Below are 72,089 nucleotides of genomic sequence, written 5' to 3'. Positions count from 1 at the left end.
GAACAATATTTTCCCAATAGAAAAATGTATGGAATAAAAGAAACAATATTTAAAAAAATAAAATTAAATTTGGGCACAAACCCAACATAATCTAACAATCTCCTATGCAATTTTGCCAATATCAATCCACCAAAAGGGATATCCTAGAGAAAGAAAACAAAGAAAAACCCAAAAAATCCCATTTTTTTAAAACCATGTATTTTTACAACCAGCCACAAAAAAAAAAATTCAGAAAAAAAAAATTAACGAAAAAGCAGAACCTCAATTCTACAAAAAAAAAAAAAAAAAAAAAAAAAAAAAAAAAAAACTCATATGCATGAACTCATAATTAGTTGTTCATGAGTAAGATATCTTTAACTTCTAGATTGAAAACAACGACATGTGAGTTGCTATTGAAGAGCGAGGGGTCATGGTGGCATGACGAGAGCTAGACGAAATTGTTTTATTGTATAAGAAGGTCAATCTTGAAGCAACTTAAATTCGAATATAAACCAACATTCCTTAGCACCTGATAAGAGTGTAAAATACCATATTTTCCCCTCTTAACTATTGCATTCATGTGATTATATTATGTCAAAATGCACTCATTACTCTTATATTTTGGTTTAGGTTGCATTTTGGTGAAAAAGATGAAATTCGGAAGAAACAAGTGAAAAATGACCAAAGTAGAAGAGAACGAAAGTTCGGGGATTAAAGTGCAAATGATCCAAACTTGTGTCTAAGATTATGATGAAGATTCGAAATTGTTAGAGGTCAAGTGGATGAGGAAAGAAGTCAAAGGGATGAAATAACGTCAAAGTTTGATCAATACATCAATTTCCAATCGAAAACTAACACACCAGTTTTTAGTCTCATGTTGGGACCCATTTTTGACATGGAATATGATCGAAATGGGAGATGACTTCTGAATAAAAATTGTGGCCCTTTGAGTTAGCTATCCAATGCAAGTTGAATCACCTCAATTGAATATCGAAAAAGAAAGTTATGATTAAAACACTGAAAGCTGTCTGACGGAACCATGCGGTCGCATGCCTTTCTACTATGCGGTCGCACACACCTATATCGAGAATTGAAGAGGCTGAAAGTGCATAACCATGCGACCGCAATGACAATAACCATGCGGTCGCATAGTGTTTTTTGGGCGGCCGAATCACAGTTTCCTTATACGATTGAATCTCTTATGGTAACCTAATTTTCACGGGATATAAATGCCAAAAACCACCCAGAACGAAGGCAGACACCCCCAGACCTATTTCTTTCATCTTGGTGCTCAAGAAACTCCATGGAAAACTAAGGAACTTGGTGAAGCAACGAAGGATCTCAATCGGTTTTGGTGATTTCGACATCTTTAATTCATGTAATTGAGTTTTTCATTATTAAATAATTTTATAATCGAATTTCCATATCTTGAATATGTTTTTGACATTAGTTTAACAATTATTAGAATTTCCATAGATTCAGTCATGCTTTCTCTATCGAATATTCGAAATACTTGTTGAATTACAATTTGAATTATTTATTGTTGAGATTATTTTAACTTTTATCAAATCCTTCATAGATCTAGCCATGTTCCTTTTATCGAATGATTGAAATAATTGTTGAATTTTAATCTTAATATTACTTTATTGGCAAATTGATTACTGCCTTATGCTTGATGTATATGGTCGATCTTTGATCTTGTTCCAATAAAAAAATGTGCGAATGTGTTCTAGGAAATCTAGATTCTAGCAATATAATTGGAATTAAATTGGACTTTATTGTTAAATCTTCCGATTAGAGAGTTGGGAAGAAAATCTCTAATTGAGGAAAAATACATGAATTATTGATGTCGATTGATCCAATCCATTGGGGGAATTCCGACGCTTCACTTATATCGCATATTGATAATTAATTTTTATTCCAAGTGACAAATCATTCCCACATAAAATTACAAAAACCCTAATTTGTTTGATTTTTTTGAGAAAATTTCCATCTCCATGTGGATACGACACCCCAAAGCTGTACTACAATCACCGCGTTATACTTTGAGCGTAATTAGCACCTCCCTATAGTTGCACAAAGAAAACACATTGTTCGTGTCTTTTCTTGATTCGTAGGAGAAAAGTATTGTTGAGAATATGATGAGGAAGGGGATTGTCAAAATTGAAGATTTTGAAATCATCGTTGTTAATGATTGAAAAATATTAAGTGTTGGATTTTGGTTTGATTTTGCTTTATTGTGAAAGAGTTTTGAAATTAGAGTATAGTTGGAAGGCAAATGATAGCCTATTTTGAATTTTATATTATAAATTTAGCCCATGTTCGGAATAGTTTAAAATTTAGATTTTAATACAAGTCTAACTCAACAATTAATTTTTACCACATATTTCATGGGACCCACAACTTGCCAATGACACATGTCATTAACTTTTATCAAAATCTACAAAAAAATTGATTTTAGTCTCCGTCAAATAGGGACTTTATCTTCTTTCAAAATATTTTCTCACAATTCACAACTACTTTGAACAATAACAAACTCGACAATTTCATTTGATACCATAACTCACTGAGTTATATGGTAAACAAACATTAAATTATCATGAGTAATGTAACATTTAGCCTCCTTTTTTGCTGCAGTTTTTCAAATATGAAATTTTTTAAAACTCATTTTTAATAACACATCCTCCCATAAAAGAATATTACACGTAATTTTTTAACTTTTTAACCACACATTTAAAAAAAATCACTATTTCAAAAACACATTTTCTTTGAAAATCTGATTTTAATGGAACCATTCCCAAATCAATCTATGCATAAGAATTTTTTGGTAATTAGCATGTAATTTCACTACTTTTTTTTATCTATTCAAAATGAAGTATATAAATAGAACAAACACAAACCAAAAAATATTACCAACATATTAAGTTGTATAAATGGGGAAAATTGAAAAAGACTTCCCCAAGAAATTAGCATTAAAGATGCAATTGTCCAACAAGAAAAATACGAAAAGGTTAAGAAAGATAAAACTCTTCTGATCTTGTGAGAGCAAGGTGTGTAGGAAATTGAGAGGAACCAAATTTATCAATCCTTTCACATATTTTAATAAATCTCCATGTTGAAATCAATGAGAAAATAAAAATGTTGAATTGTACCTTGATCCATAGATCTGAGTGTCTTGAACGGATTTTGATCTTCCAAATGTTACATAATTTTCTCCTTGAAATCTTCTCTATTGATGGAGATGCAGAGAGTTAAGGAGCCAAATTTATCAATCATTTCATATATTTTCATAAATCTCCATGTTGAAATCAATGAGAAAATAAAAATGTGAAAGCCTACCTTGATCCATAGATCTGAGTGTTCTGAATGAGTTTTGATCTTCCAACTGTTATGTGATTTTCTTCTTGAAATCTTCTCTGTTGATGGGGATGCGGAGAATTTTGAAAACTCGCGTACAATTGGGGATTTTGACCCCATATTAAATAACTTATTATTATCTTTCAGTTATTTTAAATTGGTCTCTCATCAATTTAAAATAATTATTCTGGTCTCTACACTTTAATCACATGACAATTAATACTTATTAGTCCAAAGTTAAACTAAGTGGATCACTTTATCGATTTAGCTTTAAAAATAGCACCACACATTTTAATAAATATACATGTGTGGCCCCACACGATGAAATTTTTCCAATAATCTCCCATTGGCCATACATGTAATATTATAAATGTGTGCAACTTTATGACCTCAAACTTGTGCTATCGTTTTTAAGGGTATTTCCAAACAATCTTGTCAATTAGTTATATTGATGTAGGATCAAATCGATTTTCATCATATTTAGCGTGACTAAATCCATCAATGATCACGTATACATATACTACCAAATGACATAGATCAATCATGAGATCGTAGCATGCAAAATTATATGTTTTGTGATCCAAACATGTCTATTTCCAACTGATCCAACCTTATTTCTTAAGTGAGATCAACACTGAACACAATAATAGAGTGGAATGAATTGAATACTTTGTTTCTGTACAGAAAGATGTCCAAATACAAAAATATGTCCAAAATAAATATAAAGCAACGAGAATACAAACTCCCATTAAAACATGATATTCTCAAGAAATACAACACCCATATGAGCAGTGTACTCATGAAAGACTTTGGGTGGCAATCCCTTAATAAGCAAATCCACAATCATGAAGTTTGTCCCAATGTGCTATATAGAAATCTGTTCACTCTGTACTCTTTCCTTCACAACCAGGAACTTAATGTCAATGTATTTTGAATTAGACGAGCTCCTATTGTTGTTAGAGTACGGAATTATTGAGTTATTGTCATAATATAACTTTAATGGTCTTTCTATTCCATTCAGAATGCACAGCCCAGTGACAAAATTTCGCAGCCATATTCTATAGTTGGATGCCTTATAGCATGCTACAAATTTTGCTACCATGGTAGAAGAAGCTATGAGTGTCTGTTTAGCACTCTTCTAGAAATAGCTCATCCAACTAGCAGATAGATATAGCCTAATGTAAATCTTCTACTGTCTTGACACCAAGCAAAATTAGAATCGGAGTACCCTATGATCTCTAACTGGTCCGATCTGCTATATGTGAGCATGTAATCATTTGTTCTCTTTAAATACCTCATAAACCTTTTGGCTTCCTTCTAATGATCCATCCCAGGGTTGCTTAAATATCTGCTTAGCACTCCAACAACAAATGTTATATCTAGACATATACAAACTTGAGCATACATTAGACTCCCAATAGCAGATGCATAGGGAATCTTTTGCATTTCCTTAGCTTCAAGGTCATTTTACAGGGCATTGTTTGAGACTAAATTTGTCTTCTTTAGCAACAGGGGTGTCACCTAGTTTACAGTATGCATGCTAAACCTTTTAAGTACTTTATCAATATAGTTCTTTTGTGACAATCCAAGAATACATCAAGACCGATCCCGATGTATCTGAATCCCTAATACAAAAGAGGCGTCACCAAGATCTTTCATCTCAAAATTCCTTAATGAAAATATCTTAGTTTCATGCAGTATGCCTATATCGTTAGTGGCAGGCGGTATGTCATCAACATACAAAACCAGGAAAATATGCTTATTCCCATCCAACTTGTGATACACATAATCATCAACGGCATTCATTTCAAAACCAAATGAGATAATGACTTGATGAAATTTATGATACCATTGACGGGAAGCTTGCTTAAGCCCATAGATGGATTTTTTTTATTTGCAAACCATATTCTTCGTGTCTCCTGACACGAAATTTTCTGGTTGCACCATATAAATCATTTCATCAATGTCACCATTGAGAAACGTCATCTTAACATCCATCTGATGTAACTCAAGGTCAAAGTACGCAACAAGTGTCATAATTGTCCTGATAGAGTCTTTCGTTGAAACTGGAGAAATTGTCTCTTTAAAATCAATGTCTTCCTTTTGAGTAAAACCTTGAGCCACAAAACGAGCCTTATATCTTTCCACATTACCATTTGAATCCCTCTTGATTTTAAAAATCCATTTACAACCAATGGGCTTCACACCTTCAGGTAACCGGATAAGATCCCAAATCTTATTATCTTGCATAAACTTATACTCCTCATTCATAGCATCAATCCACTTTTGAGAGTTAGGACCTTACATGACCTGATGGAAATTGATTAGATCATCTTCCATCATTCCATTATTTTCGTCATGTTCTTTGAGAAATACTATTAAATAATCTGGAATAGCATTTTATCTCTCTCTCGTGGATCTCCTTAATAGTATTGGCTCTTGAGGTTGTTGAGTTTGTACTTCTAGAACAATTTCCTAATTTTGAATGGTAGGTTCTTCAATATTGTCTTGTTGAGGTTCTAGATATGCTTCTTGATCAACAACAGGTATAGGAACCTGTAAATTGTCAAAAGCAATAGTAGGAATCGAAACCGATCATTCCTCAACTTTTTCCTCAAAGACAATATCTCTAACCTTATTTTTCCTCCCAAACTCAACATCCTCAAAATATGTTACGATTCCCGTTTCAAAAATTGACTTTAAGTGTAGGATCATAAAATTTATACCCCTTGATCGCTCGGAATAATCAATAAAATAGATGTTCACTGTTTTGGAGTTCAATTTATTTTCATGTGGCCTATAAGGCCTTGCCTCAGCTGGACATCCTCAAATGTGAAAATGCTTTAGACTAGGCTTTCTGCTTGTCCAAAGTTCATAAGGTGTTTTAGCAACAGTCTTAGTTTGTACTCTGTTTAGAATATAAGTTGCAGTCTTTAATGCCTCTCCCCAGAGTGATTTTGGTAAGGTGGAATGACTAATCATACTCCTCACCATATCCTTAAGAGCCATGTTTCGTCTTTTAGCTACATCATTCATGCTAGGCGATCCTGGCATGGTGTACTGTGGGACGATACCACATTCTTCTAGGTATTTAGCAAATGGTCCTGAACATTGTTCACCTGAATTGTCATATCTGTCATAGTACTCACCACCACGGTCAGACCTAACACTCTTTATCCTTTTGTTGAGTTGATTCTCAACCTTAGCTTTAAAAGCTTTAAACACGTCCAGCGACTCGGACTTTTCATGGATGAGATATAGGTATCCATAATGTGAGTAATCGTCTATAAATGATATAAAATATTGTTGACCATTCCAAGAAGCCGTAGGGAATGGCCCGCAAATATCTGTGTTTATCAATTTTAAAAAGTCCAAAGTTTTGTTAGAACCTAATCTCTTTGTTTTGGTCTGTTTTCCCTTGATACAGTCAACACATACATCAAAATTCGTGAAGTCGAGGAAATCCAAAATACCATCTGACACAAGTCGTTCAACTCTAGCTTTTGAGATATGACTAAGCGTTTGTGCCATAATTATGCTGATTTTCTTTATTTAATTTGCGTTTAGTACCACGTGATCCCACATGCAATGTCTCATTATATGATGCAATAATATCAAGCAAATATAGGTTATCATATGCAGATAATGAACCAGTATCAATAACATTGGAATTTAATAAAAGACTAAATGGATCATTTCCAAATGAACAACAATATCCAAATTTGTCCAATGAAGAAACAGAAATTAAATTTCATCTAAAAGACGGCACAACAAAAGTATCTTTCAAATCCAAGTAGTAACCAGTTTCTAATAATAACCTAAAAGTGCCTATTGCATCAACTTCCACTGATTTGCCATCACCCACATAGATGTATCTTTCACCATCATTTGGCTTTCGGTAGCTCAGACAGCCCTACATAGAAACACTTGTGTGAGTAGTAGCACCATAATCTATCCACCAAGTGTTTCTAGGTACTGAAGTTAAATTATCCTAAGAACAAACCAAAGTAAGATTTGTACCTTTCTTTGCACGCCATGCGTGATATTTGGTACAGTCCTTCACATGTCCAATCTTATTGCAAAATAAACAAGTTCATTTATCTTCCTTCTGTTTCTTTTGTGCTGGACCCTTATGAGTAGCTTCATATTCCTTCTTCTTTTTCTTGCACTTATTCTTAGAAGTGCTTGCCAAGTGAGTAGTTTCAATTCTATCTTGTTTCAACCTTTCTTCCTCTTGCACATAATATGAAATGATCTCATTTAGAGACTATTTCTCCTTCTGGCAGATATAACTGACCTTAAATTAACTGAATTGTGCAGAAAGCAAGATTAATACCAAATGTACGAGCAAGTCGTCAGACAGCTCAAGTTTTAGCCCCTTAAATTTTGAAGCAATGTGAGACATCTCCATGATGTACTCTCTTATGTTCCCCTTACCTTTATACTTAATTGAAACCAAGCTTTGCAAAAGCATGCTTGTTTCAGTCTTATCATTTTTCGCAAAATATTTCTCAATTTCGACAAGGAACTCCTTGGCATTAGTTACCCCTTCGGATACTGCACCTCTAAAGACTTCCGAAATGCCGTGCTTAATGATCACTTGACTCATGCGATTTGAGCGATCCTACTTCTCAAAGTTCCTCTTTTCATCAAAAGAACTTTATTCCATAAGAGGAGTGGGTTCCTCAATTCGAAGTGCAAGGTCAAAATCTATGCAGCCAAGAACAATCAATATGTTTTCCTTCCAGTCCTTGAAGTTTGTCCCATTAAGCATATAAATGGAATTGACATTAGCAGATATTTGTAGTAGCAGATGAATTAGCTATATAGAGAATAAAAATAAACAAATAATCATGCTCATATCCATATTTAATGAACAATAAATTTAAATAATGGTAATTCCCATATCAAGATACTTAGTGCAATATTAATATCAAGTCTTTGGACAATAATATTAATTGCAAGTTATACTCTTAATACAGTGATCAAACATTGACAATAACTCCTGTCAAATAATAAAATCATCTTTGGATTGATTTATTATTCACATGAAAACCTTATAATTGTCACACATTTACCACCGTAGGTGTGTATGTAATTCGGCCAAGTGTTAACATTCCTTTGGGCCAGCTAATACCCACATGAAGAAACACATACACAATATCTAAACATCCCAAACAAATCAATCTACACAAGAGAGGTCACTTTGGTGATATATTGTTTCAATCAATTTATTCAAAATGTTAAATAACCTTAATTCATTATGAATGATTTACCAAATTATTTGAATTTAATTGTCTCACATAATTAAACCTTAATTATTTCTCTTAAAAGAGTCCTTAATACCATAATTTGAGAAAGAGAATCATTATTTTGCATTATTAGATGCCTTTAAAAACTTTAGGGACCTAAAGGTTAATAATTCAAAACTTCAGGATCAAAATTTGAAAAATTTTAAAACTTAGTGGACCAATTTTAATTAATTATAAAGATTGAGGACTTTAATTGCAAATTTCATAAGTTTAATGGCCCAAATTAAATAATTTTCAAACTTTAGGGGCTTCATTATTAAACTCATAACCTTAAAGGTCCAACTTGGATGGATTTCAATCTTTAGGGATTGAAATATAAATTTTTATTTTGAAATAATAATTAACCCTAATTTTAAATTGTAAGCAAGGGCCTGAGAATATCAAAATTGCACGTCAGGCCCTGTCCCCAAAATTCATCCCTGTATCTCTCTCTCTCTCTCCTAACGGCGCCAGCCAGGAATAGCAGCGTCGGGCACTGCTACAACTGACAGCAGCGTCCAAGTTGCTGCATTTTGCAGCACAAAACACAGCAGCCCGCTACAATCGTCGATGGGCACACCCGCCTTAGGCCAGGTCTTGAGTAATATTTTTTTATTATATATAGATTCAAAAATCTGATAACCAGAATCTGAAATTTCCAAAACATTAGATCTAGAATAATAACTAAGAATAATATATCAAACAATTTTCAAATTCGACAAAAATATATCTATCCATAATTTTCGAAGCTGGAAATTTTAAAATATTGCAAGATCTATATTTCACATAATAACATGATGAAGATGAAAAAAATAATCCACAATATAAAACTGTTATAACATTAATTCTTGCAATATCTCAAGGATTCAATCATGGAGTGGCTCTGATACCAATTGTAGAAAATTGAAAGGAACCAAATTTATCAATCATTTCACATATTTTCATAAATCTTCATGTTGAAATCAGTGAGAAAATAAAATTGTGAAAATGTATCTTGATCCTTAGATCTAAGTGTCTTGAACGGGTTTTGATCTTCTAACAGTTACGTGATTTTTTTTTCTTGAAATCTTCTCTGCTGATGGGGATGCAAATAGTTTTGAAAACTCATTTATATATAACTGATTATTATCTTTCAATTGTTTTAAATTGCCCCATCATCAATTTAAAATAATTATTTCGATATCTACGCTTTAATCACGTGACAATTAATACCCATTAGCCCAAAATTAAATTAAGTGGATTACTTTATCGACTAAATCTTAAAAATAACATCATACATTTTAATATATATACATGTGTGGTCCCACACGATGGAATTTTTCCAACAAGGTGCAAACATTAAAAATGACAATAGAAAGACATAAAACCTCATTGGATAAAGTTGGTGGAGGTGGAGGTGGAGGTGGAGGTGGAGGAGGAGGGGAGGAGAAGTAAAGAGAATTTGTTTCTTATTTCTAATATTTTAATAATTTGTTTGGGAATCGTTCGAACTTTTTCAAAAATTAGGACCGTGATTACAGTTAGTTCTTTATTTTATTTAAATATGAGGATATATTCATCATTTTACTGAGAAATTGAATGAAAATAATGTTTTGCGCAATCCAACATGTAATTAAAGGTGAAATGTCAAAAAATGAAAGGTAAAAATGTTTGCTACAATAATAGTGAAAGACAGTGACGTTATGTGCTAATTATTCAAAAAGGTTTTTTAAGTGTGTGTACCAATTTTCAAACTTATAATTTGAGGAATATGAGAGTTTAAGACATGAAAAAATCTAAAATGCAAATGTAACAGAAAAAAATTCATTATTCATGTATAATACTTGAATCGATTTGCTAAGTGAACATGAGAGACAGGGAGGGAGAGACGGAACATGAATGAAAGAGTAGGCGTAATGGCTAAGTATATATAGAAACACACAATTTAAGCCCTCATTTAGTAACAATTTTTCACTCCCAAAAAATAAAATTTTTTGACTATTATTTCAATATTTCAGTCGTCATTTTTGATTTTTTCATTTATAGGTGGGATCCACTTTTCTCTCTAACGACGGTCAAAAAATCAATTCTCATTAATCATTACTGAATAGGCCATAAATTATTTGCACCATCAATTGCATCACAATATTTGCTCATATTTGCCCTTATAGTTTCCATTTTTTTGTCATATTTTTATTCTTAATCTTCGAATAATCAGCACGTCTTGTCTTTAATAACGATTTCTATCCAAGTATTTTGCTAATGTGCATTCAAATGATAGAAAAATATTTTGTCAAACTTTTATATTTATTGTTTATTTCGGCTATTTAAAAATACTTGTGGCCAAAAAAGGAAGCCACAGTATAATTTCAGACATGCAATCCAAGACATCTTCTTATTTAGCGAACCTCTTGCAGTTTTGCATAGACAAGAAAGTCCACAGGGCTGGAAAACTCTTGCATGCCTACGTTCTTCGTACCAACCAGTTTTCTAACACTTTCCTCGTTAATCGTCTGATCGAGCTCTATTCAAAATGTGGGCACACAGCTTCCGCTCACTGCCTGTTCAATCAAATGCCTTCAAGAAACATATACACTTACCACGCAGTTTTAGATGCCTATTGCAAATCAAATGACATAGAAAATGCGTATGAAGTGTTTGCTCAAATGCCCGAGAGGAATAGTGTAACTTGGAATTTAATAATCACCACGTTATCGCATAATGGTTTTGAAAAGAAGGCTTTGGAGAGTTTTTATTTGATGAGGATGGGTGGTTTTGAGCCAACACGTTTCACGTTGGCAAGTGTTCTAAGCGCTTGTGGGGGTGTGAGTGATGTGGAGTGTGGGAAGGAGTGCCATGGTGTTGCTATCAAACTTGGGCTTGAGGGGAATTTTTTTGTGGGCAATGCTTTATTGGGAATGTATGCCAAATGCGGATTTGTTTGGGAAGCGGTTGAGATTTTTAAGGGCTTGCCAGAGCATAATGAGGTGACATTTACCGCTATGATGAAGGGGCTAATGGAAACTGACCGCATCCACGAAGCATTTGACATGTTCAAGTTGATGCATAGAGTAGGGATCAGTATAGATTCCGTGTCACTGTCAAGTGTTTTAGGTGTTTGCGCTAAAAGTAGTTTTGAAGATTTTGTTGTATTTAATGACAATGATGGGAATTGGCATAATGTGCATGGAAAGCAAATACATGGACTTGTTATTAAACTCGGATTTGAAAGAGATCTGCAATTAAATAATTCACTGCTAGATATGTATGCAAAACATGTAGACATGGAGTGTGCTGAAATGTTATTCGATAATATGTCTGAAGTTAGTGTTGTTTCATGGAATGTTATGATAGGTGGTTTTGGCCAGAAATACAATAAGGAAAGAGCAATGGAGTACATGGAAAAGATGAAGAACCATGGATTTGAGCCCAATGAGGTTACACTCATCAATATACTTGCTGCTTGTGTGAGAAGTGGGGATGTTGTAACTGGGCGTCAGATGTTTGAAGATATGTCATGCCCAAGTTTGAGCTCATGGAATGCTTTACTATCAGGCTATTCACAGAATGAGCACCATGGGGAGGCATTGATGCTTTTTAGAGAAATGCAGTTCAAAAATGTCCAACCTGATCGAACAACTTTTGCAATTGCTCTCAGTTCATGCGCACAAATGGGGCTTTTGAATGGTGGAAAGCAAGTTCATGCTGCCTTATTGAAGGATGTGGTTTATGCTGATTTATATGTTGCCAGTGGACTCATTGGTTTGTATTCCAAGTGTAGTAAGATAGAAATGGCAAAACATGTTTTTGATGAGCTGCCCCAGAATGACATTGTATGTTGGAATTCCATGACGGCTGGTTTATCTCTCAATTCATTGGACGCAGAAGCTTTTATTTTTTTCAAGCAAATGCTAGGAAAAGGGATATTGCCAACTGAATTTTCTTTTGCTACTGTACTGAGTTGTTGTTCGGCTTTAACTTCTTTGTCTCTAGGGAGGCAGATTCATGATCTATTAGTAAAGTATGGATTTGCAGTCGATGTTTATGTAGGGAGTGCTCTTATTGGTATGTACTGTAAATGTGGTGATGTGGATGCGGCCCGGTGGTTTTTCGACAAGATGCCCTGCAGAAACACTGTAACCTGGAATGAGATTATTAATGGTTATGCACAAAATGGACGTGGAGATGAAGCTGTTAATTTATTTGAAAACATGATTCTAACTGGTATCAAACCTGATTACATAACCTTTATTGCTGTTTTAGCAGCTTGTAGTCATTCTGGATTGGTAGATTCTGGAATAAAACTATTCAATTCAATGCAGCAAGAACATGGTTTAGAGCCACTTGTGGAACATTACACTTGCATTATTGATTCTCTAGGTCGTGCTGGTCGGATAAATGAAGTAGAGGCACTTATAGATAAGATGTCATGCAACGACGATCCAGTTGTTTGGGAGGTCTTGCTCAGTTCTTGTAGGGTTCATGCCGATGTAAACTTAGCAAGGAGGGCAGCGAATGAGCTTTTCCGCCTGGATCCAAAGAATTCTGCTCCATATGCACTTCTTGCCAGTATTTATTCATCTTTAGGGAGATGGGATGAAGTGAAAGAAATCAGAGAAATGATGATAGAAAGGCAGGTTTCCAAGGATCCAGGTTATAGTTGGGTTGAACAGAAAACCAGATTGCATACATCCATGGTTATATGAATTGAACTTCTGATCACGATTATGAACCAGCAAATGGCGAAGAAATCTTTCTTGTGCTCAGGTCGTGGTGCAATAATCTCTGTAACTACTGTCCTTCCTCGTGCAAAATGCAGAGACAGCTAGATTTTCAATCCCCCAACTCTAAAACTAAACATTGGATTTTAAAAGAACTTCTATCTCATTCCTTTGACAGAACTAGTATGGAACTTTCAAGCTTTTGAATGTCATAGAGCGAGCTTAAGGTTGACTTTGTATTGTTTCGACTTAGAACACTGTTGCATGACTGCTTGAATCTGGGAGACAATTTCAGTCTCCAATTGACAGTTCACAGACAAAAAGGTGACAATTTGCTTGTACCTGTTGCCAAGATGTGCTGTTTTCTATGCTTCCATCCTATGAAACTCTTGAAGGAGGTTCTCTTAATTGAAGAGATAATGTCTTCAGCACAACAAAGAATGCCTGAACATTAATGGAATTGGCCATCAATGAAGGTATGTGATAGGATCCCCTGCTGCTGTACTTCAACTACTGAAATCCCCCCTTTGCTGTTATGGATTATACTAACACCCAGATGCTGGCTGCTGCTGATCTAGGAGAAATGTTAGGCAATGATTTGCTGAATTGTAAATAGATTTATTGAAATTCATAGAAACTGAAAATAGAAATTGAAAGAACAATTTCAAGTATTCGTGAGGCTGGATCTCTCCTAATAGACTCAATCAACTACTCAATATTTGCATGTCATTCTGATCTCTCTTCTAATACATTTTGACTACTACTTCCACCCTTATTCTCCGAACTACCCCTGATAACTGACTGGATTGGAACACTCAAGAATATTTTCCTTTTCTTTATTTTTTATTTATTTATAGAGGAGTGTATATTTGTCATTTTGTTGATTTTAATTGAGAAAATTGATGAAAATAATGATTTTTGCAATGAAATATAAAATTAAGGGTGAAAATGTCAAAAAATGAAAGGTATGAACGTTTTGCACAATAATAATAAAAGGTGTTGACATTTTGTTCTAATTACTCTTTTGATAATTTATTTGGATTCATTTGTGCCTTTTTGAAAAGTTTGGGAGTATGATTGCAATATACTCTGTAACTTTTCTTTTCTTTTTTATTGTTTTATTTAAACAAGGGGTATATTTGTCATTTTATACGAAAAATATGATGAAAAGGATGATTTCGACGATAAAAGGTGAAGGTAACAGTAAAAATGTCAAAAAATGAAAGGTATAAAGGTTTTGCATAATAACATTGAAAGAGAAGAACGTTTTGTGCTAATTACCCATACAAATAAATAATGTGATTCCATTTTAAATAGTTTAAACTTTCTAACGGACACTCATACATGTCTCCTAAGGGGCCTACTAAAGCTATCTAGTCGGCAAATAGCCAATCATCAAACCTAATGAGACCACATAATTAAACCAAAAATGGCTCGTGCTTCTGGAATTAATTCTTCCATGTTCCAACCTATATACAACTTATTAAGCTATGCCTTTTTAATGTCTCACATTTTGCCCAAAATGGCCAAGGACTAATTGTATCGATATGTAAAATACAAGACTTCCAACCTAGGTAGGAAAGGGAGAAAAATAGATGCTCAATTTAAATTGGATTATGCAGAAAGCCGTATTCTGTGAAAGTCACATGTACAACTTTCGAGGGAGATCGTAAATATTGTTCGAGATCCACCTACAATGTATGATGAAAAAAGTCAATACATAATATAAAAGGTCATTTTCACCCCTATACTTGTAATATCCAGTTCTACAGATATGAAGATAGAGCATCATCAACCCCAATGAGACCCTGCAATTTTATCCATCAGATGGTATAGGAAACCTCAATTTACACAAACCAATGAACAAAATCACCCTGCCTTCTCTATATAAACCCAGTGAGCCCCCAACCAACCAATCCAATATCCTATAAAATATTAGGACTTCCAGTATACTCAAACACCGAATATAAAAAATGAAGAGCATTTTCTTCTCCATGGTTCTTGTCCTCTCCCTTCTCTACTGCTTTGCTCATTTGAGCAATGCAGCCATCCCATGTGGCACGGTTGACATGAAGGCAGCTGCCTGTATCTCGTTTGCCACCGGGAAGGACGCGAAGCCATCCGCTGCATGCTGCAGCGGCCTGCAACAGCTTGCACAGACCGTGAAATCTGTCAATGACAAGAAGGCCATCTGCCGGTGCCTCAAGGCCGGTGTCAAGAACTTTGCCGGAGTTCAGGAGAAGTTCTTGACCCAGATCCCGAATGCTTGCAAGATCAAAGTTGGTTTCCCTGTTTCCATGAACACAAACTGCGAAACGTAAGTGCCACCCAACTGATCAAAATTTTCATTTATGTATCATAATAATATACAAAAGGTCTAAATCGATATTCGTTTTGCAGGATCCACTAAGGTTCGTGCTTTGGAGATGATCAAAGATTGCTGTGATGTTAGGAATGAAATAGATGTTGAATAAAACGCACTGTTCTGTGCAAATCCTAGTGGATTCTTCACTGCTGGTGTACTGCACTATGCACGTAATTTGACTTTCAATTTAGAATCAAAACGAGAAGTTTCATCTATTGCTCATGCTAACAGCATTTCATTACCTTTCTACTTATATCGGGTAATCCAAAAGATTCATTAAACAGTAAAACGACCTCAGTAAATAAAATAAGAGGATTCAATAATTTTCTCAAATATTTGCAATTATGACCCAGAAACTTACTTACAATCTTCACAATAAAATCACCATGGAATCTCTTGACCATCCCAGGTGAAAAACTTGCTGTTTTCTGATCCCTTAGCATTGTTAATGATGCTTAATAGCTTCTGGACTGAGAACTCTTTGGTGAAGAGCTTGCTGTCTGGAACAATTCCCTGACATGGTCTAGATAAATCTGTGTCTACCATGCCCGGATGCAATAAAATGCATTTGATTGGATCTCTCTTGTGTGCAAATTTCACTGATACAGTCTTGATCACTGCAAGCATCGAAAAAATGGAGTTAAGACAATCAAGAAAGCATTATCACTTCCTCTTTTTTCTTTTCTGATTCGAGCCAAAAGGATTCGATACATGAAAAAAATAAACCCATTTATCTCAACAATTAAGAAACACTACTACATATCATGTACATTCTAACTAAATGAATTCTCTGGCTATTTTCCAAGTTTGAGGTTTAATACATATGAGGTACCAAATCAAAGAAGTTCAAGTTTCAAAAGGAAAATGTCATGTCCAACAAGGGTACCAACAAAAAGCAAATACTCACACTGTGTAAGAGCGACTTAGATTCCCTATATGAGTGCCATTTTCAAAGAGGATTATCTCCAATTGATCCGACCCTGCACTGATGTTGGTAACGATAGTCAAATATCATTTTGTCCCAGAGCCATCTCCAACCTTGAGCTAGGGCCACATTTGCTGTTCATACGAATCATAAATCAATAGGATTAGTTCCGTAATAAGTTTCTCAATCAAGATAAGAATATAAGGATCGAAACTATTTTCCTTCAGAAATGAGAAAACTTTATTCTTTAGCAACTGCAATACAACACGTATTTGATAATGCGAATGTTTTGTATACTGAGATATACATAACTTCTGATTAGCAATCTTGATCTCTACAAAAGTTATTTGCAGCTGTAACAGATCATGTACCTTAAAACTGAAATAATTGCAAATGAAATAAGACAATGCACCGAATCTAATTTCTCATATCTTTCTTAGCAGGGAAAATGAAATAAAAAAGAGAGAGAGACACCTTGACAACCAAAATAGGACCAACGGCATTGATCTCATAAGCAAGAAGCAAGGATTCTCTCTATACTTTGCTCAATGTTGTTTCTATACTGGAAGTGAACAAAATCATTTTACTGAGTCAAGAATAGAAAACATTAATGTAGGGCCGATTTTCAGCAAACACCAAGTTCAAACCAGGCTCAGTTTCACCTATTTAGTCGACACCACCAAGGATTGAGAAAACTCCAATACCACCACGAAGGGCGCCCCACTTTCGGTTGCTATGGGTTGGGAAGATGATGTACAATAATATGCCCACTAGCAATTAACCACAAAGGTCACAGAGAAGAGATGAAAACGGAGAGGTGAGTCTCACGAAGAGAGGTTGGGCATTCTTCTATTTGAGGCCGAGAGAAAGACAAGAATATAAGCCAGGTAAATACCCAAACAAGGTAAGTTAGGTTAGGATTATTTAGTGGACCAAACAAGGCTCGACTCAAAGATAATGGGCTTCAAATTAATAACATAGCTTTCCAAGAAGATGGGACGAACCGTGAGCAACACTATTAATAGTAGGTTGCTTCGAACGGTCCATACGAATGTGGTTTGAGTTGTCTCGATAATTGTGTCGATATACTAATCAATCATATGGCCAAGGCCGATTGATAATAAAATCGGGGTTACATCATAGCCCGGGGGGTCGTTTGACAACAAATTGCCTAACAATTAAGCTAACTATAATAACACGTTAAAAATCATTTCACTGTCAAAAGGATCAAAGTTAAATATTGAGATAAATTTGTAATTTGTACAGGGTTATTTTAGTCTTTTTGTATTCTCTAGTTACTGCACTGTCTATAAATACCCAATGTATCACGCCATTTTCATTGACTTGTAATACAAAAATTTTCCCGCCTTTTTACTATTTTCTTCAGCTCTCTTGTTGCAAAATTATCATGGTATCAGAGCATTGCCTCCTATAATTATGTCATCTACATAGATGGGGAGAACTGTAAATGAGCCGCCTTCCTCCTTACAAAACAATGAATAATCTGATTTTGATTGCCTAAACCCCTTTGATAAGATGTATGCAGTCAACTTTGCATTCCACTGCCTTGACGCTTGCTTAAGTCCATAAATGGACTTGTTTAGTTTGCAAACCAGCTGCTCTCCATCCACACCCTGCTCCTCATATCCCGGAGGCATAAGCATATATACCTGCTCATCGAGTTCACCATGCAAAAAAGCATTATTAATATCCAGCTGATGAAGGTGCCAACATTTCTGTGCCGCAACAGCCAACAAGGTCTTCACTGTGACCAGTTTTGCAACAGGTGAAAAGGTTTCCTCATAGTCCAACCCAGCCTGCTGTGTGAACCCTTTAGCTACAAGGCCAGCCTTCTTTCTTTCCTCCGAACCATCTGCATGAAGCTTGACCTTAAACACCCATTTACAAGCTATTGGTGTCTTGTGAGAAGGCAGCTTAGTGACAGTCCAAGTATTATTGGACACAAGTGCTTGATATTCAGTATCCATAGCCCTACACCAATCCTGATGTTGTGATGCTTCGGCATAGGATTGAGGCTCATAGATAGTAGAGAGAGCCAGTGCATATTTTCTATGAGGAGCAGATAGCATATTGTAGCCCAGATAATCTAAAATGGGGTACTGTTTACTAGATGCAGAATCTTTTACCAAGGAATCAGATTGGGGATAAGGTTTCTGAGACACCAAATTACAATGGTAATCACGAAGGTATGAAGGAGGGTGTTTGGTTCTGTTAGATTTTCGAGTGACAAGAACAGGTGAATCAGAATTCATAGGAGAATGATGATCAAAACTGAATTCTGGAGTGCTAGAAGAAAAACTAGGAGGAGAAGTAGCTGATGTTGGGGAGTGATGATTCGAATGAGTTACTGGGGTATGTGCAGATGGGAAAGATGGAATATCATCAGAAGGATAAAAATGTGGATGGAATAGAGGCTGATCAACTTCAAGGGAAAAACTGAAATTTGATAAAGACTTTAGGAGATCTGAGTTACGAAATAGAAATATGTTCTCATGAAATATGACATCTCTTGAAGCAAGGATGGAATGGGATTGAAGATCATACAATTTATAGGCCTTCATGCCATGGGGGTATCCAAGAAATATACAAGGCTTGGCTCGTGGATCAAATTTTGTTCTATTCCTTTTTAGGGTGGATGTATAGCAAAGGCATCCAAAGACCCTTAGATGATTGTAAGATGGTTTTTCTTGGTATAACATTTCAAAAGGAGATTTGTTTCCAAGAATAGTAGTGGGAGTTCGATTGATAAGGTGTGTGGCAGTTAATATGCAATCTCCCCAGAATTGGTTAGGTAAATTAGCTTGGAATTTTATGGCACGAGCTACATTAAGTAAATGTTGGTGTTTGCGTTCAACAACCCCATTTTGTTGGGGTGTTTCAATACAGCTTAATTGATGCAACATTCCCTTGGAAAGGTAGAAATCATGCATGTGAAACTCAGATCCATTGTCTGACCTTAAGACTTTTAGGTTGCATTGGAAATGTGTTTGGATCAAATTATAAAATGATTGGATGATGGACCTAGTTTGAGATTTTTCTTTCATAAGATATGTCTATGCCATTTGGCTATAATCATCAACAATGGTCAAAAAATATTTCGAACCATCTAAGGCAGGAATAAAATGTGGTCTCCAGATGTCACAATGTATGAGATCAAATATGTTTGAACTTCTGGTGTCACTTTTAGGAAAAGGTAGCCTATGTTGTTTTGCTATAGGACAAATGGTGCAATGCAAATGTTGATCAAAGGTAATTGTAGGTACAATTTTATGCAACAGTGATAGTTTGGAAGTAGGAATGTGTCCCATTCAACAATGCCATATATCAATGTCAGTATGAATATCCTTTTTACATGGAAGATTACATACAGCAGGATCAGAATTATTACAATCAAGGTGTAGAGTAGGAACCTGTACATCACTGAAGGAAGCTACATTGTTGAGAACAGGAAAGATAGACTTTGTTGGAATACTTTGAGAAGTGGAAGAAAATTGCCCATTGAATTGATTATCAGAACATTGGAAATGATATAAACCATCTCCAAGTTTCCCTACCCCAATCGTCTTCCAGGTGAAAAGATCCTGAATAAAGCAAAAGTGATTTAAGAATAACAATAAACATTTATGCTTGATAACAAGATTGCTAGCAGAAATCAGATTAAAGTTGAAGCTTGGCACAACTAATACATCAGTCAAGGTTAATGTATCAGATAGCTTCAAAATACCAATGTGTGTAACTTGTGCAATATCCCCATTTGGTAATCTTACTGAACCTTTAGTTTTACTAGTCACAACAGTCAATTGATTAATGGAACACACCATATGTTCTGAAGCCCCAGTATCAATGATCCATTTACCTGGATTTAGATAGCATGCACGATTACCTGAAAATGCAAAGGCATCAGGTGCATGGATAGAAAAAGACATAACCTCCTGAGGTTGTTGACCTTGTAGCTGTGGAGCAAGCATGGTCATAATCTGCTGGCGTTGACTTGGTGTAATAGTGAGGTTGGACAAAGAATTAATCAGCTCTGAATTATTTGCCTGGGACGCCTGACATACAGCATTAGCAACTGAAGATTTCCCTTTGGCAAGCCTATACCCAGGGAGATATCCAATCAATTTGTAACATTTCTCTTTGAGATGGCCTGACATTCCACAATAAGTACATATAGGCGTTCCTTTCCTTTGAGTTTGATTGGATACATTGTGTCTCTGATTTCCATATGAACTAGACACAACCTTGTTGGCAAAAGCCGCTACATCAAAACTCTGTTGTTTCTTAGCAACAATTCCTTTCTGCCTTTCATCTTGTAAGACCAAGGAAAACACCTTGTTTAGTGAAGGTAGTGGGTCCATTAATAAAATTTGACTTCTCACACTGGAAAATCGATCATCTAGACCCATTAGGAATTGCATAACTTGATCTTCAGCTTTGTAGCCTGCACTACTTACTTCCGGCCTATAATTGTCTAATTCTTCCCATAGACCTTTAAACCGATTGAAGTAAGAATTGATGGAGTTATTGTCTTGAGAGATTGAAACAATTTGCTTCTTTATCTCATAAATTCGAGTTCCATTTCCTTGGCTGTAGCGATCCTTTAGTTCGATCCAAATCTGCCGAGCTGAATCTTTATGCATTATACTTGAATAAAGTTCCTTTGGAATGGAATTTATGATCCAGGAAGAAACTACATGATTGCATCGCCTCCAAGCACCATAAAGCAGGTCATTCACAGCAGGTTTAACAATGGATCCATCAATAAAACCTTCCTTATTTTTGACACTGAGAGCTATGATAACTGCACGACTCCATGTGGTGTAATTATCCTCAGACAACATGATAGATATGAGCTGCATACCTGTATTGTCGCCATAGTGAAGATAATAAGGAATGTTAGGATCATTTATCGATCGATTAACAGTAGTATTTGCGTCTCCAGCACTCGCATCTGCAACAGAAGGATCGACTGCCGAATCAACGTGAGCTGGCTGATGTTGAACCTCTACTTGTTGATTAAACTCTCTTGCCATTGCCAAAAGAAACTTCACTGCTCTGATACCATGAGCGCACGAAACACATAGAGATCGATTGTCATTTGGTAAGGGATAAAGTTCAAGCGGGAGAAGTAAAGATGATCTATACCGTATCACATGATCAATTGGCTGACTTGCTAACCAAATCATTAAGTGGAACACGACTCCAGCTGTTGCTAAACAAGATGGGAGTATTGAATATTCATACTCCATCTTGAGGGGGTGTATTGAGATAAATTTGTAATTTGCACAGGGTTATTTTAGTCTTTTTGTACACTCTAGTTACTGCACTGTCTATAAATACCCAATGTATCACGCCATTTTCATTGACTTGTAATACAGAATTTTTCCCGCCTTTTTACTGTCTTCTTCAGCTCTCTTGTTGCAAAATTATCATTAAGACTGATTTTGCAATATGCCATTTTGGGTAATTTTGATGTTTTCATTGAAATGCAGAAATGCCAAAATAAGCATTCAATAAACAGTATTCGCCTGGCTTCATAACATCAGGTTTTGAAAGAATGCCAGATGCATTAACAAGAAGACTCAGATAACCATATTTCTCTCTTGGGTTCTTCGCTACTTCCTGAAATTTGAAATATACTTAGTATGAAGTGGTATAGAATGCATAATAAAATCAAGCCTGAGAAGTTTGCTGAGAGTATATAAAACTTAAAAAGCAATGGGAAACAATGAGCATTTATGGTTGAGCTTAAAATGTGTTTATAACACGATAAATATCATATAAAATAATCTACAAGTGTTCAAGTTTGATTACTTTGGTACATCATCTAACCAGCAAGAATACCTCTACCGCGCTTTCAATTTTAAGATCTAACTGATGAATATCAGCAAACTATTCTTCAACTCCAGAAGTCCTGTTGCCTTATTAGGATTGCGACACGTTGCAATGACCTATCATTTGTCATTTTTCTCTAACAATTGTCTAACCTACATAAGGCAAAAGCACGGTCGCATTTCAACCATAACCAGCAAAAAGTTGGCAGAATGATTTACACAAGGCATTGATTCCTATTTATGATTTACACAAGGCATTGATTCCTATTTACATTGTCATTTGATCCAAACGACAAGGACAGGAGATGACAACTAATAGGGAGGAATAACTTGCTTCTTTTCGCAGAAAAATCCCAGACTCCAACAAGTATAACTTGCACGATTTTCTAGCAGAACGGATAGTTTAGAAATCAACTTTGAACTTTCCCACATAATCAGAAGCAGTATAGAAAAACATTGAAGTCGATAATTCAAGAAGAAAGTGATAATCTTGCCTAATACAATTCCTGAAGGCAGATACTAACATAGTAACACCACGAAAATTCAACCACACCAAGAATAATGTACAATTCACAACTACAGAGTGCAATGAATTTATCCCTCTCATACATTGGATTTCTTCCAAGCAAATAAAATTGTAGAATTGCAAACAAGTCCAAACCCACATGTCAGAATCTTTTTTTTTTTTTTTTTTTTTTGGGATGGAGTAAATGGGCTCACAAATTCATAGCCAATGCCTCCGGAGGCAACTTGAATCATTGAAACACCTCCTTCCCATTGGTTAACTGCTGACGTTTATGAACTACAAAAGATGCGGGATCTTAAGAGCAGCATGAGATATGGGTTTGACATCAAAACCCGCTGTGCAATAAAATTCAGCTTCATTAAATTTAGGGGGTGTTTCGCGCGGGTTGTCGCTAACAATTAAAAAGGGATCAGACGATTGTGAAAGGAACAAACCTCTTGAGACAAAGTCTCAAAAAGGGGTGTTTTATTGGTGATGACTTTACAATTGGAACTTAAACAGAATGCCTCCAAGGGGGGCAAGCACACGAGTACTTAAAAGAAATGTTTTAAGTCTAAACTAAGGAATTGAAATTACATATTCTCTGTTTGAGAGTGTTTGATTCAGGGTCCTTTACTCTATGTCTTTTCTTCCTTTTATATTCCCTTGAGGATCTCTTCGTGATCAACCGCTTAGAAACCACTTAATTGCTTCATAACTGCCCACTTTCTTCATGGTGGCCAACTTATCGTGGAATTGCCATCTCTAACTGCTGTCATTACTCTTTGTCGTTCAACCGTCCTCAACTGAACATTCTTGAATTGTGGAATGTGATAAGATTACCCAATAACTGCTTCGATAATTGCACTTTTGGATAACCATAACATCTTATGTTTGCTAAGATCCTGGGCGACTCGAAGGTTTGGGCGAGAACAGGGTCATAACTCTGGACGACTGTAAGGCACTTCATTCGCTCAGATCTTGCGCGTCTTGCAAGTTTGGGCGATGGTGTTACCGCGTTCGTGGGCTTCCACTGTATTCATTATAACCCTATTTGGGCCTTTATCCTGAATTGCCCAGTTGGGCTTCATTCTTTGGGCTATTCAAATTGGGTTGCACTTTTAGCGTGTCAACAATTACCCCCCAATATAGCAGAATTAATACCAATTATTAATTTTTTGCCATATTCACTTTGTGTTTCCTAGCAACATTTGAAATTTTCAAGAATTTCAATCATTATTTTCTTCCATAGCCTGAAAAGGTGCGATGTTACAAACCCTTATAACCTCCAAATACACGCCATTTTATTGTACTACTAAATCACGCCTCATTGTTTTGCGCTTCTCTCTCGCAATATTACTGTTCATCTTCTTGCTTCTTTGCTACGTTTCTCAAGCAAACTTCAGCAAAACCTTATTTCATTCCTAATGGCTGCTTCACAATCTCAATCTGGTGACTCTTTCAGTTTCGAAGACTTCCAGAAAATCCTCACTCGGCCATATATAACTCCGAACTTCCTTGCACCAACCAATGCCAAACTCAATGAGTTCTATCTAGGTCCTTCATTCAACAACGTCGAGGCCGTCGAACAAGTGGCGGTGGGCCAGCTGTTCCCTTGTACTCAAGGCCCTCAGTTTCTGAACTTTTTGCCGCTGAGGCCGCTTCGCGAAAGAGGTATTCGTACTTGGCCTAAATCTGATGTTGTTTTCCGTAGATGACATGCTCGCCTTGTGGACCATGGTCCTACCAAGGCAATTCTTGATAATGCTAGGATTTCTGATTTGTTAGAAATCTCTCTTCAACCCCCTACTTTTGATCCAGCGCTTTTCTCTATTGCTTTAAGTTTTTGGTCCTCTGAGTATAATACTTTTGTTTTCCCTCTTGGTCACATGTCCATTACTTTAAGGGATGTTGGGGCCTTAGTAAATCTACCACCTTTGGGCGATACCATTTTCCCTGGTATTTTGATTTCTGGTGTCGCCCCAAGATTTGATAGAAAACTCACCGAGTCCTATTTAAGCCTGCAAAGCTGTTATAATCACTCGAGTGCTGAGCCTTCCCATACTGAGCGTGTGGCCTCTTAAGATTTGGCTTTGTAAATATGTTCTGTGTGTGCCAAGCATGAAGCCTTCTATGAGCTATTTACCCATAACGCACGAATTGGCGCGTGGTAGACCTCTGAATTTGTGTTTTTTCTTTTTGGTCGCCCTCTATAGAGACATGGCTTCTCTCCAATTCCAATTGAAGAATGGTACATCTCCCACTGACAGTGGGCCTCTTTAGTTCACTTAAATATGGTTGAGAGCCTATTTTCCATCACTGGGTGCTCTATCCTTTTCCCGTCATTTTGCTAGCTGCTATGGGCTAGCCATTGACCTACTGAGCCCTATAAATATGTCCAGAAGGGACATCTTTTCATTCTTTTATACTTTGAATTCAATTCCTTCTTTCTTTTTTTTCCTCCCTTTTTAACTCCAGATTATGTGCAACCCCCATCCACCCTGGATAGTGCGAGCACCTCTCTGCTCGTTTGGGTTCAGTTTTTGATCGGGAGGTAGTTGTTCCATGATATTTTGACCGGAACCAATGCCAAAGCTAGGGTTGAAATATATGCTCCCCAATTTTTTGTTCGTCAACTTGGTTTTGACCAAACTTGGCCGGTTCCCCCTTGCTATTCAAGAAATTTGATAGATCGCTTCCACACCATTAATAAGGCAGAGGCAGAAGCTATAGATGCTCGCAATATTCTTTTGACGAGTGACTTTTCAATAGCCCCCTTCAATTTTAGCCATGTCATCCATCCCCTTTTTGAACAACTCTGGCCATCAGTGCAGCGCAGATTGTTTGCAACTAATGTCAATCGCGCTTTCCATTCACCGGATCACCCGGATATTTTTTCCACTTCACCTATTTTGGTCACCCCTGTGTCCATTAGGAGCCCTTCCTCTTCTGCTCGTGCTAAACAGTCTGTTCGTCCATCTACGTCTCTTCCTACCAAGCCCACTGCAACTAAGAGTGTCCCAAGCCACAAACGGCCAGCCTCGGCATCTCCCATTTTGAAGGAAGATGATGATGACACTCCTCTCATCGTCAAGAGAAAGGTAATTAAATTAGTTTATTCACAAGCATACCTTTCTATACTTGAAACTTTTCTATGTACTGATGGTTTATTCGGACTTCTCAGAAAAGCTCAGCCTCTCCTTTGAAGGCTTTGGTGTTGGCAGCTCCTGCTCCATCATCCTCTGCTGAGGCTGCTTCATCCAAACTAGCTGATGAAGGGACTACACTTAAAGAGAAACCTTCAGTCCCGAAATCCTCTTCACAACCAATGGATGAGCTACATTCTTCCCAGGGTGTCAACCCCCCAAACGTAGAGCCAGAAGGTAATACATTTTTTGATGTTTTACCTTTGCTTGTGCTATTGGTTTTTGATTTGTTGCTTTTTAAGTTCTGCAGATGCTCCCATGGGTTTGCCCGTTGTGGCAAAGTCTTCTTGCTCAGACAAGGGGATGTCCTCACAAGTGGTGGAGCCACATGTGGTAGATTTGGCTGGGGATATGCCACCTCTCAAGATTGCTGATGAGGTAATCTTTGCGTCACTTTTACTTCCACTTTGTTTATTGTAGTGAAAACCGTCAATGTTGGCAATTTTCCTTGCAGGATGCTGACAAGATTGTGCGTTCCATCTAAGACTTGTTCACTTCCTGGGGACAAGTCAAAACGTCTCACCCTGCTTCAATCAGTCGTCCTTCTGCTTCTTCAGAGGAAGATATGAAGTTCCTCAAGCAGTCAATATTTGAGTATGTCCTTTATGGATATGGACATTGGTCAGGCTAGTGACGCCAAACATAAGGATAAGCTTGAGCATTTAAGTGCGAAGTTGGCGCAAGCACTGACACTTCCGTCGCTCAATCTTTCTGCTAATTTTAAAGCGACGTTGAAAGTTATGCATTCCGAGATTCTCTCCTTGCTGGCCAAAAATGTCGAACTGAAGGTCAAAAGTACTCAATATCCTCGCGCTGTATCTGAAAGAGAGTCTTTGCTTATGGAGATCAACAAAGCTGAGGACGAACTGAAAGAAATCTCTTCTGAAGTCATGATTGAAGACTCTTTGATGACCATTTTGGCTGCACAGATGAAGGAGCTTCAAGCAAGGATGGACGACTGCAAGGCGAGAATGGCTGCTAAAAAACGCAATGCCTCCCAAGGAATTGAACGAACCAAGTCTTTGATTGAACAGTACAAGAAGCTGGAGGTTGATGATGATTTTGTGGCTGAATTGAATGTCACTACTTCTCAGCAAAGCGAGGATTGAGGGAGACTTAGGGAAAGAATTCGTTCAGTTTGGGGCGAATTATAATTAAGACATTTAATGCCTTAATTTTTCTTTTTGTAACTTCGTATTAACTTTCCCTTTGTAACCTCGTACTGATGTCCATTGGTAATTCTGAACATATTAGCAGCCATTATCATTAATGAACGATTGATTTGTCTTCTTGTGTATTTACTGACGTTGTCTTTAATCGTCAACCCTCCAATCATTTAACTGCTATGATAAGATTCACGCACATTTTCTCTTGGTGTTTCTGTCTCTTTTTCCAAGACTTCGGGCCATTTGATTTTAGTTACTAGGCACGAATGTGGCTATTCATATTATGTCTCTTCACCTTCACGCCTCTATAAATGCACCTATACTCCACACTTGTCATTTTTATTTTCATTCTCTTCTTCAAAATCAATTTGCTGCCATTGTTTGGCATTCTGATAATCGATCCAAAACCTTCGTCTTCCATGGAAATTGATCATTTGATCCGCCCATTTTGCCATCCTTCTCGATGTCACTTTTGGTATGGGAGATATAGGAAATATTTTTTGACCAGCAGTAAAGTTCTTCCCATCGTCTCCATGTTCCTTATAAAGAGTTCGATGATGGAAGATAATTTTTGAGGACGCCTGCAAGCCACGTTGCTTGCTGAGAGTGCTTCTCAGCCTCCGTGCCCGTTATTGCAGCGATGCATTTAGGAAGGCGATGTGAGGGTGCTTTTTCTACCTTTTTGCTTGCTGAGAGTGCTTTTCGGCCTCTCTGCTTGCCTTTGCAGCAGTGCGATCAGGATGGCAATTAAGGCCAGTTCACCCTCTTATTTGGCGATCGACCGGGAGATTAGTTTGCTCTTAATTGTAGCTTGTAGAACATTTAGTATTTTGTATTTTACAACTTTGTAATGAACGTTTGATAATAAAGGAATTTATTTGAACGTATTTCGTTCTGACCCTTTTTAATCTATGATTGTTCAACGCGATTTGATTACGCTTTTATTTGTTCACTTTCTCATAAGGAAGGAACATATTTTTTTAAATATTTGCCATTAATGAACCTCATGTACTTGATGCCATCTAAATCTTCCAAATGATAGGCTCCATTAGGCAACACATTATTTACTTTATATGGTCATTCCCAATTGGGCGACCACTTGCCATACTTTGGATCTTTGCTATCCGAAGGGAATATTATTTTCCAAACCAATTCGCCCAGGCTAAACGACTTAGCTATAACTTTTTTATTATAAAATTTAGTCATTCTTCGTTTTTGAACTTGCAATCTATCTAGGACGTCCAACTTTAATTCGTCCAACTCCAATAAGTTTTGAACTAGTGATTCGTCATACTCATCACTACTTAACTTATGTTCCAAACACACTCTGATCGATTACACGTTGATTTCCATAGGCAAAATAGCCTCCTGTCCATAAGTAAGTTGGAAATGAGTAATTTTGGTACTTGACCGACGCGACGTCCTATAAGCCCATAAGGCCTTGTTTAGACATTCGTGCCAATTTCTGGCATTTTCATCTATCATTTTTCTTATAATATTTTTTTAGAATTTTATTAGAAGATTCTGTTTGTCCGTTGGATTGAGCGTAATATGGTGTGGAGTTCACTAATTTAACTCCAAACTCGCTCAAGAATTTATTCACTTGATCCCATTTAAAGATGTTCCGTGATCTACCATCAAAGTTTGTAGAATTTCAAATCTATAAATGATGTGATCACGGATAAATTCTATGACATTCTTTTGGGTGATCTCCTTTAAAGGTATCGCTTCTACCCACTTAGTGAAATAATCAGTTGCAACTATAACAAAGGTATGTTGCTTGGATGATGGGGGATAAATCTTCCTTATTAGGTCTATCGTCCAACCCTTAAATGGTCAAGGTTTGATAATAGGTGCCGTCTCTCGTTCTGGCGCCCTTTGTATTGGACCATGCTATTGGCATGCTAGACAACTCTTTGCATACTGAACGCGTGATTCTCCCATCTTTGGCCAAAAATATTCATTCCTAATAATTAACCATCTCATCCTTTGGCCAGCTTGATGAGCTCCACATATCCCTTCGTGCACTTCAGCCATGATCGTCCTGACTTCTTGCAAACTTACACATTTTAGTAATATACCATCAGATCGTTTCTTAAACAACTCTTCATCTATCAATGTATAGTTTAGCAAACGTAACTTCATTTTTCTACTTTCTCCTTTATTAGGTTCTTTAAGGAACCTTTTAATCTCTGTCTTCTAATCTATTGCATCTCCATCTTGTATGCAATGAATTTCAATCGTTCTCGCCCTTCTTTAGATCACGGGCAATATTGTTCCATACTCACAAGTAGATTTCCAATTTAAAACCTTTGAGTACCCTGAGGCCATCTGGGCCAATTCGTTTGCTACGTCATTATATATCCTATTAACACATTGAAGCTCTATTTGGTCAAATTCTTCCAACAATTTTTGGGCGATTTCATACTGACTTATAATGGAATCACTTTGGCATTTAAAATCACCAATCAATTGGTGAATTACCAATTGAGAGTCGCCTCTAATGATGACATTCTTTACCCTCATATCTATCATTAATTATAGGCCCACGATTAAGGCTTCGTATTCGACCTGATTGTTGGTGCACATCCTGTTCAAAGTGAATGCGAACTTGTAACAAATCCCTAAAGGATTTATCAATGCTACTCCTACTCCTGCGCCTTTAGAGGTTTTCGATCCATCGAAATATAAAACCCAAGGTTTTAATTCGAATGAATTGATCTCTAACTCAATCTCTTCAAGCATATCAAGGCATGGATGATCGGCCAGAAAATTAGTCAAAACCTGATTTTTGACTGCCTTTTGAGGTATGTATTGTACTTCGAATTCTAATAAAGCTAATGTCAAAGGCTTACCCTTTGGTGCAAAATAGGGCGAGAGAACATATACTTAACCAAATTTACTTTAGAAATTAAATAAATGATTACGGGCCGTAAATAAGCCCTTAATTTTGTACATGTGAAATACAATGCAAGACATAATTTTTCAATGACAGAATAATTACATTCACATTTTGTTAACCGTCTACTCAAGTAGTAAATCGCCATTTCTTCACCAAATTGGTCTTCCTGCGCAACCATTCTAGCTATTGATTATTCTTCAGCCGATACATACACTTTCATTGGCCATCCTTGAATTGGTGATACCAACACTGGTGGACTTGATAAATATGTCTTTAGACTTTCAAAAGCCTTTTGATGCTCTTCTTTCCAGACGAATTCGTCCTGATTTTTCAACTTTAAAAGCGGAAAAAAAGCTTTAGTTCGCCCTGCACAATTGGAAATAAAGCGTCTTAAAAAGTTTACTTGGCCTAGAAACCTTTGCAATTTTTTTTTGTTGCTAGGTGGTTTAGCCTCTAAAATGGCATTCACTTTATTTTTATCAAGTTCAATCCCCCTTTTGTGTACTAAGAAACCAAGAAAATTCCCTGCCTTAACATCAAATGCACATTTCAAGGGATTTAACTTTAGTTTATATTGCTTCATTCGCTCAAATGAATATCTTAATTGTTCAAAATGGTCATCTTCTTTAAGGGATTTGACCACTATATCATCTACATACATTTCAACAAACTTGCCTATTATATCATGAAAAATCAAATTCATTGCCCTTTGATAAGTTGCTCCTGCATTTTTCAGGTCGAAAGGCATAACTACCCATTGAAAACATCCTAGAGACCCAGGGCATCTAAAGGCAGTTTGTGTATATCTTCTTCGGCTATATAAATTTGATTGTATCCTGAATACCCATCCATGAAGGAATACATTACATGTCTGGCAATCGAGTCTACTAAAGAATCTACCGTGAGTATTGGATATTCATCTTTAGGTGTGGCTATGTTTAGATTCCTAAAGTCTATGCACACCCTTAGTTTACCATTCTTTTTTACTACCGGTACGATATTGGACAACCATTCAACATATCTGGCCGTTCTAATAAAGCTTGCTTTTAATAATCGCTCTATCTCTTCCTTAATTTCAGGGAGTACATTAGGAGCGAAACGCCTAGGAGGTCGCCTATGAGGTTTAAAATTAGGCTTGGTTGGTAATCTATGTTCCACCAAATCTCTATCTAAACCAGGCATATGTTCATATTCCCAAGCAAAACAATCTTTGTACTCCTTTAATAAAGCGATTAATTTATCACTAACCTCTTGATCGAGCATTTGGCCGATGAACGTTAGGCGATCTTCTCCTTCATTGTCAATATTCACTTTAATTAGGGGGTCTTGTGCTTGAGCGTATCCAGGCTTGGCAATCCTTATCACTTCGTCGTCCAGTTCCCTTGTAGGCACTTCTTCTTCCAAACAATTCACCTTGTTGACTTCTCGGCCAATACTTTGTTCCAACTCGAACACTGCCGGTTTGTCTCTCAATGCTTTCAAGGCTGTTGCTTCTTTCGTCTTGTCCTTGCATTCTTTATTGAAAGCCATTAATTTGGCTTTAAAGGCCTGAATATCGACCATTTGTCTTTGTTCCTTACAACTCATTTAAAACTCCTTGATTATTCTTTTGCCAATTACTGGCTCCTCCAGGGCCACTATGTTTGGCCTCATCTGACTAAATATTTCAGTGAGTGTATCCACCGAAAATGGCTCTTCACTCTGCGCGACAATCTGATTTTCTTCTCCATCTTGGACTACTCTGACAAGTCCATAATTTCCTTTGTACATGAACCTTTCCACTGAGTTTACTTCTGCGACAAAAGGCCTATGATCGACCTGCACCACCTCTACTTCGCCCTTGTTATTCCAAAAAACTAGGCACTGATGGAGCGATGAAGGTATACAGTGACTTTCGTGTATCCAATCTCTTCCTAATAACACATTGTAACTAGTGGGACCATCTATTACAAAGAAAACTGTGGTCCTAGTAGTTGTTCCTATAGTTATGTCCAATGGCATAACCCCTTTAGCTGAAGTTGTTCCTCCATTGAAACTTGTTAGGATGACTTCCGTTGGGATCATATCACCTTCTGTCTTTGTGAAATTTCCTCATCATCCTAGATGGAATGATGTTTATAGCTGCTCCATTATCGACAAGCACTTTTGCCATAGGTATGCCGTTAACTAGAGCTTTAACGTACAATGGCCTCAAGTGTTTGGTCAATTTCATGGCTGGTCTCTTAAAAATAACTTTTTCGACAGCATCTATTTCCATTTCCTGCTTGTCCTCTGTCGAGTTACCCTTTTGTAATAAGTCAACGTACAACATATCGCATTGAGCCTCTGTCTCCTAAATTTCCTTTTTACTGTTTTCTACTGCTTCTTCTTCAGTTACCCAACCTGTGGGAGGAGGCATTATTCTTGGAGGTGATCCATACTTTTCAGAGCGAGGCACTCTCTTCTTCCTTTTGGGGGTCCCTACAGCACGTAAAAATCGAAAGAACGCTCAGATGGTTCTCCCAATAAGTCTACTTCACGGACTCCCTCTCGATGTAATTACTTCAACAGAGTATTGTACGATACTCCTCTTCTTCTTCTTTCTGCTTCCAGATCGATTTCTTCTTCGATGTCTGTCATACCATCATCTTCTTCACCATTTTAGGCCTTCTTCATATTCCAACATGCATGCTTTCTCTTCAATATCCTCATTTTCTTCTTTTCGCTTTTCTTTATTCTTGAACTCATTGGCTAGTAAATAGTTATTAGCCACGACAGGAGGCAACGTACCAAACTGAATAGTAAGGGGCTGATCTGGATCTTCTCCATCCCTTCTGTCTCGCTCAAACTTTGACCTCCCAGAAGAAGTCTTTGGCAATTCTTCCATAGGTTCGCCTGTACCAGTCTCTTCACTGTCTTTGAGAACATTTTGATTGACTGCCTCGAGTAGCCTAGATGCCTTAGGGCGTAGCATTCCCTGTTGTTACCTCATCATTCACCCATAATTCCGTTGAAAACGCCTCTGTTGGGTCCTAGTCATCTCGTTGAAAGGTATCGCCCTTCCAGCCTTATACTGGAATGAATGTCATACATTTGATTGGCGAGGTTGCAGTCTGAATATTCTCCCCTGATTTACTGGCCTAAACTGCCTTTCAAAAGGCGATCCTTTATAGAACAATGTATCTCTCCCTCTACCAGGCTGAGCGTTTGGGAAAAAACTAGAGCGATGGTGATGTTGTCATATCCCTGATTTCTCTACATTTGCACTCATTTCTTCTTTGCATCTTGCACATAGGACGTCTTCGTCCTTTTTGGGCTCCTTCCCTTTGATACGTTCAAAGACACTGAGATGTGGTCCAGGGTCTTCTTCTCCATCATCTATAACCAACTTGAATTTTGACAACTTGTTTTTGAAACCAGACGTCACCATGTTCACTCCAAGTGACTGTGGAAAAGGATTTTCATCCACTGCCATCTTCCTCTTATCCTCAAACGTAATTCGTCCCTTTCCAATGGCATCCTGTAACACATGGCGAAAAACCAAATAGTTATTAGTCAAATGTGACCATGAATTATGCCACTTACAATATTTTTTACCCTTAATTTGTTCAGGGCTTGGCAATTTATGTTTATCGCTCAGCTTTATTTGCTTATCCTTATATAATTTATCAAATATAAGGTCAGCTTTGATTACATCGAACGAGAACGTTCTAGCCTTTATGTTTTCATCTTTTATAGGCTCATCCTTGCCCAACGGCCTAGGCTTAGCCATTATAGGACAAGTATACGTGTCTCATTTAACCAATTTGGCCAAACACATTTCGATTTGATCGTAATACTCATCATTAATGGTATGAACATCAAAATTTAGATCTCTATAATAAGTCTCCTTGCTAGAATTTTTCATTTGTTCTTCTTCTCTTATTAATCGTTCATACCTAATCACATTCGCGCTCAATTGGAAAAGATCAGGAAATTCCTTGTCTTGGAACTTCTTCTTTAAATCAAAATTTAGACAACCTTGAGCGATTTTAACAAACTCCTTTTCGGGCAAAGATACAAAACATTTACTTCTTGTTGTCTTGAACCTTTGAAGGAAACCTTCTGCCTATTCATTTGGCATTTGACATAGATTCGCCAAATCGGCCAAAGTAACTTCAGACTCAGTCTTATAAAACTGAGCGTGGAATAATTGCTCCAATTGTTGCCATATTTGAACAGAGTTTGTTGGCAAATTGATGAACCAGGAGAAGGCTACTCTTGTTAATGAACTAGGGAACAGCCTCGTTTTATGGTAATCAGTTAGGTCACCACTTTGCAGTGTGAATCGCCCTATGTGTTCTAGAGTAGACACCTCTCCTAAACCGGTAAACAATGAGAATTCTGGCACTTCATACCCTCTAGGCCATGGATATGCTTGGTCTACCCAATCAGGATATGACTTTGTGTAAGTCGGCCTAATGACAGGACGTACTCCAAAAGCCATCTGATCCTGTACGATTTCCATAATCTGATTTCTCAACATGACGTTGGGGTCATATGGAATTCCTACAGGTTGGTTGACCAGTTGATTTGCTTGAGGCCTGATGTTTGGTCCTTGATTGGCAACAAAGTTACCATGATTTGTGTCATTGTTACCATTAGCCTGAACATTTATTCCATCATTAACACGTGGGGTATTCTACCCATTATTTAGGACATTATCTCTTACATTTAGATTACCCCCCAAGTTAGATGTACCAATCCACTATTCTGATTTGGTATTACACCAGTCCCCTGGTTTGAAGTAGAGGGATCAAAAGGTGGTTCTACCCCTTGATTTAAACTTAGGACCGGGGGATTATGTCCCACAATTGTCCTAGTTTGAAAGTGATTTGTAAGAGACACAACTGGCTGACAAATCTGGCCTACTAACTTATTCATTATTTCGTTCAAAATATTCAGTTGTTTGGCCATGTTGTCATAATGTGCATTCCCATTCCGGGTAAATCTTTCCATAATATGAATACTTTGTAGATTTACCTATTCAACGACATCTTGTGTGAGTTCTCCGAGTAATGCACACATGGTTTGAGGACTCAACTCTGTCATTGGTTCGGAACGACTGTGATTGCTCTGATTCTGTCCATCTGTTCGTGAAGAGTTATGCTGCTCCTCATATCGCTCGATCACAGACTGGACTCCTCCCTGACTTGCTGCTTCCTTATTGGATTTCTGAGGCATATTGTTTCACCTCTTGTATCTTCAACACCAAACACCAAAGTCCCACTGGGCGTGCTAAATTGTTTCGCGCGGGTTGTCGCTAACAATTAAAAAGGGATCAGACGATTGTGAAAGGAACAAACCTCTTGAAACAAAGTCTCAAAAATGGGTGTTTTATTGGTGATGACTTTACAATTGGAACTTAAACAGAATGCCTCCCAGGGGCGCAAGCACACGAGTACTTAAAAGAAATGTTTTAAGTCTAAACTAAGGAATTGAAATTACATATTCTCTGTTTGAGAGTGTTTGATTCGGGGTCCTTTGCTCTATGTCTTTTCTTCCTTTTATATTCCCTTGATGATCTCTTCGTGATCAACCGCTTAGAAACCACTTAATTGCTTCATAACTGCCCACTTTCTTCATGGTGGCCAACTTATCGTGGAACTGCCGTCTCTAACTACTGCCATTATTCTTTGTCGTTCAACCGTCCTCAACTGAACATCCTTGAATCATGGAACGTGATAAGATTACCCAATAACTGCTTCGATAATTGCAATTTTGGATAACCATAACATCTTATGTTTACTAAGATCATGGGCGATTCGAAGGTTTGGGCGAGAACAGGGTCATAATTCTGGGCGACTGCAAGGCACTTCATTTTCTCAGATCTTGGGCGTCTTGCAAGTTTGGGCGATGGTGTTATCGCGTTCGTGGGCTTCCACTGCATTCATTAATAACCCTATTTGGGCCTTTATCCTGAATTGCCCAGTTGGGTTTCATTCTTTGGGCTATTCGAATTGGGCTGCACTTTTAGCGTGTCAACAGGGGGCATATAAGTTATTATTTTCATCCTCATTTTCAACCATGCATTCAGACAATAAAATATTCTACACTTAAATTTAAATTTTTTTTTTTACTTTTTAAACACATTCTATTAAAAAACACTATTCAAAAATTTGTTTTCTCCAGTTAATGGTCATCCAACGGGGCTTCCTTCTAAAGATTTCATGGACTTTTTTAATAATTTCATGATCCTTTATTGATTTCTATGAAATTAATAGAAGCCTAGATTTTCATTTAAAACTTTTTGAATGTGTTTGTTTGACTTTACTTTTCATAAAAAATTTTAAACAAAATGTTATGTTTCAATTAAATTTTTATATATGGATTGTTTGATTGACAATTTTCTTTATGTTTGATTAAAAATAAGGAAAATATTTTCTTTAAACAATGTTGATTTTTATTTTCTAGGTAATTCACTCTTTCTCTCTCATTTATTTCATCTCTCATCCACCTATCAATAAAAATGAACAAATATGATATTTTCTAAGCTAAAAATTCAATCAATCAAATATATTTAATTAATAATTTCTATACAAATAAGTTCTAGATAGTCGAACTACCTAGAACTTATTTTTTCCATACAAATTTTATGCTCACAATCAAACGTATTCTTATGAATGTTTGTAGAATTCAATAGATTTTTAAAAAAAATTTCATTTAAAATAAAATTCAGGTGGTCTAGAACAATAGTGTAAAAATTTATATACTAGATGGTGGTTCTCATAATTCCTTTTCACCTTCCCATATAATAATTAAAAAAAAATTAAAACTTTTAGTCACCTAAATTAAATGAATAATAATCAAAACAATATTAAATGAATAATAATCAAAACAATATAAAATCTTGTAGATAAAAGAGCTTGTTTGAGCTCCATTGTTTGTCCAAAATACATTTTTGGATAATATTTTGATGAAAAATATGTGGTTAAAAATAAAAAAAGAATTTGGATTTTCGAATACTGTTTTATTAAACAATGTGTGGTCAAAAATTAGATGGAGAAAAATATATTTTGGAATTAACGATGAAAAAAAAAGGGCTAAATAAGATTGTAAATTAGTCCTTTTCTATATAAAATCCTATAAATTTCAATTACAAATAAGTATTTTTCTTAAAAAAAATGATGAGAAAAAAAAAAGTTATAATAATCTTTAGTTAGAATTTAATTTTTCATAGAAAATAGAGATAAAATATTTTAAAAAAAAAACAACAACAAAGAGGGGAAAACAAAGAAAAATAAATATAACCAGTAAAAAAAAAAAATTAATCATGACCAATGTTCATCCGTAGAAGGAAGAGTATTGATTTTATTTTTTATTTTTTGTAAAAGTCACCCAAAATCTTGGAATGAATAAGAGACAATTTTTGAGATATTATTTTAGTACTATCTGCTTAAAAATTAGTATCGTAAAGACTTTTACAGAACTCTTTAAAAGTTATTAACAATTTAAATACTCCAAAACTTATACAAAATTTTTAAATGTTTTAATTGAATATATACGATGTCAATTTGACTTGCCGACTCTGGTGACCTATGGCTCAGCTCATGTCATGGGCCACTTTCAATCCTTGAAGAACTAAGCCTTAGAAAATAAAAATAAAAAATAAAAAGTTTAGCCTGCTGCTGTTGTTTGCAAAGGCAATGTGTAGCTGCCTGCTATTAAGCAGCGCAACTTGTGCTTGTGGCAGGCCTACATGCTAAATTAAAAAAATCATAAGTTGGCTCGTCTCGATAAAGACCCAAGTTGAAAGGTCGGGTCCAGTCGAGTCTAAATTTTTTGACCAAACAAAAGTTTAGCTCGACTCGGGCCAAAAAAGCTTGAATAATTTTTACTTGAGTCGAGTTTGAGCCTCAAGTTTTAGCTCACGAGCCGTCTTAGCTCGTCTTGTCTCAATTTAGCTCGACTCATTAACATCCTTATGAATATGCGGCGACTTTTAAAAGCTTTTTAAAAGTTTATAAAAGTCTCGATTGAATACAATAATACTTTTAGATAATTTCAAAAGATCTGTATTGAATATCCCAAACTTTTTAAATCCTAAAAAATCGGGTTAATTCTCTGATTGGTCACTGGACCTTGCGTAAAGTTTCCTAGGAGTCTTTTGTAGTCCCAAGGTTCAGTGACCAATCAGGGAATTAACCTCCATTTTTATTTTTTTATCTTTTTTTTTTATTCTTATTCCACAATTTTACTTTTTGTAATGTTGCAGAACTTAGAAAAAAGAATATTATGTCATTCAGGGTAATCAACAAAGTTGTCTGCTAACCTCTCTAAGATCAAAGAAGCAACAAAGGTCCATGCAGTCAACTAGTTCCATGAGCAATTTTAGTTTTGTTCATCTTTCCATCAGGACATAACTGAATAAAAACTAGAAATTTATTAGATTCTAAATTGAAGATGTGTATGAATTTTTAAGTTGAATACTATTAAATGATAATGCTGAAGGCATTCTCTTCCCAAATAGTTGACTGCATAGACCCTTATTGCCTTTTTTACTTAGGTCAGCAGACAATCTCGTCGGTTACTTCGAAATAAAAGGCTATTCTTTGTCCTAAGTTTAACTATGCTAGGGTGAATAAAATTATGAAGAGTACAAAAAAGAAAGAAAAAGACAGACCAAAAAACTTTAAAAATTAATAAAAATAGGGATTAGTTACCTGATTGGTTACTAACTTTACGAAAGATTTTTAGGGATTACTAAACTTTAAAATTTTTCTCATTAGTTACTGAGGTTCAAAAGTCTCCCCCATTAGTTGCTGAACTTTATAAAATATAATTACATCCATCACTCAATGACCGATTGGATTACATTTTTTAGAGTTCAGTGATTAATAAGGAAACTTTTGATTTCAGTGACTCCTTGTGAACCTCTAAAAAGTCTTTAAAAGATCCAACTAAATTTACCCCTTTAAGGTGAAATTTAAGAATAGCCAATACTTTGATTGAGGACTTGAACTTCTTCCTCTTTCTTTAGCCTCGAATTCTCCAAATGAATCCTACTTATCGTCGGTAGTTAATTGAATGCAAATTTAGGTTAAACTGGAGATATTCTAGGAGAGAGGATTTGGAACGGGTAGTTGTTGGTGTTGAATAATCGACCTCCGATGGTGGATCTTTCGGTCTCAATTTCACCAATCTCAATTTTATTAAACACACCCAACAATGGCTCCAACCAAACAAGGATTCTTACTTCGGTTGCTTAAGTCAATGTGTTCACAAAGAACACAATATGGTGGCTGCAATGAATCACCAAGAATAGAGGAAGACAGATTCAATTTTAAGGCTCAAGAGAGAAAACTAGAGAAAATGTTGGCTGCCTCTTTTCAATTGCAAAACACACATGGCTCATTCAACAAATGAGGGCAATATATAGTTTTAGGGTGTAATAATATAGTGGGCTCATAGACCAACTAATGGTTAAAAGGGGCGGAACACAAATTGAGCCATCTAAGACGTAAATGGGCCGTAAGCAACATTAACTATATTAAGTTGCTTCAAACGACCCTCAAGTTGTTTGTCGGGTTGAGCCAATTAATCGAGTGTGTTAATAAATATTTCAATCATCGGCCAAAGCCTATAAAATCTAATCCGACTATCCGACACTGTTTAACATCAACGCCCAGGATTATTGGGTATCAAAAACCCAACAGTTGGCTTGCCGCGAAAAAGTCAGGTTGATTCTTCAACCTTTCAATGTTGCTTTTGATCTATAATTTTTAAACATGAAGTTTTGGATTCCAACCTATATAAATATATGAATGTGAATTCCAACAAGACAAAAATGGTCGACATGGACAAAAATCATGTGTAATTTAAAAATACACAAAATTATTAAAAATCAGTTGTACTCTCTTTTAATAATAAAAATTACGGTAATTAACACAAAATGTCTATACATTTCATTTTTACTGTGCAAAACTTCTATACCTTCTAATTTTGGCATTTTCACCCTTAATTTCACTGTTTATTGTGCAAAGCGTCCTTTCTATCCATTTCCATCCAAATGCTCCGTTAAGTGAACGCTTGAACACTACTCTGGTCCAAAGGAAATTGTATTCTCATCTTCCCATAATTGTCCCATTTTCTTCCCGGCGATTACTACTCTCTGAAAAATGTGTTAGAATATATGTACCAGCAGATTCCAAAATTAGTTAGTTAATTAGTTATTAGATGTTACACACTTGTGTCTATAAATACAAGACTTTGTATATCTTTTAGTTCTTTGGATTGTTGTATTTCAATCCCTCCTTTAATGGAGTGTCATCTTCTTCCTTTCATGGAGTGTTACGTTCCTTCTTTCATGGAGTGCATTTTGTTCTTCTCCTTTTTATGTAGTTTAATACATTGTTTGAATTCAAAAATTTAACATGGTATCAGAGCTTGAGTCAAAATTAGTCTGATGATCTGATTTCACATCATCTCCCATCTTCCTCACAATCAGACGGGGAAGTTCACTGCCCCAAATTTTCATGGGGAAAACTTTTAACCATGTGTTGAGATGTATCGTCATATTCCCTATTAAATGATATGTCCTCTAAACAAAACTCAGGAACTTCTCTGCCATCTGAAGAGGAAATTTTAGGGTCAATACTCGGGATATGGCTCGTTGAAACTGCATTTGATTGTAAGGAAGGTAGTCACTGGAATCTCCTACTGGTACAACTTCATCAAACCGGCCTTTCTCTATCTGTTTTGGATCAACCCATAGCTTTGAATAAGAGATAAATCATCCTCTTTCTCTTGTTTTACCCCTACCAAAAGTTCTTGAAAAGGAGGCAAACAACAGTCCTTAGCGTTCGGATTAAAAAAATTCTACAAAACTTTTATTGATTATATGATTTGAAACATGTGCATCCTTGACTAAAACGGCACGATTCTCATTGGTCTCAGAATTGATTTTACCATCTTGAACTACAGTAATCATATCAGAACATGCCCTGAAAAAAAAAAAAAAAAAAAAAAGGGAATCGGATCTATGGACCAGGGAATTGGAAATTGAATTCTCAGTGATTGCTTTGAGAGATAATTCATCTTCAGCATCATTGGATCTCAATATTTCATTTGTCTCCAGTATAGTAGATAGCTCTTGCTGCTTTGAATAACTGCAAATTAAATTACCTTGTACATGGTTTGGGACTTAAGGCATACTATCATCAGCAATCTGATGAATCAATGCTGACAGCATAGAATCCCTCTCAGGTGTTGAATGCAAATTGTCATCAGAAGCTGGGAAAAATTCAAGAATTTGTCATCTTCAAGATGGACTATTGTTGATCTCCATAGTCCATCTTGAGAGGGGGGTGGGGGGGTGTTAGAATATATGTACCAGCAAATTCGAACAGATTCCAAAATTAGTTAGTTTGTTGATTGGTTAATTAGTTAGTTGTTAGATGTTAGTTATTTTAGTTTGTCACACACACACTTGTGTCTATAACTACAAGACTTTGTATACCTTTTAGTTCATTGGATTGTTGTATTTCAATCCCTCCGTTCATGGAGTGTCATCTTCCTCCTTTCATGGAGTGTTACTTTCCTCCATTCATGTTGTATTTAAACAATTTTTTGTTGTCATAACACATTTTTTTAATGCAGCCAACTGACAATTGAAAACTGTTTTTTCTTCATATGAATTTCAGGTAATTTTTTCAGTTGTGAACATTTCTTTGTAGTCTTTATCTGAATTTATACTATTCAAATTATACACGCTTCTATGTCAAATGTGACATTTTCTTTAGGATGAGGGGACAGGGCTTAAGTTTTTATAGCTCTTGCTGTAAAAAATTGATCTGAGGTATCTATACGAGTTTGAATCATTGAGGTCGGGGACCTTTACAGGTTCAGTAGATAAGATCAGAATGTAATTAACCAAGAACATAATAACAGTAATTAAAACAATATAGAAGGTCATCATCTAACACTACTCAAAAAGAAAAGACCTGACATCATCCAGGTCCGAAGTATGTATGCATGTGTTGCATACTTGGTTAAATCCTAAAAAAGACTTAACATCTGCCATATCCTAAGTAGCAAAAAAATCTAAATAAAGCCAGAAGAGCACAGAAACAATCAACTAAGCAGAATGATATAATATAATGTAATCTTATTCAAATATTACTTTACTTCCTTCTTAAGGAAGTCAGTGTCTACTGTGTCTTGCTCAAGTCTTTTCTCCTCTATGAAGTATACCGCTACCTCCAAGCTGGTCAGTGGCCATATGTAGCTTCTTCTATATATTCTTGAAAGTAGGAGAGGCCTTCAACTCTATAATTTGATCAAAACTAACTTGATTGTCTCCTCGACTAGCTTCAGGGCAAAGCAGCTTTTCTCCAGAGACTTTTCAGTCTGAGCTATTGTCTCATGCTCTACTTTTAAAAATACCTTGTGCTTGGATATTTGTTTTTCTATTTTCACTAGCCAGCTCTATTCTGCTTTAAGAGGCAAACATTTTTATCTCTCTAAAGACTCATAGGCCTTCTCCACATCCTTTGTGTTGGGTTTTTGATACCCAATAAATCTCGAGTTATGATATTAATGTGGGTTAATATTATTTCATAGGTATAGGCCGATGAATGAAATAAGTCCAACAACCAAGTCCATGAGCTACACCAGGCCCAATTGTATTTCCTTATAGATGACTTGAATCTTAACTCGTTTACCCCTTTAATGGTCCAACTTAAAACCTAACCCTAGAGTATATAAATGATTATAACCCTAGCCACTTTCTTATGATGTATTGTGTGATTTTGAGAGAAGAAAAAGAGAATCCCGGCTACCCCCCTTTGTGTGAGAAAAAAGGTCTCTAGAAGTGTTCAGAACGCTTGTATAACGTGTGCAATTGGTGGTTCCTTCATAGTATATCTTTGTGGTGTCTTCTCCTAACCTTTGTGGCCATAAATCATCCTCTTTTCTTATCCTACGTGGGTAAGATTGAATAGCATCCAAGATGAATCAATTGGTTGTGGTTTGGAGCCGATTGGACTGGTTGTTGGTTGAGAAAGGTGTGTTGGATTGAGTCCAAAAATCATCGATTTGAAGATCTTTCAAGAAAGCTTCCATAACAATTGGTATCAGAGCTTCAAGTTGGTGGTTTTAGCTCGTGAAACATACCAAAAATGTCCAGAAATCGCAGCAGAAATCAGATCGAAGAAGCTGTCCAAAAACTGTTAAAATCAGTCTTCGTTTTTTGCATTTTCTAATCAATTCAGAAAGAGTTTGGGAAGACGAAGACTACTGGCGTGACGTGCAGGAGGAGCTCACCCTACAGGAAGGTGCGTGACGGTCAACTCCGGTGCATGTGGCCCACGTGCAGAGAGGAAGAGACAGCGTGAGGACGCGTGAGTGAGAATTTCGAGGAGGTCCCTTCAGACAGTTTGTTCCTCATATTATTTCTGACATTTTTCATGTTGAAAGTTTTCTATTTCAAGTTACGCAGTAGAATCTGAACAGCATTGTTCTTTGGGCGTTCGGGATTCGACCGTGATTTTTTGGTTGCTGCAGTTTTCAGAGACTTTAGGACGAATAGTGGTGGTCCTAAAGTGATAAATTCACAACTCCCGTAATTTACGAATTTAGATAGGTCTGCTTTGGTATATTGGCTTAACTCAGTTTAAATTTCAGCATTAGCAGATCATCGTGTAGGGTGATCGTTAGGATTGGAGGTTGCCATTGCTTGGCAACCATTGCTTGGGCTAAAAAAATTAGGAATTATTTGCTCTATTTTTGAAGAGTTGAACTTTGATTGCAAGTTGATAGTTGATTTTGTGCTTATCTGTCATATAGTCACTGTGTGAGACTTGTTGCATGAAAATTTGAAATTTTTGTTTATATACCTTTGTATTTGCATTAATTATCCAATTAGAACACCTGGACTTGACTCGTTCGAACATTCCCTTGATCTAAGATCGTGAATCTTACGAAACCTTAGAAATCTATAACGGTATATATTGCGACTTTAGGATTACTTTGTGTGACCTATTTGTGACTTGGTTATTCTGTTTTTTATTTTCTCCTTAAAAATGTCTTTACACTTTGAAATTGGAATTTTCAATGGGAAAGGGGATTTTTCAATTTAGCAACAAAAGATGAAGGGTATTTTGGTCCAACAAAAAATTTCAAAGGCTATAGATGGCAAATTTATTGCAAATTTAATAAAAGTACAAAAAGAAGAGTATGATGAACTTGTATACACTTCAATTATTTTACACCTGTCTGATACTATTTTGAGAAAAGTAGGAAAACTGGATTCTACAAAACAATTTTGGGAAAAGTTGGAGAACTTATATTTACTTAAGTCAACTCCTAATAAATTGTACTTGCTTGAACGATTTTTTAACTTTAAAATGGATCTTTCAAAGGATCTTGATGACAATCTGGATGTCTTTAACAAGTTAGTTCAAGATATCGTTAATTGTGATGAAGAGGTATCTGAAATGTATAAGGCTATTATCCTGCTTAATTCCATGCCTGATTTATATAGGGAAGTTAAGAATGCAATTAAGTACGGTAGGGACACCTTAACACCCGAGATTGTCATAGACTCACTTAGAAGTAAGAAGATGGAGATTAAAGCTAAAAAAGAGGATAAGAGGAGTGGCGAGTTACATATAATGAGGAGTAGGATGAAGTTTAAGAAAATGAATTTGGATAGAACTCAAGACAGTAGTGATTCGAGTAGTGACGCGAGTGATGAGGGTAATAAGAAGAAGGGCAAAGGACGAGACAAGTCTAGTGGTAGAAGGTGTTACAGTTGTGGTAAGTCTGAACACTTTATTAAGGACTGTCTCAAGAAGAAAGATAAGCTGAAGGGTAAGATGAGAGATGAGACAAATTTGGTTGAGGGGTCGAGTTATGACCTAGTAAGGTTTATTAAGTATAAACCTAGTCACTGCATATGCATCTGTGTGTGATCCTTTTCTGCATGTGTGTGATTGTCTAAATTTTGCTGCATGATTATCTGCTACATCTCAATGTGTTTGATATGTGCATTTGCATGAATTTGAGACATTAGGATTACTTGGTGTAATTGTTTGCGTGCATAGTGGGTTTGGATGCATTAGCAGTATGTTGTGTGCCTTTTGGTAAGGTGGAGTATAGATGCCTGGGGGTACAAGGTGGTTTGTACCGGGGATGTGGAGTATGACATTTGGATCACGAGTAGAGATGTGATCAAATGTCTAGAATCCTTTATCTGGAAAGAGACCCTGACCAGGTGGAGTGTGAGAGAGGCACTTCTATCACTTCTGATAGGTGGAGACCCATTATCCACGTAGGTTGAGGTAAGTGATGTGGAGATAAAGGATTATCCCGTAGACTTCGGATCTATTGTGACTTGTCAGTTAGACATGAGTTGAGTGATATGTCTAGTGAGCTTGGTGGACGATGAGAGGATCTATGTGTTCTTGAGGTGTGGAGCAACATGGAATGGGATATGATAAGTGCGGTGAAATCTTTTTTTAGGGTCATTTATTCATGTGTTGTATATGTGGTTGACCGTGGTTTGATTGACTTGGTGCTAATCTATGTTCTATGTGAACGAGTTTCTGAAAAGATCTATGAGTGTTATCCTATATTATATCGTCATTGCACGTGTATTTGCTCTTGATTGTTTACTGTTAAATATTTGCTTCTACTTGGGTATTTTTTACCTTAGTCCCAGTGAGTACATGGAGTAGGTATGGTATGTATTTCAAGTTGGAAACACGAGGTAAGGTCTGTGATCCAATTTTATTGGCTACCTTGATTATGCAAGTGCTAATTGTGTGTTTTGATTGCTTGCAGATTTATTGGGTATCAAGGTGGAGATTTGATGGGTTTTTCATACCCAATAAATCTCGGGCTATAATGTTAACGTGAGTTAATATTATTTCATAGGCATAGGCCGATGAATGAAATAAGTCCAACAATCAAGTCCATGAGCTACACCCGACCCAATTGTATTTCCTTATGGATGGCTTGAATCTTGGCCCGTTTACCCCTTTAATGGTCCAACAAGCCTAACCCTAGAGTATATAAATGGCTATAACCCTAGCCACTTTCTTATGATGTATTGTGTGATTTTGAGAGAAGTAAAAGAGAATCCCGGCTACCCCCTTTGTGTGAGAAAAAATGTCTCTAAAAGTGTCCAGAACACTTGTATAACGTGTGCAATTGGTGGTTCATTCATAGTATACCTTTGTGGCCACAAATCATCATCTTTTCTTGTCCTACGTGGGTAAGATTGAATAGCAACCAAGGTGAATCAATTGGTTGTGGTTTGGAGCCGATTGGACTGGTTGTTGATTGAGAAAGGTGTGTTGGACTGAGCTCGAAAATCATCGATTTTAAGATCTTTCAAGAAAGCTTCCGCAACACATTGTTATCACAGTATATGGTGATTGGTCTTAAGATGGAATCAACAACTTTTAGGCCAAAGGTGAAATCTCTTAACCAAACGACTTGGACTGTCGCCCCATAACATGCTACAAATTCAGCTTGTATAGTAGAAGATGCAACTAGAGTCTGTTTAGCACTTTTGCAAGAGATAGCATCACTAGCTAATGTAAAAATATAACTTGAGGTTGATTTCAAATCATCTTGACATCTAGCAAAATCAGAATCTGAGTAGCCTACCACCTTAAGATGATTTGAACGCTGGAATGTAAGCATATAACTTTCGATTTTCTTCAAATATCTCATAATTTTCTTAGCTACTTTCCAATGTTCTTATCTTGAATTCGACTAAAACATACTAAGGACACTGACTGCGTAGACTATATTCGATCTAATGCAAACTTGAGCATACATTAAGCTCCCCACAGCACCAGCATATGGAATCATCTTTATAGATTTCCTTTGTAACTCATTCTTTGGACATTGAATTTTGTTAAACTTATTAGGTGCACAATTCTACATATTAAACCTTTCTAGAATACGTCGTATATAAGCTTTCTGAGAAAGTTCCAGCAAGCCACGATTCCTATCATGATGTATTTCAATGCTAAGCACATAAGAGGCTTCTCCAAGGTCTTTCATCTCAAAATTAGTAAATAACATTTTCTTTGTCTCATGAAACAACCCTAAGTTACTATTAGCAAGCAAAATGTCATCAACGTACAGGACAAGAAAAATAAAATTTCTCCCACTGGTTTTGAGATGAATGCATTGATCAACTGTATTTTCGACAAAACCATGAGAAGTTACAACCTCGTCAAACTTCAGATACCACTGCCGAGATGCTAGCTTGAAGTCATATTAGGATTTGTTTAACTTACATATCAAGTTTTCTTTTCCTTTCAAAACAAAGTTTTCAGGTTGTTTCATGTAAATCATTTTAGAAAAATTTTCATTCAAAAATGCAGCCTTAACATCCATTTGATGAAACTCCAAGTCATTGTGTGCCACAAGAGCCATGATAATTCAAAAAGAATCTTTGGCGAGACAGGTGAGAAGGTTTCAACATAATCAATGCCTTCTTATTGAATAAAACCTTTTGCAACCAATCTTGCCTTATTTTGTTCAACATTCCCTTTTGAATCCAATTTACTTTTAAAGATCCACTTGTTATCTATAACTTTATTCTATTTCATGGAATTCATTTCATCTTCCATAACATTTTTCCATTTATTTGCCTCAGAACTTGTCAATGTTTGATTATAAGTTATAGGATCAACAATATGTCCAATATTAAAATCATTCTCCAATAAATAGGTAATATAATCACTGGGCAATGCAGATCTTTGTTTCGTTTGTGATTTCCTAACTCGTGCCTTGGAAACTGACTCAATCGTTGTTGGAGGAATGGGAGGTTCATCTTGCTTCCTCAGTTCTTCATTAACAATTTCAACGGGTTGAGAACCAAATCTTTCCTGTATAACAGGAATTGGAACAATAACTTGATTTGGTTCAACATAAGTTTCTCTTAATATGGAACTCCCACTATCTCGAAAATGATTCTTCAGAAATTAAGCAGTAATGAACTCAACAATCCTAGTGCTCTGATTTGGACAGTAAAACTTATATCCTTTTGATTTGTCTGGATATCTAATAAAGTAACTAGAAGTTGATTTAGGGTCTAATTTCTTTTCAAATGGATTATAAATCCTAACCTTAGCTGGACATCCCCAAACTTTAAAATAAGCCAAACTTGGCTTGAGTCCTGTCCATAATTCAAAAGGTATCTATGTAACAGTTTTACTTGGAAACTCTGTTAAAAATATACATAGCATTTTTCAAGGCTTCAACCCCATAAATATTCAGGTAAATTTGTTCTACTCATTATTCTCTTGACCATATATTTCAAAGGTCGATTACGTCTTTCAGAAATACCATTCTGCTCAGATGTCCTAGGCATGTTATATTGAGGCACACAAAAACTTTGAAAAATCACTCATGTTTTAACCAGACTTGTCATATTTTCATAGTATTCATCATCACGGTCAGATCTTAAAACCTTTGTACCTTTTCCACATTATTTCTCTACTTTCATTTGAAAATCTTAAATTTCTGACGTGCATGAGATTTATCGTTTATCCGGTAAACATATTCATATCAAAAAATCATCAATAAAGGTTATGAAATATTTGTTCCCACTTATGGTGAAAGGCCTTTAGGTCCACTAATATGAGTATGTATCAAGTCCAAAATTTCCTTACTCCTAGTTGAACCTTTCCTTATAGATTTAGTTAAGTTTCCACTTATACAATTCATACAAGTGTCAAAGTCAGAGAAGTCTAAAGGGAGAAGTATCTCAACTCTTACCAATCTTTCCATTCTATCCTTAGAAATGTGACCTAACCATTTATGCCACAACATAGAGGACGATTCACAGATTAAAGCCCTTTTTCTTTGATACATTGGTAACACACGAGACTTTACCAAAGGAGCTGAAGGCAATTTATATAAACCATCACATAAAAGGTCCATTTCTAATCAAACAAGAACCATTTATTAACTCAACATTTCCATTACCAAAATTAAGGAAAAAAACTCTAAGCATCAAGTTTTGATATAGAAATTAAATTCTGTCTCATTTGCGGCCAAAAATTGTATTTTCTAAAGTAAGGGTAAAACTGAAAAACAAAGACAACTTCACTACTCCTATGAATTCAACATTTACTTGAACTCTACTTCCAATGCTCAAACTCACTTCATTCTCACTTGGCATCCCTTTGCTTGTGAACCATTACATGGAATTCGCAATATGAATACTAACTCCAGAGTCTAACCATCAAGAATTCAAAGGCACATCTACTAAGGACAACTCAAAACAAACTAAAACCAAGGGACTTTTAAGAGCCTATAGCTTAGATGATATATTTATCATCTTCATAATGTGCTTCCTAACACCACTTTTACCATCATATTTTATATTAATCAATTTGTCCATCAGATCCTCAGTTTCCACTTTATCAGACTCAATAAATTTGTCTTATATGGCATCCATAAAACCTTTGGCATTTTCATTATCTAGGATAGCACCCATAATGAAATCGGATATAGAACGCTTAATAATTTTCAAACAAAGTTTGTTAGCCCTTTCCCACATTTCGTACTCGGCCACATATTCAACAGTGCTCTTATTTGTGGGTTTCTCAAGGTTTTTCTCCATCGCAAAGTCCAAGCCCAAAAGATCGGGTACTATTTCTGCATCTTGTTTCCATCTTACATAATTATTCTTAGTCAATGTTTCAATAGCAGACAATTGACTCGAAAGAGATGAGGCATTATAAACTATGGAAACATAAAGTATCATCCTCAATATCATCCAAACATAATGCATGCAGTCAAATGGATGATAAAATATCCAATTAATTAACATGGGCTATTAATTAAATAACTCGTAATTTAAATCAAAATCATATGAATCTTATTACGGTCAGAATTTAGATGCATCATCATAAAGTCACCTTTGGGAGACAATACTACATGCTATAAGGCACTCTTAAAACACATCACGAAACTAGTTAACAAAATTATATTGATTTTCCCAACCCCTTCGGGTAGAAGGAGATTTCTAAACCCAAGTAAGCTCATTAATCGCTTTATGCCATTTTCCAAAAAAAATCACATATAATAACACCTTTGGACAAGATATTATATGCAATAAATCAAAATTGTTGCGCAAAAATGTATATATTTTTTGTTGTAGAGAAAATTGAATAAATAACAATGAGTGTGCCACTTTTGCAGCTATCACCCATTTTTATTTCAAAATATTTCTCTTTGTGGGAAAATAAGGATCGTCTCAAAACCCATGAAAAATTCAATCACAAAACCATAATCGTCAATCGATGAAAGGCAAAAATTTATATATGATTGAGAGACAAAATTGGCAACAAAATTTCAATATATATTTGCCACGTGATTTATGTAACGTAATTTTATACCGCAAGCGCACGGTGTCAAGTTTTGTAGTATATTAAAGAATTAAAAAGTGTCGAACCCACGGGGATTGATATTCGACTTCCACTGAGTACTATAATTATGCCTGCGTTTACTTTATCTAGACAATCGGATGTTAAATTGATGTTTGAATGTTAAACTAATGTCGATGAATTTAATAATGCAAGAAAAGTGAGGCAATTTCTAAAGATTAATTCAGAATTTCGTAAAGTCTAGGGAGTGATTTCACCGTATTATCAACATAATTCTCAACCCCTATAGATACTTCCATTAATTATTTCCAGAATTCATATGCAAGAATCCTAAATTAATTCTATTTCCCCCTCTCGAGCGTCAAATAGAACCTATCTTTATAATTCAACCCCAATATCTCTATTCCAAGTTAAATTTATAAAGATTATCACGCACCTGGTTCTTGTTTTTCCCTCAAAGAATTGCAATTTCTTTTGAAATCTACAAATCTAGGTTATATTATTCTTAGATCATGCCTAAATTTCCCTCTCTCGAGCGTTAAATTTAGAGCATCAATTCATTCAATTGGTAATCAAGCAACCGAAAGCATTAAGCAAGAACAATACAAATTAATTCTGGAAAATTAAATGGAAATACTATAAAGAAAGTGAATCATATCTCAAATAGGCTGCATCAGACTCTAGATTTAATAACTTAGTTCATGATTGAGGAGAAGAACATGATAAAATATAAATTAAATCTCATGGAGAAGAGAAAGATAAGAAAAAACTCAGGTTGCAGCTTGATTCCTTCTCCAAGATCCGGTGATTCTTCTCTCAATTAGTGTATCTCCTTGCCTCCTTTCTTCAACCGTCAAAACCTCTTCTCTTAGGTCTTTCAATATGTACTTATAATCCCCTTAATTTGCATTACGAGTTGGAGTTGGGCCAGGTCAAAAATATTTGGAAAAATCGTGTTTTTCCTTTCTCGGCATGCAGTGCCTGGGCGCTGCAAAAGTGGTGCCTAGGCGCTGTAGTTCTGCTTCCTCTGCGTGTTCAGCGCCTGGGCGCTGATTTGTGGCACATAGGCACTGTGTTAAGGTTTTTTTTTTTTTTTTTTTTAGTTGGTTTTTTTCTTTTTTTTTTTCTATAGTTGGTTTTCTTCCTTCTTTCTTCCATCATCTTCCACGTGCATCTTGATGCTTCTTCTTGTCCATTCACTTCTATGTAACTTTGACTCTTTTCCACCCTTCAAACTCACAATTTCATCAAATTGGTTTACCTATAAAACAACACGAATACCCGCATCAAAACGTTCTACATTTCTCGAAAACAACCAAATATTTCAAGCTTAAGAGACATTAAATCAATGAGTGAAATTCGCTCATCAAACACCCCTAAACTTAAGATTTTGCTAGTCCTCGAGCAAATACTAAACCAAAGAAAATCATTGACAAACACACAAACACAATTAAAATCATGCACGATCACCTAAGAATAAATTTCGTTAGATGTCTTGCCTTCATGGCTCAAGATTAAAAACATAGCGTCGATTTCAAGTATTTCTTCAAAACTATAATGCATAAGTCAAATTCTCGCCTAATCGATGCAAACGGGTGTGTGTGTGTGGAGAGAGTTAAGAGCAACGCTGTGCCATAATAAGTTGACCCAATTCCATACCTTAAAAGTCAAATATTTCCTTGCATCACTCGTGGGATTCACACACCCCCAAACTTGTTCTCTTTTCACTTCTCAAGGTCGATTCTAAAATTACTTTTCAATATTAATATCTTACACCGCTCAAGTTTAGTTAGATTTTACTGATTGCAGTTCAACATATCAACAAATGAGGACTCTCCTTATTTTTGACTGCTTCAACTTCTAGGAATCAACCAAGTTACCAACATCTTGTCAAAAATCCAATCCTCTAAAACAAACGTTCGGGACTTAATTAAGGTATTTGATTTCCACATTTTTATTTTGAGTTTTTTTTTTGACTCTTTGTGCGGACATCTCTCCCTTAAGCTTTCGAAATGACCCCTGTAGTGAGCTTTAGGCCGATAACTCTCAAATCAGATGACTTTAGGGTACCATGTTTTAAATCCTTACAGGCGTTATCACTCAAGTCATAAAGGCTACGAAGAGACGATTCACGACGAGATTATTAAAGTTGTCCTCCTTGGAATTTTTTTTAAAGGACAGCGCCTAGGCATCGCGAAGTTAGCGCCTAGGCGTTGACTTACTACCCCGGTTGGGGATTACAGCACCCGGCCGCTGTGCTTTCAGCGCCTGGGCGCTAAGTTTTTGAAATTTTTTTTTATTACATTTTTTGTAGTCTTACAACGTGGTCCTTCCCTATTTCCTTTCTTGGTTCGATGCTTCCAATTCGAGCATGTACCTATAAAAACAAGACGAAAATGAAATCACTTAAATAGATAAAATAACGAAAACCAAAATAAATGAATTTTATGAAAACTTAAGGATAGAACTTGGGTTGCCTCCCAAGAAGCACTTCTTTTACGTCTTTAGCTGGACGTGGATGTGGTTTCAAGTTGGTTCATCAAGGGAAATTTCTTCCACATCCTAGTTTTCCTCTCCATAGTAATGTTTGAGGCGTTGCCCATTTGCCTGAAAGGTAGACCCATCCTTGCCTACTAATTCCACTGCACCATAAGGGAATACCTTACGGATTACAAATGGTCCTAACCACCAGGATTTGAGCTTGCCTGGAAAGAGTTTCAAGCGAGAATTGAATAGGAGAACAGGTTCTCCTGCCTTGAAATCCCTCCTTAATATTCTCTTGTCATGCCACATCTTTGTCCGTTCTTTATATATCTTTGCATTTTCATATGCATCGTTCCGAAATTCCTCCAATTCATCAAGTTGCAACAAGCATTGTGGACCGGCCAATTTCATGTCCAAATTCAATTTCTTCATCGCCCAATAAGCTCGATGCTCCAATTCTACTGGTAGATGACAAGCTTTCCTGAATACCAGACGGTAGGGCGACATTCCAATTGGAGTCTTAAATGTTGTTCGGTATGCCCAAAGAGCGTCATCTAGTTTGAGCGACCAGTCCTTCCGATTGGTATTCACTGTATTTTTCAAAATCTGTTTAATCTCTCTGTTAGACACCTCTACTTGCCCATTTGACTGTGGATGATAACCTAATGCCAACTTGTGCTTGACATCATACTTAGCTAGAAGAGAATTGAACAGCTTGTTACAGAAATGTGTACCTCCGCTGCTTACGATTGCCCTAGGCGTGCCAAACCGAGTGAAGATATTTTTCTGTAAAAATTTCAACACCATCTTTGCATCATTTGTTGGTGTGGCAATGGCTTCAGCCCACTTAGACACGTAATCTACTGCGAGAAGAATATACTATTGACCAAAGGAAGGTGGAAACGGACCCATGAAATCAATACCCCACACATCAAATAATTCCACCTCAAGCATACTGGTTAATGGTAGCTCATGATGTCTTGAAATGTTTCCAGTGCACTGACAGCGGTCACATGTCTTCACAAAAGCATAGCAATCTTTGAACAGATTTGGCCAATATAAATCAAATTGCAATACCTTTGCAGCAGTACGTATAGGACCGAAATGACCTCCATAAGGTGAAGAGTGGCAATGCTGCATGATTGATTGCGTTTCTTCTACAGGGACACACCGCCTGATTATTCTATCAGCACACCTTTTGAACAAAATTGGATCATCCCACAGGTATAACTTGACATCATGTAGGAATTTCTTCTTTTGATGAAAGGTCAAGTCAGGTGGCAATCTTCCAGACACTAAATAGTTAACAAAATCAGCATACCATGGGATCTTAGTTGATACAGCTAGTAAGATCTCGTTGGGGAATGTTTCTTGAATATGACTGTCATCCACCACTTTTTCATTCTCCAATCGTGAGAGATGGTCTGCAATGACATTCTCACTGCCTTTCTTATCCCGAATCTCTACATCAAATTCTTGTAGTAGCAGTATCCATCGAATTAGGCGTGGCTTGGCATCTTTCTTTTGAAAGAGATAATGGATTGCAGCATGGTCTGTGTAAATTATCACTTTGGTGCCAATGAGGTAAGATCTGAATTTGTCACATGCAAATACTACTGCTAGCATTTCCTTCTCTGTTGTTGTGTAATTTAGTTGAGCTCCATTAAGAGTTTTGCTGGCATAGTGGATTACCCTAAAAATCTTACCACGCCTTTGTCCCAAAATTGCCCGTAAGGTGTAAAACGTCCCAAATTGATCACTTAACATAATTGGCATAATCATAATATCGTTTTGAGTCATACATCTAACCCGTAAAATTTATAATCGAATGTGAAGCTCATATTTAGAATTATTCCAACACAATTTACAATTGCAGAATGCAATGAATTTATCCCTCTCATACATTGGATTTCTTCCAAGCAAATAAAAAAATGTAGAATTGCAAACAAGTCCAAACCCAAATCAATTTTTTTTCTTGGGATGGAGTAAATGGGCTCACAAATTCATGGCCAATGCCTCCGGAGGCACCTTGAATCATTGAAACACCGCTTTCCTATCGGTTAACGGCTGACGTTTATGAACTTGAAAATATGCGGGATCTTAAGAGCAGCATGAGATATCTAGGGCCTCAAGAATTTTGAGGCCATAACGATTAATTATTATGAGGCTTTCAACATAATATTTTATTTTTCAAATGTAATAATATTTAAATAATTCACACTTTTATATTAAAAAGAAGTTGGGCAACTCAAATTTGTGACTAAGTACAAATATCAGTTGTAGGTGATCCAACTGCTAGTTTTTAACCTGTTAATGCACCGCATGGTCCACATCAAGGGCTAAGAACGCCATGACAAACTTTAGGGACATCAAAACCTCTCAATGGATCTTTTATGCTCCTATTCATATTTCTTGTATACAGTTCTTCAAATCTAAAAGCTCAGTCAATCATTAAATATAAAGAATTAATTTGCATAAGGTCACCTAGTGAACTAACTACAAACAGATAATGTCATTACTTGCTTGCAAGACAAGATGAATGATGTTTCTATCATCGCTAAATATCGCACTTACTACATTTACTAGAAAATGAATTTATGGTGACATGATTTGGTTGCCAAGAAAGAACTGAAAAAATTGCAATTCCCAAGCTGTTCTATACACTCCGAGATAAGTAAAATCCTTTCATTTTTTCACTTTCCCTTTAACATAAAACATCAAAGTAAAAGAACCAACTTGAACTATAATAAAAAACAAAACCAGAAGAGAACAATAACAGAAAAGCAATTAGAAACGGTTATCAATTTATCATCATCAACAATATACTAACCAAATTGCCCATGTTTTTTTTTAAATTCCACTAGGACATAAAGGAGATTGTATGAAAATGTATATCAATAAATTATGGTTAAGGCTTAATAGTCTATATGGATGAACCTAAAACATAACATCAAGCTTCATTTTTTAGGAATCATTCTTCCTAAAAACTGCCCTTAGGTATTTAGAAAAGCTAAAAAAGACGAACGTTTTTTAACTTTTCAAATTTTGCAATAAAATATGACATAAATTTTAAAAAAAAAATGTATCTTTCTGATTGAGACGTTCAAGTACTCAACATCAAACTAAGGGCATCTCCAATACATGCCCTATTGCACCAAATTGCACCGAAATTTGGTGCAAACTTCTTCCAACCATTGTACCATTGCACCAAATTTTGGTGCAAAATGGTGCAACATGAATAGTGTTGCACCATATTTGGTAAATATGGTGCAACACTATTCATTACACCATTTTTTGCACCAAATGGCTTAATGTTCATTTTGTTCTTATTTTTCATATTTCAAAGATATTAGTTAAGGATATTTGTATCATTTTCATTCTATAATGATGATGATGATGATGATGATGATGATGATGATAATTAATTACACTATAAATTATATTATTAAAGTTTATTATTTTTAATAATATAATCAATAATAATTAACGTAATTGTTAATTTAACATAAATTTTCATTCGTAAAGTTTACGTTTAAAGTTTAATTTAATGTAAAGTTTATATTATTAAAGTTTATTATTTTTGTAAATTTTACGTAATTGCTTATCATGAATTAGTAATATAATCAATTATTTTTGTCAATTTAACATAATATATAAAACACGTGAATAATTTAGTAATCAATATATTTGTTAATTTAACGAAGTTATGATTTAATAATTTATATAGTTAAAAATTATAATTTTTTTAAATAAATACATTGTCAAAAATCGAAAGAATGAATAAAATAATAAAGCACTTTTCATTTTGTGTAAGTTTTTGTGTAATGGTTGGAGAGAAATTTTGGTTTGGTGCAAATTTTGGTGCAGCGCTGAAGATGGCCTAAACACAACAAAACAAAAGGATCGAATTCAATGCTAAAAGCCTAAAACAATTAAAAACCTATCCTTTTGTTTCTATTACCTCTATAACTCTATACCCTATCAAAATAAGCAAAAATAGCTTCTATTGTTGGCGCACAGAGAGGAGAAAGGTGCAAAGACTCCTCAAAATCAATTGGATTTGATATAAGAAAAAAAAAATGTGATGTACGAAAGGCAGAGATTGGAGGTTTCCACGGCGGATTTGGGTTGTCAGTTTCTTCATATATACCCAATTTTTTTGTGGGAAATTTTGATAAGCAAGAGATTAATTATGGCACATTTCAAAAACAAAGAAAACAAGTTTTAAATTTCAAAAATCTGATTTATTAAAAATTATTCTTAATATAATTATTTATTTATTTATTTTAGTAATTAAATATATTTAAGTCACAAATTTATATAATTTAGTCACAAATTAACGATTTCATTCATCACTTATTATTTTTGGTCACAAATCAGAAATTTTATGTCATAAATTATTTTACAACCACGGTTCAAAAATTTTATAGGTCATAGTTTGTTCATCGGTCACAAATCAAAAAATTTATAAGTCACGATTTATTTATTGGTCACAAATCACATCTATTACAAGTTACAACTTATTACACAGTCACAAATTATCAAATTATTGATCACAGATTAACAATTTTTTAGATCACACATTATTTTTCGATCACAATTTATCTTTTTCATTGGTCACATATTATTTATTGGTGATAGATTAACCAATTTAATGGTCATAGTCAACCAAATAATTTGTGACCACCATCATCACCTACGATTTATAGTCACAATTTTTAAGTAATGTATCCAATTGTCACAGTCACAATTTTCGGGTCACGTATCCAATTGTGAGTCACAATTGAAAGTCACGATCACAGTAACAATTTTCACCGCCACCACGGTCACCACTACACACCAACACCACAGTTGGAAGTCACAGTCACGGTCTACAACCGCTCCAAATCATCGTCAACACCGTCGCCGCCACACACCAGCACCACACTCTTCCATATCCATCACTCTTTCACAGATAGCCAACAGATCCACAACACCACACACCTCCACAGATCGCCACACAAACACCTCCACCAGATGGCCGCCACACAAACACCACTTTCACCGTTACCGCCACCACCACTACCATTTGCACCATCACGAGCATCACCACCACCACCATCACACTACAATTTGTAAAATTATATCCACCCACACCCAACCAATCAGGAACTCGCCATCGGTTACCCCATTCCACCGCCAATCTTCTTCACCTCATCGGCAGCCACTCCTATACAGATATGTCATCCTCAATAACAATCCAACAGCCCCAACCAGGCCACAAACTCACAAATCTGTGATTTGTCCACCTTCGTATAGGACCACGACGGTTGTGCACCGTATCTGCTTCACCCAACAGCATTCATCGCCGCTCTTCACACTATTTGCAATGGTGCCACTCGCCCAACCAACCACACAACATTGCCACCAGATCCACCACAACCTGCACCAATCAACTATAGAGCAATCATCATCACAGAACTGTCGAAGTCGCTCTTGACATTCCCATCTTCGAGCTACGATGGCGCAACACAGCAGCGACGATCTGAGGGTAGAACGGGTGGTGCAGAGAATGATGGAAGAGTTGGGTTGGATAATTTTGTATTTGGTTGACTTTACTATTCATATAAAAAAATGTTATGTTTCAATTAAATTTTTACTTTTGGATTGTTTGATTAACAATTTTCTTTATGGAGAATATTTTTCAACTTTTAGTCATGCGATCATATTTTCCTTGAAAGCAAGGATAAAATTTTCTTTAAATAATGGTAATTTTTATTTTCTAGATAATTCACTCTCTCTTTTTCTCTCATTTATTCCATCTCTCTCATCGATCTATCAATAAAAATGAACAAGTATAATATTTTCTAAACAAAAAATGAAAAGACTTATCTGCCATATCCGAACTAGCAAAAAAAATCTAAATAAAGCTAGAAGAGCACAGAAACAGTTAACTTAGCAGAAGGAAATAATATAATGAAATACTAGGCTGATAATTTAGCAAAACAAATAAAAACCATAAAAATTGAAATTAGCTTTACAAAAAGTTAAAATGCAAAATAGATGATCTAGTCTAAAACGATCGGTCTTAAGCAGTGCTAGCAGCAACAGATAAGCTCTAGGTATTAGCAAAAGCATACAATGAAAAGTCTAGACATATAATTCTTAGACATGACTACATAAGGAAATCAATCAAAAGTGGAATAATTTTCCTAAATTATGTTAACTCAACCGAGAATTTAGCAGATCCCTTGACTAGGCCTCTAAATGGAGATTTAGCAATATCTACGTCAAGAATGTTAGGGTTGAAACTCTTAAATAAAAGATCCACCAATGATGACAACCTTGTCTGTCATTACTTAACAAATAATCTATGGGTTCAAAGGTTAATAACAAATAATTCGATATGTAGATGGTTTCGGCATTATAAATTCACGATAACCCTATTCTAGTTAAATAATGCTAGTAGTTTCGAAAATGAGAGTTGAGCTGCAGACTCGTAATGAAGTTCAGTACTATGTACTAGTATCTCTAAAAGTAATAAAGATACTGGAGGATCTTCACCTAGATGGACTTTGAAGTGGTGTCACCTCAATAGAGAGTTAGAGTTTCTTTCTTAAAATTTTATCGAAAAGGATGAGCGCGAGGATGTATTTGCGTTAAGCGAGTTTGAGGAACTTGAGAAACGCGTGATACTTATGTGTGTGTGCTCTTGCAAGTATTGTTATATGGAATAACTGGTTCAAAGTTTCAAAACTACATTTGATCTGACTCTACTTTGTTTAAATTACACTATGGTTGTATTCAAATTAAAAAAAAAAATCTAATCTATATACATGAGTAATGTAGATTTTGAATATGAGTTTTTATAGAACTTAAACAAATGAGGGATTATTGTATATTGTTCAAAATTAATAATCAATTATGTGGAATGAAACATCGGTTTTGAGGGCCAACAGTTGGCCCATGCAACCGCATAGGCCAAAATTGGTCGCGGTCGCATAGGCACTTGTAGGGCCTTATGATCTATGCTGTTGCATAAACCAAAAGTTGGCCCATGCTGTCGCATATGCCAAAATTGGCCGCGGTCGCCTAGATTTGGTCTATGCGACTGCATAGAAGGTCTGTATTAGTCGTTAGAGACCATTTTATTTGAATTTTTGGTGGCTTTTCAAGGGTTTATTACACCACTTCGTATCGAAATGTTTGAGGGCTATATATATGTGGTTATTAATCAAGAAAACACATTGAAAAACATATAGCCACGATTGAGATCAATTTACACATTCCAATTATATTGAAATTTTGTTTCCATTCATATTCAAAACCTATTTTGCATTCTCAAGTTTGGAGGAATCATACTAAGTGCTTAAATATTTATTCCTTTTTAGGCTTAATTAATCCTACAAACCATTTGCTGATAATCCCTTTAAGCACCACATTTTAATTCGAGAGGGGGCAAATTCGTTTGAGGGCATTGATTATGTATTCGAGCCTTCATCTACATTTTTATCTTGATATCTTGTTGCTGATTTTATTCTTTGTTTCTTCTCCGTTGCTCCCCTTCAGAGAATCTATTTTCCAACAGAAACTTCAAATCAAGAGCCCAGATTATGGGTGGGTGAAACCACTACCTTCCCTAAATTTTGAAAAATTAAACTTTCGTGTTGATAATATATTATGAAAAGAGAGAATAAAACTCTGTAAACTTGTGTATATTTTACTAAGAACCAGAACTCAATCTTTATAGGGAAGAATCGAGAATACGACGGTAGTAATTTTTAGGATTGTAGGGGTACTATTGTCATTAACTAATAAACTTACCATTTGCAACATAATTTTCACGATGAATTCCTAGAAACATCTTCGTAACTTCGTCTATGAATCTTACTTTCCTAATATATTATACATTTGTACCAAACCGTTATGAAAGTAACGTGTTACAACATTTTACTATGTACCTGTTTGGCCCCCATTTTTTTCAAATTAAAATGGGTGGAATATATATATATATATTTTATGGAAGATTGTGTAATTGAAAATAGGATAGAGAAAAATGAAACTTAATTTGATGGGGCCAAACGGGGGAAATATTAATATATTTTTCAGAAGTCAATAGTAAGACAATTAGTTACATTTACAAAATGGATTAAAGTTCCAAGAGTTTTACAGTAGATTTACTGTAATAGGGACAAACAGATATATAGGAAACAAATATTATTTTACAGGGTTGAAACACTATTATTATTATTATTATTATTATTATTATTATTATTATTATTATTATTATTATTATTATTAATTGTATCAAATTTTAGCCTACCTAATTTTGATTTGTTTGTCTCAAACATATTGTTAAGTAGAAACAGGGACAAAAAATAAAAATGAGAATGAAAGCATATAAAATAAAATAAAGCCAATAATTCGTAAAATGAAAAAAAAAAAAAAAAAAGGATTACTTGAATAATGATAATATTATTTGACTTGAAGGCAGGAAATGATGTTTCTAAGGACAAATTTAAGGATTTGAGGTTCGTAAGTCTTAAAGAATAGTGATGTCAAGTCGAGCAACTTTTTTTTTATGTTTTTTAAAGCAAGATATTAGATTTAATTTATTCATTAAAACAACTTTAACTTATTCGAGAGTGTAAAATTGGATACTTTCGTTGGTGCAAAATATTTTCAAAAAATTTTACATTCGAGGATCAATTTCATTCATATTGTAAAAAATTGTGTATTACCCACGCTACACTTTTGGGTAAAATTGCATTGATTTTAGCATATTTCTACATATTCATTTCAACTCGACCCAGTTGAAATACGAGTCAAGCCAAATTAGAAAATGATTCAATCCGCACAAATTAACATCTTATCATGATCACGATATAGAGATTAATTGCCACAAGTTCTAAAACACTTAAACATTGGTCATTGGCCATGCAATTTGTGCTTTATTGCTATTTATTTCCCATCAAAATCATACTTCAACAGTAACTCCAACAAAACTCAAAAATTCTATCAAACACATAATTACATTCATCCAATCAATCAACTTGAGAAAGCCATTCCTACTTTACACTTTCATTAATTTCTTTTTCCTCTTGTAAGGAAGTGACTTCAGTTGATATGGGTATAATTTAATTTTTTTTCTTTGTTATGAAAGTTGATGGATTTGACAAAACCTAAGGTCACTATTTACCAAATAATAATTCATGGAAAGTGCTTCTGTGACAAGAGAAGTCACCATAATTAATGTTGGCACTTGGGACAAAATAATAGTATTATTTTATTTAAAATCTTATATATTTAGTATGTTGAACTCATAATAATAATTTAATAGTAAATTTATTCTTGTATTTAGAAAAGTAAATGTTGTATAGGATTAATTATTTTCGTATAAATAATAAAAGGATAGTTAGTACATAACGTCCTTATCTTTCGTTACTATTGTACAAAACGTCCATTGTCTTTTAATTTTTTGACATTTTTCCCTTAATTAAATCTTTCATTGCTCGAAAAGTTATTTTCTTCCATTTTCATCAAACTTGTCCATTAAGTGAAGGGTATTTTCGTTTTATAACATTTTTTTCTCTATCTTCCTATTTGAACCCATTTTTAAGAGGTTTGGGTATCTAATTTTCGAAGTATTGTTTCTCCTCTTAATTCTTTATCAATCTATCTATGATTTTATTATGTTTGCTTTTGTTAACAGTTATTCTTACAGCTTCATTTTTTTAATTTGATCCTTGTCAAACCCACCAAAAACAGAGGAGAAAATGAGTTCAATGGGAAGAAAGGGAGAAAAAAAAATTATAAGACAAAAATACCCTTCACTTAATGGAGAAGTTTGGTGACAATGGAGGAAAACGAGCTTTTGTGCAATCAAATATGTAATTAATAGCGAAAATGTTAAAAAATAAAAAATAATGACGTTTTGCATAAAAGTAATGAAAGGTAAGTACGTTATGTACTAATTACCTATTGACAAGCGCTATATGAGTGTCGCAAAGACCCTACTGCATCTTGTAAGTGATCTTGGCCAACATTTCTACAGCACGTCAACTGTATTTTTATTCGATGCCAACTAGTGTAATGTCAGAAATAATATTATCAAGTTGCAGTACACTCCATCAATGTTTTATTTTAAGTATATTAACAAGATAAAAATAACATAGTTCAAAATTCCTACCAAATACTATGAAATGATAGAAATACAAAAGTGCCCAAATGTATAGTCAAGATCATACATGTCAAATACTAGATCGTCCTGCAGACGGATGCGACTGGAAGAAGTGGCATTTGGAAGTGTTGCTAACTTAACATTTAGGTTTCAGTGTAACAAAGCTTGCACTGTCTTTTCTCACTTTGACGCACTAATGTAAAGAAAGAAGGATTACCTTACATGCCAGCAAAATGTTACTATTTTGTTGAGTTCTTTGTGATTATAAAAATTGATCCGACACTAATCTTGTTCAAAAAGGCTAGGGAGACCAATGAAAGCTAATTAAGCTAGGGTTATTAGCACAAAACATTCATACGTTTGGCCTTCATTGTATAAAACGTCCATACATTTCTTTTTTTACATTTCACCCCTATTTCCACCTTTCATTGTACAAAACATCCTTCCGTCCATCTGTTGTGGGTTCCATCATTAAATGCACACTTGGACTCACTTTTATTTTAAAAAGACAGAGAGTAAAATGGTCAGGCCACTTTTTTGGCTCTTCTTCCCTTAAGAAGGAAACAGACGCGCAATTACCTTTGCAAAATTGGTTGTGAATTGCTATAGTTGCTATTTTTTTATTATTATTATTGAAAATTCATTGAAAAGTTTTATTTTCCGTCTCAATTGTTTTATCTAAGTTGCTGGGTTTAAATTCTAGTTTGGTCAGTGTCTGAGTTGCCATGATTGAAACAAGATGCTTACAAAAGATGAAAAGAACCAATTTTGTAAATACAAACATAGGCTGGGATGGTTTTCACAAATACATTCAAAGGTAGGGATGTTTTTCTCAAAACCCATTGAAAAGATAGGGACATTTTACGCAAAACATGTTGAAAGGTAGGGACATATTGAATAAGACGTTTGAAAGTTAGGGATGTTTATCGCATGTTCAATTCAGTGGAAAAAAGGGATTACCAAATCTAGTTTTGATGTAGAATTCTTAGAAAATGATCTTTATGATTTTTGGTAGCAGTTTACTGTGGAGAGTCACGAAGGATGAGAGCAAGTATGGAATTCACAACTAAAAAATGAAAAATGCATCAAGTGGTTATCAACAGTGGACTTGAAACAATAACGCACTTCATTTTAGAAACAATTACGGTTTTGTGCTCTCTATTTCAGATTCAAGAACTTGAAACTTAAGATTGTTTCATCGTATTTGCTTCATTTGTTTGATTAATCTGAATGCTTGCTGATTTAATATATTAATGCTTCATTTCTTTTTTAATTTGTGGAATAACCTATTTTCGACGGGAAGAAGAGCCAAAAAAAGTGGCTTAACCATTTTACCTCTTGTCTTTTAAAATAAGAGTTCAAGTATGCATTTAACTGTGGAACTCATATCATATGAACAGAAAGACATTTTACATAATGAAAGGTGAAAATAAGGGTGAAATTATAAAAAAGATTAAACATAGTGACGTTTTGTACAATAAAGAGCTAAATATAGACGTTTTGTGCTAATAACCCAATTAAGCTACGTTATCTAAGCTAATTTAGGACCTAAATAATAGCATGGTTATATAGTAGGATGTTAGGTGGGTTTCTCCTCTTCCATAGGTGTTGGCGATCAAATTCCACTGCAAAATGACAAGGAAATGATTTCTCGGAACGACACTGTGGACGAGGAATAGGATTTTGAGTAGCCTCTCAAGGTAGAGATGGCAAAATTCTGTGTTTACGCCAGAATTCTCCAAATTCGCCTAGAATTTCTTATATTATTTTATGTTTTTCAAATAAAAGTATATTCTAAAATATAATAAATATATTAAATAAATAAATAATTTAACATTTATTCTTTGGCCCGCCCCACTTTTTGAAAATTATTGGCAGGACGAGAATTGTATTGACATCCTAACTCCGACTAGTTCCATTGCGATCCGTATGAAGGTCAAGCGACCTCGGCCATTATTGGAGCCGTTCGAGGTCAAATCGCCCTTGTTGCCCATGAGACCACTAGAGTTTGAGTGGCCTTTCACCCTTTCGAGGCTGCTCAAGGCAAGCAACATCAATAATTCTAGAGATCGAGAGTGGCCTTAGATATCTTTATGGCCGCTCAGCCTCGAGCAATCTCAAGCTTCGTATGATTATATAGGCAGTATGTCTTTGGAAAATATGATTATAACTAATTAATTGAAAACAAGAAAAAATTCTGAACCAAAAAACACAATGATAACATGGTTCTACATTGACCTTTTAATTAGTTATATATACATAGTGACTCGATTGATAAGAAATGCCATACATTATAACAACAATAATTTTCCAAATTTCTAAGCTGTCTACTTTATAATATATAGATTTTGCTCCTTTAAATTTAGGTGTGTACAATGGTTGAATAATTTCCTCCCACTCTCGAAATTGTCCCATCCAATTGAGTTATCCAGTCATATCTGAGAAATGCACTTTTTATAACTGTTGAAGCCTTCTGTTCCTCAGCTTTCTGTCCCATCTAATAAAATGCCAAGAGAAATGGACTCCTGGCCTCTCTAATCACGCTACAGAACCCGGGATAAAAGCTCGAATTCTGCTCTTGCCACCTCGGTCCTTGATCATTTTCATGTGGAGGCCCCCACACACACATCCAGGGACCGAGATTTGGCCACCTTGGTCCTGGATCAGAGCCCGGGATTTAATCCCACGCTCTGCAGCTTTATACGCTCCCAAATTTACCAACAGAATTTTAACTACAGAAAAAAGGTGAAAATCATATAAAATAATCTAGATAGATCCCATGTATCAGATGATAGTTTTTTGTGTTTGTTTATGCATGGCCTGACTGAAATTGCACCGAAAGAAGCTGCTAAAACTGTGTATATTATCTTATCTCTGTTGCTTATGGGATCTTGCTAACTATGAATCCTTCTTAGCTTCTCCAAATGAGGTGCTGTTATGGTGGTGGTTGTTTCCTGTAGTACTCCAATTGAGGAAGCTGAATGGATTCATGGCCTTCTGTTCTTCACCTTCTTCTCCAGAAAATCCCGGAGTTAATAAGAGATCTAAAGGGTCGGTTTCGATTTTGCCCAATTCTGCGAAGAAGTCTTCGCCATGGTTGCTTTCATCAGCCAACAATGCCGGCTTATAGATCTGTCGAAACCCTTCACTCAATTCTATGTCATCAGTCATTTCTAACTTCCTGTTACAATCTTGACCCGTTTTCTCTTTCAAAGGTGGTGAGGATACATTTTCTGTATTGGTCATTTCCTTCGGGTTTGTAGACCTTTGAGCTTGATTATCAGAAATTGATGAATTCTTTAAAGCTGAACTATTGTTCTTAGATGGCTGAGATCTTGTGGAACCCGCTAGAGCATTTCTTTGAGTTGGCCATGAATGGTTGTGCTCAGAAGAGTAGGTGATGACTAACATGTTCGGGTCGGTTCGGCTCCGTTCGACTTGTTTCCTTGCAGAACAACCCTTTGAACTGCTGCATTTATAGTAGCCCCTAAATTGATCAAAAATCAAAAGAATTAACCAGGCGTTAAGAAAATTCTCAAATCTTGATTCAATTATCCTATGAAAAGTGAAAAGCTAGGCTTAATTAAGATTTACCTTGGATAAGGGGATCCTTTAATGGGTTTTTGTCCATACTTTCTCCAGGCCCAAAGATCAGAAGGAACAATTTCTCCACTGGATCTGCTATTTGCAGGCGCAGGAGCTGGAATACAAACTACCTTCTTGGCTTGACTCTTCCTGGTTACATCAAAATCAGAATCCACAAATGAATTTAGTACCGTGTTTTATGGCTTTTTCAGATTTTTTGCTTCATCACTTTTTCTTCTTTTCTTAAAAAAGCTGAAATTGATGCAGAATTTGAAAGACTACACAACGGAAATCCTGTAAGTGGGGTGTCCATGAACACTGTATGCAATAAATTACATGAAAGCGAACTCCATAAAAATTTAAAAAAAACATATACAGAAATCAAGAATATAAACCCAAGAAACTGTTTAATTATTCTATCGCAAACCCTACTTTGAGATTCTAAACTCGCGTTGATTAGTAGTTAATTATTTTATGAAAACCTGCAGTTTCAACGGTGTTTAGGTTGCATAAAATATAAGGTTGTGATTTAAACAATCAAGAAGATCAAAGTTTAAGTTAAGAGATTAATCATATATAATTAATCACCTTCGTTTGATGCCCGGATTTCGCGGAGACGAGATCTGCACAGTAGGACTTTCCAACAAGCAACTTTCAAAGTTATTTTGAGAAATCCTATGATCATTAGACACTAACAAAGGAGCTGCAGCCTTTAATCCCAACGGAGAATCGCATGGCGATAAGGAAAATTTTGAATTGGGAGACATCTGCAACCTCGAAAAGATGTTAGAAGGCCTTTTTCTATTGTCATCAAGAATATTATTATTTCCTCCACCACCGCCGCCGCCACCGGCTGTTAACACTTCAGTATTTCCAGTGTCTAAGAAACCAGAAACAGGTACTGGAAGGGTATCACTATCATGAAGAAGTGGATCTCCCGTGATGGAAAATGGATCGCCAAAATCATAAGTTGGTTCTTCGATCCCGATGCTTGGGAACTGCCAGTCAGATTTCAAGATTGGTGCTTCCGGCGAGATTGCACCACCACTGGCTCGAACTACATCTGCTAAATCACCTTGATAAGTATTCTCCATTAATTCCCTGCAAGAACCGACTGCACATACTCTAACTCAACACGTACAGTCTAATCATTTGACTTGCTTAGTTTCGCATGGTTTTTGCACCAAACAGACGTACAAAACATGCAATTTGATGTTCTTGATATAAATTAGGTTTTTAGAGACTTATTTTTGAAGATCAAAACGTTTTTTCACAGAATGAATGGTTTTTTAGAGAGACAAAGGGAAGGAGAAGAGAGAGAAGTCGCTGACTTTTCATTAACAAAACAGCTATTCTCCATACGCAACAAGAAGATGAAAGAGTGGTAAACTTGTTTATAATAATTAATTAAATAAGGGTTTGTGATATGAGATGATTGATATATTATTATATGAACATATGTACATACACATCAAAAGGTCAAATCTGTGCAGTTGTTTCTGTTACCTTAATAATATTTTTAGCATACTTTTATTCTCCATCTCCATTTTTGTCTTCTTATCTATCTACCTTACATTTGTGTTCCAAGCACGGTTCTAAATGACGTGCATTGAAAATGCCTAATGATGCGCGGTGAAAACGTCAAATCAAGTAGTTTAGCGTCTTATTTAGCAGTTATGTGCACCTAGACGCACATAATTATCCTTTATTTAATATAATTCTTCTAAATTAAAACTTAAATGTTGATTTCTTCATTTCGTCGATTTTAAATTCAAAATAGTCGTTTGAAGCTTTGAACAAAGGAAATCTCCCAAAAATTCTTATTTATTTACTATTTAATATTTACATTTGGAACTTATCTTTTTATTGAAAATTTTGGGAAAGTATATAAATTTCCAAAAAATTTGTTTTAGATTGTTTGATAGGTATTATTTTTAATTATTAAATGATTTTTTGATTGATTAAAAATTAAAATAATACTAAAACAAAAAAAAAGCCTTTTCACGCTTTTTTACACCTATACCTCACATAAACTCGCATAATCCATAGCTTGGCCTCCACGCATCATCGTGCATTACGTCTTTTAGAATGCTGATTGCAAGTAAAGAGTCATCACTTGATCAATAAAATTTAAGTAGAGTATTCAATAAAATTGAATAGTAAATGTAAAGTATTTTAACTATAATTGTAAAACTCGATATCAACATTTGTAGGAACTAATATGAGGGTCGATTGGTTACCGATTCAACTAGAGAGTCAAGTTCAGACTCTAATAGAACTGTACATAAAGTGCACCAGACCCACTAGTAGGCTTGGACAAAAAACAAAAACAAAAACAAAAAATCGATCAAATCGAACCGACTCGGGTCGATTCAGGTTGGTTCGATACAGGTAACTGATTTGGTTTGATTTTCTTTTGAACAAAACTTTCGTGGGTTGGTTCAGTTATGATTTGAAGTCTCAAACAATTGGTTAACTGAACCAACCAAACCTCCTTACATGTTCACATTTTTTAAATTTAAGAAAAAAACACTAATATCATAACTATATATTGATTTCTTCTGATCTATGATGTTATTGGTAAATAGTAGCACTAAATTTTTTCTTTCACAAGCTTATTATATTATGTTAGCATTTTTTTCCATATTTAGTCAATTAGACTACGGAATATATAAAAAAGCAAGGACAATTTATTTGTTAGTCAATAGTTCTTATAATATAAAATTATTTGATTATTTTAGTTATTGTAATTTAGGTGCATCTAAGATTAGGACAATTTTTTTTAAAAAAATTTAATTTGGACTAAAAGTCCAAACCGATTAACCAAACCAATTTGGTTCTGTTTAAGAGTTAGAGTGAATTGGTTTGAGTTAAAGTTTGCCCAAATTGACTAATTTGATTTTGGTTTCGAGTTGAATTCGAAACCTACCCAAATCAATCCACATCCAGGCCTACCCACTGGAAAGCTCGAAAATTTTTGCAGCCTGTTCACTTTTTTCCTCAACCGTGGATCACTTACCTTGTTATTTCCTCGAATATAAAGGATACTAATGTCAAATTGTTTACTATGAAGGAAAAAAAATGAAAGAAGGTAATCTCCTTTTTTCTTAATTATATAGTGGAATCCTATGGTGAATAGTGGACATATCTCTCCAATTGAGAGCAAGGTTGTCCAAATAACAATTTGATGGTATGATCTTATGATTATAGTACTATCTCAAAAGTCAAACCGATAAAACAATGTGAATCATGCAAAAAATAAATAAATAAATCACAAATTTGTAGGATTATGATGATATCGTAAGAAGTGAATGATAAATTAAAATATGATTTTAATCTCAAATGAAAGTGAACAATTAATTTTAAGAATATATTTCATTAGGATCTATAACTTTGCAACCATATATTCTATTAACTTTTATCAAAATCTATTAAAATTTTGATTATAATTTATACCAAACAGATGCTTAAATTGTTATATGAACGTTTAAGCGCAATATATTATATTATTGTAATTATAAATATTATAAAGAATTTTACGACCCTCAATCCGATTCATAAGACCATTCATCTGTTCGTGCCAAAATTACAATCATGACAATTTAGATTGAGGTGAAAACCACAATAAATGTATTTTATTATTATTTTTTTGGTCTTGTTTCGTATTATTATTACTCATATCACGAAATTAGGCATTTAATATATTATATATAACTCAGTGATTGCGCAGACAAGTCAGTTCTTGTCTCTAAGATAATGGTAAATTTTAATTGCTCGTTAATAATGATTAACAAATATGAAAAAAAAAAATGGTGAAAAAAAAATTTTTTATGGAGAAGTAAAGAAGCGGCAACAGGCCGCGATTCTCGGAGAAAGCTTCAAAAATTTTAGTCGTGTGGCTCTAGCTCAAGCTGGAAAAATATTATTTATTTTATCCATATTTTCTTTCGTGGAAATTGAATCTAACTATTATATTTTACTATAATCTTCATTAATAAATATAATCACATCATTTTGGGCAAGTTTTATTATATTTGTGATAGATTTTGTGAAAAATAACTTTTTTTTAAAAAAAAAGTAGTAAAAATTATGAATTTATGTGCAAATTTATTTAATTGAAAAAAGTATGCTTGCAAAATGACTTTAAAAAAAAAAATTTGAATTTTAAATAATCTGGACCAAAAATTCAAACATAAACAAAAAGTTCGGGAACAGCGCCCCCCTCCCCCAAGCAACCTATGTAACGAGCAAGAGGCGATATCTCTCAAAAGCAAATAAAGTTTGAAGAATTCATGTTCGAAGAGTGATTCTATAGACTCGAAGTAGAATGACGTTCATTTTTCAGTTAAGAAATCCTGAGGTGATTGAATTATTTGATCGATTATATGTTCTCAATCAAATTTTAATTATATCCCAAAATAAATAGCAAAACTTTTGAGTTGTCCCATATGTTTCTTATTTGTTACAATCATGCTAAATGTGGCATGGAAAATATGTAGTAATTAAGTTGTGGTTAGGGATTTAAGGTTGCTTGGTGTGAAATGTTTTGTCGTTGATAGGAGGTATGAAAAGTACATATATTATTAAAAATAAGAAATTAAATTATTGAGAAAAAAAAACGTTTTTAATGGGCCAATTATAATAGGTGAAGCACTGAGTTCTTTGCACTATGTGCATAAAACTCAGTATTGATTTTTCACTCTTAAAAATCAATTTTTTGATCGTTATTTATTATTTCAGTAGTCATTTTTTACTTTTTCTTTTATATGTAGGATTCACTTTTTTTTTAATGATCAAAAAATCAATTCTCATAATCATTATCGAACATACCCTAAAATCATTATTTTGAATTTGATTAGTCTACACTCCAACAGGTACATATCTAAAATAAAGAAACATAGTGACTATACGTATATTCTACGACTTGGTCCTCGCTAACAAAAGGATTTGATTGAACCCTTTTTGCCATAAGACATTTTTGAGAGAATTGATTGCCTCTCATCCTACGCCGCTTGGAATAATTCAGTTATCGAGGTGAATGATACAAACCATTTTATAGTACCACTTGGAATATTAACTTTTATGTTTTAACATTGTGACAAAAATTAAATTATAAATAAATTTTATCGACGCTTGATGGAAACGTGAATACTAATAAAAGAGTTTTGTTCATAATACACGAACGTATGTTACTCAAATTTCACTTGAACATACGTAAGAAGTACGAAAATCTAC

The 72,089-nt window shown here is 35.3% G+C and overlaps 3 protein-coding genes and 1 pseudogene across 3 annotated transcripts; 2 read left to right on the top strand and 2 right to left on the bottom strand.

Annotated features, from left to right (window-relative positions):
- Window positions 1-10,897: 10,897 nt before the first annotated feature.
- On the top strand, window positions 10,898-14,005 carry LOC111370460 (pentatricopeptide repeat-containing protein At4g20770). The gene has a single exon (XM_022992175.1). The coding sequence runs from the start codon at window positions 10,982-10,984 to the stop codon at window positions 13,310-13,312; it is 2,331 nt and encodes a 776-aa protein (XP_022847943.1). The 5' UTR covers window positions 10,898-10,981; the 3' UTR covers window positions 13,313-14,005.
- Window positions 14,006-15,019: 1,014 nt separating this feature from the next.
- Window positions 15,020-15,905, top strand: LOC111370272 (non-specific lipid-transfer protein D, cotyledon-specific isoform-like). Its single transcript, XM_022991948.1, has 2 exons — window positions 15,020-15,644; window positions 15,728-15,905. The coding sequence occupies exons 1-2, from the start codon at window positions 15,301-15,303 to the stop codon at window positions 15,735-15,737; spliced, it is 354 nt and encodes a 117-aa protein (XP_022847716.1). The 5' UTR covers window positions 15,020-15,300; the 3' UTR covers window positions 15,738-15,905.
- Window positions 15,554-40,785, bottom strand: LOC111370036 (annotated as a pseudogene).
- Window positions 40,786-65,467: 24,682 nt separating this feature from the next.
- LOC111370459 (probable WRKY transcription factor 14) lies at window positions 65,468-68,253 on the bottom strand. The gene is made up of 3 exons (XM_022992174.1): window positions 67,443-68,253; window positions 66,864-67,004; window positions 65,468-66,756 (listed from the first exon to the last, which is right to left on the bottom strand). The coding sequence occupies exons 1-3, from the start codon at window positions 67,946-67,948 to the stop codon at window positions 66,168-66,170; spliced, it is 1,236 nt and encodes a 411-aa protein (XP_022847942.1). The 5' UTR covers window positions 67,949-68,253; the 3' UTR covers window positions 65,468-66,167.
- Window positions 68,254-72,089: the final 3,836 nt, after the last annotated feature.

The sequence above is a fragment of the Olea europaea genome, chromosome 21 (assembly GCF_002742605.1).
Source record: "Olea europaea var. sylvestris chromosome 21, O_europaea_v1, whole genome shotgun sequence".
Classification (NCBI taxonomy): domain Eukaryota; kingdom Viridiplantae; phylum Streptophyta; class Magnoliopsida; order Lamiales; family Oleaceae; genus Olea; species Olea europaea.
The sequence above is the reverse complement of the archived record's forward strand: the minus strand, read 5'-3'. Positions and strand labels throughout refer to the sequence as shown.

What these genes read in the sequence shown, in the direction of transcription:
- LOC111370272 (XM_022991948.1), top strand. Translation starts at nt 15,301, where the DNA reads ATGAAGAGCATTTTCTTCTCCATGGTTCTTGTCCTCTCCCTTCTCTAC.
- LOC111370460 (XM_022992175.1), top strand. Translation starts at nt 10,982, where the DNA reads ATGCAATCCAAGACATCTTCTTATTTAGCGAACCTCTTGCAGTTTTGC.
- LOC111370459 (XM_022992174.1), bottom strand. Translation starts at nt 67,948, where the DNA reads ATGGAGAATACTTATCAAGGTGATTTAGCAGATGTAGTTCGAGCCAGT. An exon ending in AATCCGGGCATCAAACGAAG is followed by an intron (nt 67,005 to 67,442) that starts GTGATTAATTAT and finishes TGATGTAACCAG; the next exon opens with GAAGAGTCAAGCCAAGAAGG. An exon ending in AAAGGATCCCCTTATCCAAG is followed by an intron (nt 66,757 to 66,863) that starts GTAAATCTTAAT and finishes TGATCAATTTAG; the next exon opens with GGGCTACTATAAATGCAGCA.